The sequence below is a fragment of the Triticum urartu genome, chromosome 7A (assembly GCF_056163025.1).
Source record: "Triticum urartu cultivar PI428250 chromosome 7A, HENAU_Tu73, whole genome shotgun sequence".
NCBI classification, from domain to species: domain Eukaryota; kingdom Viridiplantae; phylum Streptophyta; class Magnoliopsida; order Poales; family Poaceae; genus Triticum; species Triticum urartu.
Genome location: NC_141879.1, coordinates 665,705,525 through 665,777,613, shown reverse-complemented (window position 1 = coordinate 665,777,613; position 72,089 = coordinate 665,705,525). Strand labels below are relative to the sequence as shown.

The 72,089-nt window shown below is 46.3% G+C and overlaps 1 protein-coding gene and 1 pseudogene across 1 annotated transcript; both read left to right on the top strand.

The window, feature by feature from the left end:
- Positions 1 to 44,327: 44,327 nt before the first annotated feature.
- LOC125519287 (transcription initiation factor TFIID subunit 5-like) lies at positions 44,328 to 51,011 on the top strand. Its single transcript, XM_087533714.1, has 18 exons — positions 44,328 to 44,712; positions 45,107 to 45,188; positions 45,601 to 45,679; positions 45,766 to 45,769; positions 46,419 to 46,558; positions 46,655 to 46,764; positions 46,988 to 47,089; positions 47,341 to 47,495; positions 47,723 to 47,833; positions 47,910 to 47,979; positions 48,057 to 48,096; positions 48,441 to 48,605; positions 48,714 to 48,790; positions 49,492 to 49,608; positions 49,710 to 49,975; positions 50,592 to 50,687; positions 50,775 to 50,850; positions 50,958 to 51,011. Exons 1-18 carry the CDS (start codon positions 44,579 to 44,581, stop codon positions 51,009 to 51,011), a joined length of 1,878 nt encoding a protein of 625 aa, XP_087389840.1. The 5' UTR covers positions 44,328 to 44,578.
- A 1,082-nt stretch (positions 51,012 to 52,093) lies between these two features.
- On the top strand, positions 52,094 to 53,869 carry LOC147961215 (uncharacterized; annotated as a pseudogene).
- Positions 53,870 to 72,089: the final 18,220 nt, after the last annotated feature.

Genomic DNA, 72,089 nt, shown 5'->3' with positions numbered 1-72,089 from the left:
ACACACTCTCGCACAAAACGACTGTGGCCACATCTCTAACATCCCGGCAGATCACGTCCGCTTGGCCAAAGAGGTGGATGCTTAGTGTAGATGCGGTGGCCGTCGCCGACAGCGAAAAACCACTGTCGGCACGTCCCGATCAGGGGTCCCCGCCGTTCTCTCTCACAAAGCCGGTGAGGTTGCCTTTGTCCCTTGCTCACTGCCGCGACGTGGGCAGTTGCCGCTTCCCACCGCCCTCCTCAAGGTTGAGCTATGTCCCTCAGGTACAACTCCCTTTACAGCCGGCTTGCACCACTGCTCCAGCTGCCCACATCACTCCCTGTGGATATTTCTCTACTTCTTTGCCTCGCACATACCTCTACTGGCTTCTACGTACTGTATTTATGATGAGTTTATGTCTCATCAACTAGTCCCAATAATCTTATTCTAATCACGCTTGTTCAATTTCTTTGCCACAGGGATGCTCATCTCGATTTTGGTGAAACTGCACAAACTGATCCGATGGTCAAAAGGTTGCAAACTTCATTTATTAGGAAGCTTGAACGTTGCCAGCAAATTGAAGCCTGGTCAGGGTTCACGGTTCAAGGGCTAGGGACTGCATGGATCATTTTTTCTTTAGCTTCCTCTGTTCCAAAACAAGTGTCAACTTTAGTAGTAGTACAACTTTGCACCAAAGTTTGCACAAAGTTGAGAAACTTATTTTGGAACGGAGGGAGTACATATTTGCTATGATCTGTCAATCATTGAGATGCAATAGCATGCATGTTAGTCTCCTTTGTATTTGATGAAATGTTGCAACGGGCAACCTTGGACGCAAGATACATGTAACAGAAGCTGGAAGCTTCATAGCATTGTACAAATTTATCTCGCTGATAAATTACAGTACGTACTATACTAGTACTTCCTCCATTCCTAAATATAAGTCTTTGTAGAGATTTCACCATGAACCACATGCGGATCACTGAGCCTGCGTGTTTTCACTGCTCTTGCACGCCTCCGCTGTAAGAATGGAGAAAATTGTAATCTAGTAGGTATACCTCCTTTCGCCGAAAGCGTGGGACATCCAGCAGTCCTACGACCTCAGTAATAAAGACCAATGAGCCGTCAAATCACATAGACCCAGCAGTAAGTTGGACGGACGAAGCAACCATCACTCTTGCGCCAGTGAGAGGTCACGTCCGCTCTGCCTGGGCATGAATGCGGCACCGATTCTTTGGAGCGGCGCTGACCGTTTCGGGCGGGAAGCGCGTGCGGGCGATGGAGGGGCTTTGGGTGGGCCAGGCTGGTCAGGAGCGGCCGTGGCAGCTGTCCGCATGTCCCTACCGGACATGCCCGGAAACGAGAGGATGCACCGACTCTCGCGGCTAAAATCGTACACTACACAACATCTCTCTGTAGGAGTAGGTTGATCTATCGCTCTCTCTAACACACACATGTTGTTAAACACACACACACACACACATGCACCTTGGTCCCGTTGCACCTTCTAACGTGACTTATTACACCTAGACAGAGGGAGTAGTAAGTATACGAGATACGGTGGCACACTGACTTAAGTCGAATACAAGTGCCCAAAATTTGTGTGCATGTTATGATAAGGATTCAGGAATGTATAAAAGGTTATTTCCCTCTCGTTGAACGTAACGGGAGGGTTGTGTAGCTGGTTAGCCTGTTCGCTCATCAAACTTGAGGTCTCGGGTTCGATAACTACACTTGAGCATAATTTGTGCCAGGAGGATTCTTTGACTGGTCAAAATGTTTTCTAGGGTTTGCACTCTTCACACTCTCTCTCCAATATATATATACACGCCGGAGCCTCAGCGCTTGTAGTTGCTCTCTTCACACTCTCTCGCCCTCTCCCGCTGGAGCCTCAGCGCTTGTAGTTGCTCTCTCCACACTCTCTCGCCCTCTCCAGATGTAAACAAGACTTCGTTGGCCTCTCTCTCCCCTCACTGCTGCTCAAAGAGCCGGCAGGATCTGTCCGCCGGGAAGGGAAGGAGGCTTAACGCTGTCGCCGTCGGCGAGGGACTACTGGCGCAGCTGTTCACTTTCCACCCAGCGGCGGCGCGGGAGGGCCTCCGACCCCTTCTTCTTCGCCGCCGTCTCGTCGCCTGCCGAACAACGCCCCAAGAACCTTAAGGTATAATTTACTTACTCCACATGCATTGCTCTAGCTGCATGTATAACATGAATCTAGGACGCGGTTCAAAGAGTAAAGGAGTGGGAAAAGTTGTATATAGCATGAATCTCGGACGTGGTTCAAAGAGGAAATGAAGGGGGAAAGTTGTATAGCATTAATCTAGGACGTGGTTCAAAGAGGAAAGGAATGGGGGAAAGTAGTGGGGAAAGTTGTATCGCATAAATCTAGGATGTGGTTCAAAAAGGAAAGGAAGGGGCGAAAGTACTAGTTCAAAAAGGAAAGGAAGAGACAAGGCTGTAGAGTTTGAGCAGGACTAGATTTGCTGCGCTCACATAGGGAAAGGCGTCTGATAACAAAACTGGGACCAACACGGACTGACACAGAGTTTTTTTAGTCCCTACACCAAAATGTCCCTGTAAACAAACACCCTCTAATAATGTCGCTGCAAAATTGATGCAATGCCACAGTTAAAAGCAAATTACATGTTTAACGAATTTTATTGTTAATATATTCTCTATGTTAATATTAATCAATGCCACCATTTGAGAAATTCTACTGTCTTGCTTTCTTTCCCATTTAGATAAGGTAGATGCTTCTTTTTGTTGGCTTCTGTGTCATCCACCGTTATTGACCACTAATTGTTTCCTTTGCACCTCTGTGTAAACAGGGTTATCTGCTTCACCTCGTTGCCATTGTGACCTTTTGTTGCACTGTACAAAACACTTTTGTTTTAAGAGTGTTTTGTGCAGTTCAACCAAAATGTCACACCGACAACGTTGCTTGATTGCTTGATCTTAGTGGAACTGCACAAGAGGAGATCTTACTTCCTATCCGTTAAGGCGAATTTGGTTCAGATCTTCTTCTTGTGAGTTGTTTGAATTCCGCATCATGAGAGGTCAGTACTAGCCTTCTTTCACATGATTCTGCAGTGTGCATTCATATGTTGTGCAACTTGTACAATAATGTTGCTTGATTTTAGTGAACTGCACAAATGGAGACAAGACTTCCAATCTGTATGTGCACTGTAATATCCCATTGAGGTAAGATATGGATATTTCACAACTGTTGGCCTGTATTTTGCCACTTTCATTAGAAAATTAAGTTTAGTACTATACTTGTGCTCCCTAATTGACATGCCAAATCTTACATTGAAGGCGATGCTTGTTTGTTATTGAGCCAAGTGATGAAGGGGAAGAACAAGGGGAAGAAAAACAAAAATCAACTCCCGGTGCTGTAATGAAGCACTGGAACTGTGATGGCACAAGTAATGATATAGTTTTGCATCTTAATTTATTGCTATGGCTGGAACGAGCAATTGTTTTGCCACTAATTTGATGCCACTCTTAATGTAATATGTAATTATCTCTACTTGTGCAAACAGGGATCTTCTTTGAAGATACCATATATTTTAGTGGAACTGCACAAGAAGATGTTGGGAACATTAAACTAATCGAGGAGTATATAGTAAGCTTGGCCACCATCGTAGATAGCAACAGATGGTTCCGGAGAAATGCTTCATTTGTATGCTCTACACAATAAGCCTCCTGACAAAGGTTGGTACTCGCCCACTGATTTCATCCATATTATTGAGCTTTGTCATCTCTATTGGTGTTGTGCTACCATTAGATACTGTCATGAAAAAGTGGTATTGTCCTTGAGAAGTGCTTCATCTGTGCTGTTTTAAATATTTCTTTTCCTTTTTTCGAGCAAACTGTGATGCTAGCATTTAGTAGTCCTCTTGTCGTTGCACAACAGGATCATCTTCCTCTGAAGAAGAATATGGAGTACGTGAAGTGACTAGTTCCAATTATGCCAGGATGAAGAAGCCCTGTCTATCTTATCATCAGAAGGAGCAGTTGAAGGATGGTTACATTACTCCCCACAAGACCAAACTAACTTCAGCTCAGAAGGACTGACAAAATCTCCATTTTTTGCTGTTGTTCTAGGATTCTTTCTGGTGAGTTCCATTTTTCTAAAAGTGTGCTCTACATGGACCATGTATGTGCCTGTTGAAACTGTCAATTCATAGTACAGTTTGCTCTATACTAATCACTTTTTTGTATTTGTGCAAACAGGGGTGCTCAGCTTGATTTCAATGGGAACTGCACAAAATGTTCATGAATACATCGAATCATTCATTTCCACCACAAGAAAGGAGGTGCCGATAAGTTCAAGGCGTTGCAACATATAAGGGCGAAATCATACAAGCTACGCGCGAATTTGGTTGATTTTGGTGGAACTGCACAAAAAGAACAGCTGGTTTATTTAGCACGAGGTGCCATGTCAATGTCCGAACTGATGGCAAACCCTGCCCATTCCACAATCGCAGGCATTTGATATTTTGGAATGGGACAACCTCATCAAATTTTGCTCATTGATTTTAGCAAGACGTTCGTTTGATATTTTCGAATGGGACGCCCTTTGCTGTCAGCAGCGTCGATCAATTTTTTCTTTATTCTTTAGTTGTGAAGTAAATATTGCCTCTGACATGTGAGTCGCTGAGATGCATAATCATCGATTGTTTTGAATGTTCTCTATGGATTGCCAGGCCTGTGTGTTTGATTGCAATGTACAGAATCGCTAAAAAGCTGCTCAAACTCTTTGTACTCCTTCTGTTCCTTTTTACTTTGCACATTGTGTAAGTGCATACTTTTTTGTATAAGATTGGTCAAAGTAGAGATACTTTGACTACAGACAAAACTTGTATGCAGACTAGAAAGGACTGGAGGGAGTACATGTGAAACTGCTGAAAACGAGGTGATCACCCTGGGAATAATGCTAGTACGTATTGTTTTGCATGTTCATCCAATGCCAGTGATACAGGAATTCGAACTAATCGAAATAAATTCATTCATACATGGTCGGATTTCATATAAACATGCCGGATTTCATTACATTTCAACTATAAAGGGGTGCGCTGCATGTATAATTAATTAACCGGCCTAGCTTGTCATAGCGATTAGGGCAACTAGGAGCCCAATGATCAGCAGCGTCATTCTCCAGCACAACTCCCCGACTCCACGTCACCGCCGCCAAGAAACTAACCGGCCGTCAATGGTCAACCCGCCTAGCTTGGCTTCAATAGGAGGGTAGCAGCGGTGGCCTTACTTGGACCCGAGCGGCGGCGACCTACCATGTTCTATTCTTCCTCGTTTTCTGTGTGGCGCGGCCTTGTTGGCAGCGGGGCGGGGCCTCGGCGGAGCCGGCGATGTCCTCTGTCTCGTTGCCGGCGGGCGGCACCTCAACGGAGCGGTGGAAATCCTCCCCCGCGTTGCCGGCAGGGTGGGGCCTCGGCTGAGCCAGCGATGTCCTCTACCTCATTGTTGGCGGGGCGGGGCCTCGACCGAGCTGGTGGTGTCCTCTGCCTCGTTGTTGGCGCCGCGGGGCCTCGGCGGAGCAGGGCCTCGTCGATGCCAGTGGAGTGGGGACTCGTCGGAGCCGGCATTGTCCTCTGCCTCGTCCTCGGTCTCGCCCAACAGCGCCTCGCCCGCTTCATCACCCTCATTGCTAGCCTCTTTGTAGGCGGCCGCAGCCTCTGCCACCCGCATGCGGTACCGCCAGCGCTCGAGGCGGCCCTTGTGGACGGAGCGGTATGATTCGAGCAGCGCCTCCTGCTCTGCCCGCTCCGCGGCGATCTGCTCCTCCGCCTGCAGGTGCTCCTGGAGGAGATGGTGGTTGTAGGCGGCGTCGGCCTGCGCCTCCCGGAACTGCTCCTGACGCATCTGCCTCACACTGTCCATATATTGGGCACGGGCCTCACCGATGGTCATGGTGCAATGCACCGGCGAGGATGGCGCGGAGGAGGGGGTTGGCGCCGGATCGTCGACTACCATGTTCTCCATTGGGACGTCGTCGTCCTCCGGCTGCCTGTCGGCCAGCCGGTCGGCAGCAATGGCTGCCATCTCCTTGTGGTCCGTCGTCCGCCCGTCCCGAAGAGCGCTGGAGCGCGAGGAAGCCATGGTGGGCAGTAGTGGTGTGGACAGGAGAAAGGGAACGGATGCGGATGACTGCGGCTATGGCCGGCGCAGCAGTTTATATAGCAATGGTGGGCGGGCGGAGGGACGAACGTGTGGCACCGGAGTAGCCGCCTCGGCAACCGCGTATCATTAATGTGGGCGGCAGATGGACGGACGGACGACACTTGTGTCGTTTGAAGGCGGAGCAATCGCCTGCACCGGGAAGCGGGGCGGGCGGCGCTGACTGTTTCGGGCTGAAAGCTCGCGCGGGCGAGGAGATGACTTTACTTCGAGAGGATGACAATGGGGACCCACCAGGTCCATAGCCTCACGTACGCAAGTGCCTCCTTATTATATATATATATATATATATATATATATGTGTGTGTATGTATAAAACTATACTCCCTCCGTCTAGGTGAATAAGTCGTATTAGAAGGTGCATCACAACCTAGGTGCAAGTAGATTGGTGGAAAAGAGGAATATTTCTCTCTTCTAAACACAACATTTAATCACAGCAGTTAAGAGGATGCCTTATTAGCTACCCATGCAGGCCATCGTAATTCATAGCATGCAAAACGCTTTTATTTCTTGCCTAATAACCGCATGGACGTGCTGTGTGCATTGGTCCTTGCCCGAGCAAAAAAAGGGAGGAAAGGGGTTTCCACGGGAGACAACGAGGCAGAGGTGGAAGCGCTCGCTGGAGTAATTTATTTTGCTTCCCCCTGGTTTCCTGACATCACGGTCCCACACCATTGTCAACCTATGTAGTAGTCAATAAACGAGAGGATTGCACAAGAAGCGGCCGACAGCTGGGACCAAGCAGCTCGAGCAGTATTTGTGTTTTTGAGGTGTGAGCACTGCAGAGTTTTTCGATGTTTAACCTAGATATTAATTTTTCTCGTCTGAACAACAACGAAAACACCGCTGCAGGTATTAACTGGGCGGGCTATGGCCCATCTTGCCCAGGCCAGATATCCAGCCCAGATATTAATTTTTTTCAAGTTGAAAATGGCTAGCCCAGCTATACTTTTTTTAGGAATACCCAGGCAAGGTCAAGTTGTTATTCTCCGCCCCGCTGGGCTGCAAATCTTTCCTAGGAGGGATGCATTAGGCTTAACAAGAAAATGGGCTTTAAGAAATAATAAATGGGATGTAATTATAAAAACTGGGCAGTAACTATAAAAAAATGCACCAAACACGTGATTACTTTATAAAATATTATTTTTGGATGTTGAAAATTTTAATTTCATTAATTGTTGCGAGCGCAATGTTTCGTTGGATTTTTACGTAATATAAATTTTAATCTGACTAGAAATTTCGGGCTAAAAATATTTTGGATCCCATCAAATGTGGGAAATTTTATTGAATTCTGTTTTGAACGGTTGGTTGAAATGGGCTGTACTTTTAACAAACTGTAAATGGGCTGTAGTAAATCCATTAGAATTCAAAAATGGTCTACACATTCTTACAAATCTCAAATGGGCTATAAGTTCTCTACCACACACTTCTGTCCTTACTAAGTTGATGCGTCCCCTAAAAAAACAGAGTTGACGCATATGCAAGGCTTTGTCAACTTATAGTCAACACACAGTTCTAGCAGCAGTGGCCGTTAGATGTTCATCCAATGGATGATGTGCTTCTTCTTCAATCTCGGATATTCTAGCTTCACCCGCCCAAAAAAATGATTCCTCCCCCTGACATCTGGGGCGCACCGATTTGGAAGCTGACCTGTGGGCCTACTAAGTTGACGTACCAAGGGCTTTGTCAACTTAGTCAATATATAAACGATTCTAGCTGCAGTGACCGTACGATGTCCATCCAACGGCCGTAGTGCTTCTTCAACCTCTGGTCTTCTTGCTCCAGCCGCCCAAAGCAGCGCCGGTCGTGCCGCCTGCTCCTGCCTCCCGTGGCCGGCTGTGCTGCCGCGGAGGCCTCACCGCCCCCTACTATTCCCACCGCTGGCCAGGCCCTGTGGCGACGGCAGCCTCACACCGCAGCCGAACGAGTGAACCCTCATACTCCTCTCCGCGTGGGCATCATCTGCCGCGTCTTCACTGGCTCCGCGCCGTTCCCTTCCTAGGCCTCGCCGTCGTCCACCGCCCTGGTGCTCTCGGCACGGCATGGTCAACGTGGTCAAGGAACGACTTCCATCGGACGTGGACTGTACGTGGAGAGGCTGACAGCTAGGTCAACGGCGGCAGCAAGGAAGTGGCTCCTTATTACGCGGAAAATAATGATTCCTCCACCTGACAGCAGGGACCCACCGGACGGGACACCGTATTTCGCAAAAAAACATTTCCCCCTTGACTGCTGGGACCCACCAGCTACACCTCGCACACAAGGAAGTGTGTCCGGGCAAAAAAAACGACTCGCCCCCCTGACTGCTGGGACCCACCAGCTACATCTTCGCACGCAAGGAAGTGCGTCCGGGCAAAAAAAAGAAAACCAAAACGATTCACCCCTCTGACTGCTGGGACCCACCGGCCCCCCGACTGCTGGGACCCACCAGCTACATCTTCGCACGCAAGGAAGTGCGTCCGGGCAAAAAAAATGATTCGCCCCCTGACTGCTGGGACCCACCAGCTACATCTTCGCAGGCAAGGAAGTGCCTGACAGTCGGGACCCACCTGGTCGAAGCGTACGTAGCGTTGTCATTCTGGTCGCAAACGTGTATGTACATATATACTGGTCGATGTAGAGGCGCGCACGTGTCCTAGTAGAGGCGCGCACGTAGCATGTACACGTACGTACAGCGGCCAGGGTGCAAGAAAGAAAATACGGCCACGTATGTGTACATACGGGCGGGGTCTCAAACGCCTACTCGCGCATACGTACGGCGAGGGCTTGTGTACATGGCTGGGTCGGAACGGAGAAACAACATCGTCGTCGTGTTCATGGGGAGGCAACGGAATGCGTCGTGTTCATGGGGAGGCAACGGAATGCGTTGTGTTCATCGGGAGGCAATGCGGCTGGGTCGGAATGGAATGCGTGGTCGTGTTCATCAGGAGGGCTTGGACGGAACATGCGATGGAAACGAGGCCTGGCGTACTGCACAACGGAGGAAACGGACCTCCTACGGTCGAAACAAGGGTCCTGTTGATCGGGAGGGGTGTGGCGTACTGCAAAACGGAGGAAACGGACTTGTGTTGGAGCGCTACGGTCGAAACGGGGGTCCTGTTCATCGGGAGGGGTGTGGCGTACCGCAAAACGGGACTCCACGGGATACTGTTCATCTCCACCGTCGACCCCCTCCAGCCTCCACGAGCTACTGTTCATCCACCGTCGTCCTCCTCCCACCCCTCCACCGTCTACTGTTCATCCAGCCCTCCACACCACGGGGTCCTGTTCAACCACCCCTCCACGGGCACCCCTCCACCGTCTACTGTTCATCCTGCCCTCCACACCACGGGGTCCTGTTCATCCACCCTTCCACGGGCACCCCTCCACTGTCTACTGTTCATCCAGCCCTCCACCAAACCACGGGGTCCTGTTCATCCAGAGGCAACACCACCGCTCACTGTTCATCCAACCCCCCCCCCCCCCCCCCCGCAACGCTCACTATTCATCCAGAGGCAGCATCGATCGGCTTCAGTTAGCAGTAGTAGCCAAGGAATCGCTCGATCGGGTTTAGTTAACAGCCATCGATCGATCGCTCGGGTTCAGTAACGCGTAGCCTGCAGTGCAATCGCTCGGGTTCAGTTAGAGCCCAATGCCTCGCTCGGGTTCGGTTAGAGCCAACGCCTCGCACACACGCGCGTACGTGTACGAGAGAAACACGCATCGCTCGGCCCCCGACCTCCCACCGTAACCAGGAACTCCCTGAAATTTTCCTCCCCTCGCTTCTACCATGGTTTTCCCGTCATGGATGGCCCAAAGAATGTCATGCAGCTGCGTCTCCAGCCCGCCCAGGACGAAAAGCCCATTTTCTGTCATGATTTTTTGTCATAGAATTAGGAGCCCACCACATCTATGATGATACCGGGTTTTGTCACAATTATCGTCATAGAAGTGTCATATGTATGACAGAAAAAAAAATTGTTCGGCCCAAAATGTCACGGATGTGTCTTTTTTGTAGCGTATGGTGTTGATGTAGAAGTCCTCCGTGATCGATTCCCCCTCCGGCGGAGCGCCAGAAAAGGCCCCAAGATGGGATCTCACGGGTACAGAAGGTTGCGGCGATGGAAATAGGGTTTCATGGTGCTCCTAGATGTTTTTGGGGTATATGGGTATATAGAGGAAGAAGAAGTAGGTCGGCGGAGCTGTGAGGGGCCCACGAGGGTGGGGACGCTCCCAGGGGGGCAGGCGCGCATCCCTGCCTCGTGGCCTCCTCGCTTATTTCTTGACATCCACTCCAAGTCCCCTGGATCATGTTTGTTACAAAAATAACTCTCCCGAAGGTTTCATTCCGTTTGGATTCCATTTGATATTCCTTTTCTGCGAAACACTAAAATAGGCAAAAAAACAACAATTTGCACTCGGCCTTCGGTTAGTAGGTTAGTCCCAAAAATAATATAAAGTACATAGTAAAGCCCATTAAACATCCAAAACAATAATATAATAGCATGGAACAATCAAAAATTATAGATACGTTGGAGACGTATCACCCACCAGGGGGCCAGGAGGCCTAGGCGCGCCTCGGTGGGTTGTGCCCACCTCGGGTGCCCCCAGACCGCCTCTTTGCTCTATAAATACCCCAATATTCCATAAACCCTAGGGGATTCGACAAAAATCAATTCCAGCCGCCGCAGAGTCCAGAACCACCAGATCCAATCTAGACACCATCACGTAGGGGTTCACCACTTCCATTGGTGCCTCTCCAATGATGCGTGGGTAGTTCTTTGTAGACCTTTGGTTCCGTTGTTACTAGCTAGATGGCTTCCTCTCTCTCATTTGATTCTGAATACAATGGTCTCTTGAGATCCATATGATGTAACTCTTTTTTGCGGTGTGTTTGTTGGGATTGGATGAACTTTGAGTTTATGATTAGATCTATCTTTTTATATCCATGAAAGTTATTTGCGTTTCTTTGATCTCCTATATGCATGATTGCTTATAGCCTCGTATTTCTACTCCGATATTTGGGTTTTGTTTGGCCAACATGATCTATTTTCTTGCAATGGGAAGAGGTGCTTTGTAGTGGGTTCGATCATACGATGCTTGATCCCTGTGACAAAAAGGGAACGGACGCATATGTATCCTTGCTACTAAGGATATAACGATGGGTCATAGATAGATCTTGTCTACATCATGTCATCATTCTTATTGCATTACTCCGTTTCTCCATGAACTTAATACACAAGATGCATGCTGGATAGCGGTCGATGTGTGGAGTAATAGTAGTAGATGCAAGCAGGAGTCGGTCTACTAATTTTCAACGTGATGCCTATATAATGATCATTGCGTGGATATTGTCATGATTATTTGAAGTTCTATCAATTGCCCAACAGTAATTTGTTTACCCACCGTTTGCTATTTTTCTCGAGAGAATCCACTAGTGAAATCTACGGCCCCCGGGTCTCTTTCTCATATTATTTGCCTTCACGGTCTATTTTATTTTCCTTTTATTTTCAAATTTATTAAACCAAAAATACAAAAATACCTTGCTGAAATTTATTTTATTTGGCATTTGATCTATCAATATTTACAACTCTCTCACGTCTGTTTGCCAATTTCTGGCGCTGCTGCCCGAAAGGGATTGACAACCCCTTTTACACGTCGGGTTGCAAGTAGTTGTTACTTGTATGCAGGTGCTATTTACGTTGTGTTGCTTGGTTCTCCTACTGGTTCAATAACCTTGGTTTCATATCTGAGGGAAATACCTACCGCCGATGTGCTGCATCATCCCTTCCTCTTTGGGGAAATACCGACGTAGCTTCAAGTGACATCATATGGTTCAGTGTCAAACACTGGCTCTTCCTGCTCACTCTCAATGATCATGTTGTGCAAGATGACACGACAAGTCATGATCTCCTACATTTGATCTTTCGACCAGGTCTGAGTAGGGTACCAGACAACAGCAAATCGAGATTGCAGCACACCAAATGCCCGCTCGACATCCTTCCTGCTAGCCTCCTGAACCTTCGCAAAGTGGGACTTCTTGCCTCCTGGCACAACGTTTGAGATAGTCTTCACAAATTTAGACCATCTCGGATACATGCCATCAGCTAGGTAGTACCCTTTGTTGTAGTGCCGCCCCTTAACCTCGAAGTTCACCGGAGGAGAATGACCTTCAACAAGCTTGGCAAAGACAGGGGAGCACTGTAGCACATTGATGTCATTGTGATTTCCTGGCATACCAAACAAGGAGTGCCAAATCCAGAGGTCCTGTGTGGCCGCCAACTCAAGTACCAGACTGCAACTGCCTTTGGCGCCTTTGTACATCCCCTGCCAAGCAAATGGGCAGTTCTTCCATTTCCAATGCATGCAGTCGATGCTTCCAAGCATCCCAGGAAATCCTCTTGCTGCATTAGGATCCGAGCAGTGTCTTCCGCATTGGGTGTTCGCAAGTATTGCGGTCCAAACACCGCCACCACTGCCCTGCAAAACTTGTAGAAAACACTCAATGGTCGTGGACTCGGCCATGCGCCCATAGTCGTCGAGTGAATCACTAGGAGCTCCGTATGCAAGCATCCTTATAGCTGTCGTGCACTTATGGATTGAGGTGAATCCAAGTTTGCCAGTGCAATCCTTCTTGCACTTGAAGCAGCTGTCGAACTCCCGGATGGAATTCACAATCCTGAGGAAAAGCTTTCGACTCATCCGATAACAGCGCCGAAATACATTGTCGCCGTGCAGTGGAGCATCGATGAAGTAGTCGGAGTAGAGCATGAAGTAGCCTTCCAGACGATGTCGGTTCTTTGCTTTCAGTCGCCCTGATACGTCTCCAACGTATCTATAATTTTTGATTGCTCCATGCTATGTTATCTACTGTTTTGGGCAATATCGGGCTTTACTATCCACTTTTATATTACTTTTGGGACTAACCTATTAAGCGGAGGCCTAGCCCAGATTTGCTGTTTTATGCCTATTTCAGTGTTTCGAAGAAAAGGAATATCAAACGGAGTCGAAACGGAACGAAATCAACTGGAGAAGTTATTTTTGGAAGGAAAGCCACCGGATAGACTTGGACTCTATGTCAGAAGATACGGGAGCTGGCCGCGAGGGTGGGGGCGTGCTCCCTGCCTCGTGGGGCCCCCGAAGCTCCACCGACGTACCCCTTGCACCCATATATACCTACGTATCGCAAAACTTCCGGGACGGAGATTAGATCGGGAGTTCCGCTGCCGCAAGCCTCTATAGCCACCAAAAACCAATCGGGACCCTGTTCCGGTACCCTGCCGGAGGGGGGAACCCTCACCGGTGGCCATCTTCATCATCCCGGCGCTCTCCATGACGAGGAGGGAGTAGTTCACCCTCGGGGCTGAGGGTATGTACCAGTAGCTATGCGTTTGATCTCTCTCTCTCTCTCTCTCTCGTGTTCTTGATTTGGCACGATCTTGATGTATCGCGAGCTTTGCTATTATAGTTGGATCGTATGTTTCTCCCCCCCTCTTCTCTCTTGTAATGGATTGAGTTTCCCCTTTGAAGTTATCTTATCGGATTGAGTCTTTAAAGATTTGAGAACACTTGATGTATGTCTTGCCGTGCGTATCTGTGGTGACAATGGGATATCACGTGATTTACTTGATGTATGTTTTGGTGATCAACTTGCGGGTTCCGCCCATGAACCTATGCATAGGGGTTGGCACACGTTTTCGTCGTGATTCTTTGGTAGAAACTTTGGGGCACTCTTTGAGGTTCTATGTGTTGGTTGAATAGATGAATTTCAGATTGTGTGATGCATATCATATAATCATACCCACGGATACTTGAGGTGACATTGGAGTATCTAGGTGACATTAGGGTTTTGGTTGATTTGTGTCTTAAGGTGTTATTCTAGTACTAACTCTAGGGTTGTTTGTGACACTTATAGGAATAGCCCAACGGATTGATTGGAAAGAATAACTTTGAGGTGATTTCGTACCCTACCATAATCTCTTCGTTTGTTCTCCGCTATTAGTGGCTTTGGAGTGGCTCTTTGTTGCATGTTGAGGGATAGTTATATGATCCAATTATGTTATTATTGTTGAGAGAACTTGCACTAGTGAAAGTATGAACCCTAGGCCTTGTTTCCTATCATTGCAATACCATTTACGCTCACTTTTATCGCTTGCTACCTTGCTGTTTTTATATTTTCAGTTTACAAAAACCTATATCTACCATCCATATTGCACTTGTATCAACATCTCTTCGCCGAACTAGTGCACCTATACAATTTACCACTGTATTGGGTGTGTTGGGACACAACAGACTCTTTGTTATTTGGTTGAGGGTTTCTTGAGAGAGACCATCTTCATCCTACGCCTCCCACGGATTGATAAACCTTAGGTCATCCACTTGAGGGAAATTTGCTACTGTCCTACAAACCTCTGCACTTGGAGGCCCAACAACGTCTACAAGAAGAAGGTTGCGTAGTAGACATCAAGCTCTTTTCTGGCGCCGTTGCCGGGGAGGCTAGGTAAGTGAAGGTATATCTTTAGATCTTGCAACCGAATCTTTTTGTTTCGTGTTTTAGCACTAGTTAGTCTATAAAAGAAAAATAAAAAAATGGAATTGAGTTTACCTCATACGCTTTATCTTTTAAATATCTTTCGTGAGTATGATGGGAAGGAAAATTGTGCTCAAGTACTAGAAGAAGAATTACATAGAATGCTTGGCATAAAATATGTGAATGAGCATGATTGCAATGTTATTAGTATGAATTCCTTGAATATCCATGATGCTAATGATATGCAAAGACACAAGCTTGGGGAAGCTATGTTTGATGAAGATGATATTTTTTGTCCCCCAAGCTTTGATGAGAAAATTTACTATGATGAAAGCATGCCTCCTATCTATGATGATTATTGTGATGACACGTATGCTTTAAAGAATAATGATAACCATGAAACTTGTCATCTTGATCTTAATTCTCAATCATATGATAGTTATTTTGTTGAGTTTGCTCCCACTACTATTCATGAGAAGAATTTTGCTTATGTGGAGAGTAATAAGATTTCTATGCTAGTAGATCATGAAAAGAATGCTTTAGGTGCTGGTTATGTTGTTGAATTCATTCATGAGGCTACTGAAAATTATTATGACGGAGGAATATATGCTTGTAGGAATTGCAATAATATCAAGTTTCCTCTCTATGTGCTTAAAGTTTTGAAGTTATGCTTGTTTTGCCTTCCTATGCTAGTTGATTATTGTTCCCATAAGTTGTTTGCTCACAAAATCCCTATGCATAGGAAGTGGGTTAGGCTTAAATGTGCTAGTCATATTCTTCATGATGCTCTCTTTATGTTTCAATTCTTATGTTTTATGTGAGCATCATTGAAATCATAATGCCTAGCTAAGGGCATTAAACGATAGCGCTTGTTGGGAGGCAACCCAATTTTATTTTAGTTTCTTGCTTTTTGCTTCTGTTTAGGAATAAATAATCCATCTAGATTCTGTTTAGATGTGGTTTTTTGTTTTAATTAGTGTTTGTGCCAAGTAGAACCTTTGGGAAGACTTGGGTGAAGTGTTTATGATCATGCTGTAAAAAACAGAAACTTTAGCGCTCACGAGATTAGCTTCAACTTTTTACTGGAGAGTGCTATTTAGTTGATTCTTTTTTCAGATGATTACTAGACAAATTACTCAGGTCCACCAATTTATTTTAGAATTTTTGGAGTTCCATAAGTTTGCATTAGTTACAGATTACTACAGACTATTCTGTTTTTGACAGATTCTGTTTTTCGTGTGTTATTTGCTTATTTTGATGACTCTATGGCTAGTAAAATAGTTTATAAACCATAGAGAAGTTGGAATACAGTAGGTTTAACACCAATATAAATAAATAATGAGTTCATTACAGTACCTTGAAGTGGTGTTTTGTTTTCTTTCGCTAACAGAGCTCACGAGTTTTCTGTTAAGTTTTGTGTTGTGAAGTTTTCAAGTTTTGGGTAAAGATTCGATGGACTATGGAATAAGAAGTGGCAAGAGCCTAAGATTGGGGATGCCCAAGGCACCCCAAGGTAATATTCAAGGACAACCAAGAGCCTAAGCTTGGGGATGCCCCGGAAGGCATCCCCTCTTTCGTCTTCGTTCATCGGTAACTTTACTTGGAGCTATATTTTTATTCACCACATCATATGTGTTTTGCTTGGAGCATCATTTTATTTTCTTTATCTTTGCTTTCTGTTTGAATAAAGTATGAAGATCTGAAGTTATTAAATGGGAAAGTCTTCACATAGTTGTATAATTATCCGACTACTCATTGTTCTTCACTTATATCTTTCGGAGTAGTTTGTCGTTTGCTCTAGTGCTTCACTTATATCTTTTAGAGCATGGTGGTAGTTTTATTTTGAAGAAATAGATGAACTCTCATGCTTCACTTATATTATTTTGAGATTCTTAAATAGCATGGTAATTTGCTTAAATAATCCTAATATGCTAAGCATAAAAGATTTGTAAGAACTCTTATGAGTGTGTTGAATACTATGGGAAGTTTGATCCTAGATGATTGTTTTGAGATATGGAGGTGATAATATTAAAGTCATGCTAGTTGAGTAGTTGTGAATTTGAGAAATGCTTGCGTTAAAGTTTGTGATTCCCGTAGCATGCACGTATGGTGAACCGTTACGTGATGAAGTCGGAGCATTATTTATTTATTGATTGTCTTACTTATGAGTGGCGGTCAGGGACGAGCGATGGTCTTTTCCTACAAATCTATCCCCCTAGGAGCATGCACGTAATACTTTGCTTCGATAACTTCTGGATTTTTGCAATAAGTATCTGAGTTCTTTATGACTAATGTTGAGTCCATGGATTATACGCACTTTTTCCCATCCTTCCACCATTGCTAGCCTCTCTAATACCGCGCACTTCTCGCCGGTATGATACACCAACCATATACCTTCCTCAAAACAGCCACCATACCTACCTATCATGGCATTTCCATAGCCATTCTGAGATATATTGCCATGCAACTTTCCACCGTTCCGTTTATTATGACACGCTCCATCATTGTCATATTGCTAGCATGATCATGTAGTTGACATCGTATTTGTGGCAAAGCCATTGTTCATAATTCTTTCATACATGTCAATCTTGAATCATTGCATATCCCGGTACACCGCCGGAGGCATTCGCATAGAGTCATATTTTGTTCTAAGTATCGAGTTGTAATTGTCGAGTTGTAAGAAAAATAAAAGTGTGATGATCATCATTATTAGAGCATTGTCCCAGTGAGGAAAGGATGATGGAGACTATGATTCCCCCACAAGTCGAGATGAGACTCCGGATGAAAAATAAAATAAAAATAAAAAAAGAGGCCATAAAAAAGGAAGAAAAAGGCCCAAATAAAAAATAATAAAAAATGAGAGAAAAAGAGAGAAGGGACAATGCTACTATCCTTTACCACACTTGTGCTTCAAAGTAGCACCATGATCTTCATGATAGAGAGTCTCTTATGTTGTCACTTCCATATACTAGTGGGAAATTTTCATTATAGAACTTGGCTTGTATATTCCAATGATGGGCTTCCTCAAAATGCCCTAGGTCTTCATGAGCAAGCGAGTTGGATGCACACCCACTTAGTTTCTTTTGTTGAGCTTTCATATACTTATAGCTCTAGTGCATCCGTTGCATGGCAATCCCTACTCACTCACATTGATATCTATTGATGGGCATCTCCATAGCCCGTTGATACGCCTAGTTGATGTGAGACTATCTTCCCCTCTTTTTGTCTTCTCCACAACCACCATTCTATTCCACATATAGTGCTATATACATGGCTCACGCTCATGTATTGCATGAAGATTGAAAAAGTTTTGAGAATGTCAAAAGTATGAAACAATTGCTTGGCTTGTCATCGGGGTTGTGCATGATTTAAATACTTTGTGTGGTGAAGATAGAGCATAGCTAGACTATATGATTTTGTAGGGATAACTTTCTTTGTCCATGTTATTTTGAGAAGACATGATTGCTTAGTTAGTATGCTTGAAGTATTATTATTTTTGTGTCAATATGAACGTTTGTCTTGAATCTTTCGGATCTGAATATTCATGCCACAATTAAGAAGAATTACAATGAAATTATGCCAACTAGCATTCCACATTAAAAATTAACTTTTTTATCATTTACCTATTCGAGGACGAGCAGGAATTAAGCTTGGGGATGCTTGATACATCTCCAACGTATCTATAATTTTTGATTGCTCCATGCTATGTTATCTCCTGTTTTGGGCAATATTGGGCTTTATCATCCACTTTTATATTACTTTTGGGACTAACCTATTAACCGGAGGCCCAGCCCAGATTTGCTGTTTTATGCCTATTTCAGTGTTTCGAAGAAAAGGAATATCAAACGGAGTCGAAACGGAACGAAATCAACTGGAGAAGTTATTTTTGGAAGGAAAGCCACCGAATAGACTTGGAATCTATGTCAGAAGATACAGGAGCTGGCCACGAGGGTGGGGGGCGCGCCCCCTGCCTTGTGGGGCCCCCGAAGCTCTACCGACATACCCCTTGCACCCATATATACCTACGTATCGTAAAACTTCCGGAACGGAGATTAGATCGGGAGTTCCGCCGCTGCAAGCCTCTGTAGCCACCAAAAACCAATCGGGACCCTATTTTGGCACCCTGCCGGAGGGGGGAACCCTCACCGGTGGCCATCTTCATCATCCCGGCGCTCTCCATGATGAGGAGGGAGTAGTTCACGCTCGGGGTTGAGGGTATGTACCAGTAGCTATGTGTTTGATCTCTCTCTCTCGTGTTCTTGATTTGGCACGATCTTGATGTATCGCGAGCTTTGCTATTATAGTTGGATCTTATGTTTCTCCTCCCCCTCTTCTCTCTTGTAATGGATTGAGTTTCCCCTTTGAAGTAATCTTATCGGATTGAGTCTTTAAAGATTTGAGAACACTTGATGTATGTCTTGCCGTGCGTATCTGTGGTGACAATGGGATATCACGTGATTTACTTGATGTATGTTTTGGTGATCAACTTGCGGGTTCTGCCCATAAACCTATGCATAGGGGTTGGCACACGTTTTCGTCATGATTCTTTGGTAGAAACTTTGGGGCACTCTTTGAGGTTCTATGTGTTGGTTGAATAGATGAATTTGAGATTGTGTGATGCATATCGTATAATCATACCCACGGATACTTGAGGTGACATTGGAGTATCTAGGTGACATTAGGGTTTTGGTTGATTTGTGTCTTAAGGTGTTATTCTAGTATGAACTCTAGGGCTGTTTGTGACACTTATAGGAATAGCCCAACGGATTGATTGGAAAGAATAACTTTGAGGTGGTTTTGTACCCTACCATAATCTCTTTGTTTGTTCTCCGCTATTAGTGGCTTTGGAGTGACTCTTTGTTGCATGTTGAGGGATAGTTATATGATCCAATTATGTTATTATTGTTGAGAGAACTTGCACTAGTGAAAGTATGAACCCTAGGCCTTGTTTCCTATCATTGCAATACCGTTTACGCTCACTTTTATCGCTTGCTACCTTGCTGTTTTTATATTTTCAGTTTACAAAAACCTATATCTACCATCCATATTGCACTAGTATCACCATCTCTTCGCCGAACTAGTGCACCTATACAATTTACCATTGTATTGGGTGTGTTGGGGACACAAGAGACTCTTTGTTATTTGGTTGTAGGGATGCTTGAGAGAGACCATCTTCATCCTACGCCTCCCGCGGATTGATAAACCTTAGGTCATCCACTTGAGGGAAATTTGCTACTGTCCTACAAACCTCTGCACTTGGAGGCCCAACAACGTCTACAAGAAGAAGGTTGCGTAGTAGACATCAAGCCCCCGGCCGAGCCACCTCGCCGCGGCTTTTCATTGCTCGTGAGCAGGCCGGCAAGGGCGGCGAGGACCATGAGATGTTCCTCTTCCTGGACGTCGGCATCAGCTTCCTCCTCCAGCAGCGTGACGAGCGCCTCCTCCTCGTCCGAGTCCATCGCCGGGCATACAAATCACCGAACACCTGGCGGACGTGGTTGGCGCACACCCACCGGTATACCGCCCTGCGCGGCCGGAGTGCTAGAAAATTCGCCTGGACGATGGCGGAGAGGCTGCCGCGGCGAAACCTTCTCTCTTTTCCGGCAGGGAATGGCCTATCTAGCGGTGCAGGGCGGTGGGCGGCGTCGGGATCTATAGGGTGGTGGCCGAGCGCGCGGGGGTGGGAGGTGAATCTGGACGATTGGCTTGACTTTTCACCTGACATTGTGGCCCAGGCGTGTTTTCCCCTTGCGTCGGAGCCCCCGAGCGCCCCCCTGTGCGCTGGGTTCGGCTTGCGATCACCAGGCCCAAAAACGGGCCAGGCCAGCAGATTTTCGGTGTCTTGAGGGTGCGAGTGGGGGGATTTTTCAGCATCGGCACGTAAAAATGCGCCTGGGGGGCTTGTTGGGGGCGCGGCTGGAGATACTCTTATCTCTTCCCCTCCACTCGTTTCTCGCTTTCCCTTTTCAATTCTCTTGTTCGGGAGATGCTGGATGAGAGGGTCCAGGAGGGAATTAGGAGGACCACCATCGTAGTTGAGTAATTGAGTGGAGGACCACCGCACGGCCGCTACCCCGATGTCCTACGCCTGTTGCTGCCCTCACAATTGAAATCCATGCGGAACGTCCGCCATTGTTGCAGCAGAGGAGAGCCGCACAATGCCATCCACCCTGCTGTCATGAGCTGCAGGGCCGCCACCGCTGCTGATAGGCTCGCTGTACCACCGTTCGAGGATGTGGCGTTGCTGCAAAAGGAGAGGTCGCATCACTTGTGAAGTTGCAAAGCGGTAGCAGTCTGGCGACTGCAACACAGCTCTCCCCGTGCTGTAATGGAGCGCTCGTCGGCGGCACGCAATGCTGGTCGGCGTTGCTGTAGTTGCAATACAGCAGTCACAATGCTGCAATGGAGCACTCGCCGACAGTTGTCGGTGCTGCAACGCAGCGGTCGTTGGCACCGGCAGAGCTGCGATGCAACGGTTGCGATGCTATAGGGAGGAACTAGTGCTTTGATGTAGCTTTGCCGGTGGTTGCTGGTGCTGCGACGCAGCGCTGTCGGAGCTGCGATAGAGCACTCACGATGATGCATGGATGTTATTGGTGCTTCAGTGCAACGCTTGTCGGTGGTTGCCGTGCTGCAATGCGGTGCTCGTCAACGGCTGCTGTAAGGGAAGACAGGGGTGTGGCAGGTGAAGCTAGCGACGAACATGGGTGACGGGTACAACCCCTGCCTCAAAGCAGAGGCTGCGAGGCAAGCGACGACACAGAGGAGAAATAAGTAGGGCATGTGGAAGCGATAGGAGAAGCATGACGCAGCTTTGCGTGGACCGATCCAGTAGCCACGCGGGACAGATCCAACGGCTTCAGACCCGATTGATTTCCTCTGAAAATCAGTTGGATGACGCCTAGAAGTGGCCTTAAAATAGGGCAACTATTGGAGATAGATAATTCCATAGAAATGCAGTGGTGTCCTATTTTATGACACTTGTTGGAGACATCACTTTTTCGTGCCCAAAAAATATGTTTTTTCATGCCCTAAGATTTCTTCCAGCTGCTTTTTCTTGCCTTAAAACAGGGCAACTATTGGAGAGTGATAATTCATAGAAACTATGCTGAGTACTGCTAAGGTTTTACACCTATGCTGCAAAACGCAGGCATTCCTTTTTTTGTGAGAAAATTTCTGATCTATTTATCTTCAATCATGGTAGTACAACGAATACCAGAAATAATAGAAATTACATCCAGATCCGTAGACCACCTAGCAACGACTACCAGCACTGAAGCGAGCCGAAGGCGCGCCGCCGTCATCGCCCCTTGCTACCTCTTGAGCACTGCATTGCTTTTCCCTTGAAGAGGAAAGGGTGATGCAGCAAAGTAGCGTAAGTATTTCCCTCATATTTTGATAACCAAGGTATCAATCCAGTAGAGGCCACGCACGAGTCCCTCGCACCTACAAAAATAAATAAGATCCTCACAACCAACACAATAAACGGGTTGTCAATCCCTTCACGGTCACTTACGAAAGTGAGATCTGATAGATATGATAAGATAATATTTTTGGTATTTTTATGATAAAGATGCAAAGTAAAATAAAGGCAATGAAAATAACTAAGTGTTGGAAGATTAATATGATGGAAAATAGACCCCGGGGCCATAGGTTTCACTAGTGGCTTCTCTCGAGAGCATAAGTATTACGGTGGGTGAACAAATTACTGTTGAGCAATTGATAGAATTGAGCATAGTTATGAGAATATCTAGGTATGATCATGTATATAGGCATCACGTCCGTGACAAGTAGACCGACTCCTGCCTGCATCTACTACTATTACTCCACACATTCACCGCTATCCAGCATGCATCTAGAGTATTAAGTTCATAAGAACAGAGTAACGCTTTAAGCAAGATGACATGATGTAGAGGGATAAACTCATGCAATATGATATAAACCCCATCTTGTTATCCTCGATGGCAACAATACAATACGTGCCTTGCTGCCCCCGTTGTCACTGGGAAAGGACACCGCAAGATTGAACCCAAAGCTAAGCACTTCTCCCATTGCAAGAAAGATCAATCTAGTAGGCCAAACCAAACTGATAATTCGAAGAGACTTGCAAAGATAACCAATCATACATAAAAACAATTCAGAGGAGATTCAAATATTGTTCATAGATAAACTTGATCATAAACCCACAATTCATCGGTCTCAACAAACACACTGCGAAAGAAGATTACATCGAATAGATCTCCACGAGAATCGTGGAGAACTTTGTATTGAGATCCAAAGAGAGAGAAGAAGCCATCTAGCTAATAACTATGGACCCGAAGGTCTGAGGTAAACTACTCACACATCATCGGAGTGCTATGGTGTTGATGTAGAAGCATTCCATGATCGATGCCCCCTCCGCGGAGCTCCGGAAAAGGCCCCAAGATGGGATCTCACGGGTACAGAAGGTTGCGGTGGTGGAATTAGGTTTTTGGCTCCGTATCTGGTAGTTTGGGGGTACTTAGGTATATATAGGAGGAAGAAGTACGTCGGTGGAGCAACGTGGGCCCCGCGAGGGTGGAGGGCGCGCCCAGGGGGGTAGGCGCGCCTCCCTACCTCGTGCCCTCCTGGTTGCTTTCTTGACGTAGGGTCCAATCCCTCTGGATCACGTTCGTTCCTAAAATCACGCTCCCGAAGGTTTCATTCCGTTTGGACTCCGTTTGATATTCTTTTTCTGCGAAACATTGAAATAGGCAAAAAAACAACAATTCTGGGCTGGGCCACCGGTTAATAGGTTAGTCCCAAAAATAATATATAAGTGTATAATAAAGCCCATTAACATCCAAAATAGAATATAATATAGCATGGAACAATAAAAAATTATAGATACGTTGGAGACGTATCAAGCATCCCCAAGCTTAATTCCTGCTCGTCCTTGAGTAGGTAAATGATAAAAACAGAATTTTTGATGTGGAATGCTACTTAGCATAATTCTCAATGTAATTCTCTTAATTGTGGTATGAATATTCAGATCCGAAAGATTCAAGACAAAAGTTTAATATTGACATAAAAATAATAATACTTCAAGCATACTAGCTAAGCAATTATGTCTTCTCAAAATAACATGGCCAAATAAAGTTATCCCTACAAAATCATATAGTATGGCTATGCTCTATCTTCACCACACAAAGTATTTAAATCATGCACAACCCCGATGACAAGCCAAGCAATTGTTTCATACTTTTGGTGTTCTCAAACTTTTTCAATCTTCACGCAATACATGAGCGTGAGCCATGGACATAGCACTATATGTGGAATAGAAGGGTGGTTGTGGAGAAGACAAAAAGGGAGAAGATAGTCTCACATCAACTAGGCGTATCAACGGGCTATGGAGATGCCCATCAATAGATATCAATGTGAGTGAGTAGGGATTGCCATGCAACGGATGCACTAGAGCTATAAGTATATGAAAGCTCAACAAAAGAAACTAAGTGGGTGTGCATCCAACTCGCTTGCTCACGAAGACCTAGGGCATTTGAGGAGGCCCATCATTGGAATATACAAGCCAAGTTGTATAATGAAAAATTCCCACTAGTATATGAAAGTGATATCATAGGAGACTCTCTATCATGAAGATCATGGTGCTACTTTGAAGCACAAGTGTGGTAAAAGGATAGTAACATTGTCCCTTCTCTCTTTTTCTCTCATTTTTTTGGGCCTTTTCTCTTTTTTTATGGCCTCTTTTTTTTGTTTTTTTTTCTTTTTCGTCCGGAGTCTCATCCTGACTTGTGGGGGAATCATAGTCTCCATCATCCTTTCCTCACTTGGGACAATGCTCTAATAATGATGATCGTGACACTTTTATTTACTTACAACTCAACAATTACAACTCAATGCTTAGAACAAAATATGACTCTATGTGAATGCCTCCGGCGGTGTACCAGGATATGCAATGAATCAAGAGTGACATGTATGAAAGAATTATGAATGGTGGCTTTGCCACAAATACAATGTCAACTACATGATCATGCAAAGCAATATGACAATAATGGAGCGTGTCATAATAAACGGAACGGTAAGGTGCATGGCAATATATCTCGGAATGGCTATGGAAATGCCATGATAGGTAGGTATGGTGGCTGTTTTGAGGAAGGTATATGGTGGGTGTATGATACCGGCGAAAAGTGCGCGGTATTAGAGAGGCTAGCAATGGTGGAAGGAAGAGAGTGCGTATAATCCATGGACTCAACATTAGTCATAAAGAACTCATATACTTATTGCAAAAATCTACAAGTTATCAAAGAAAAGTATTACACGCATGCTCCTAGGGGATAGATTGGTAGGAAAAGACCATTGCTTGTCCCTGACCACCACTCATAAGGAAGACAATCAATAAATAAATTATGCTCCGACTTCATCACATAACGGTTCACCATACGTGCATGCTACGGGAATCACAAACTTTAACACAAGTATCTCTCAAATTCACAACTACTCAACTAGCATGACTCTAATATCACCATCTTTATATCTCAAAACAGTTATCAAGCATCAAACTTCTCATAGTATTCAACACACTCATAAGAAAATTTTTACTAATCTTGGATGCCTATTACCTTAGGACAAATTTCTCAATTTAAGCAAATTACCATGCTGTTTTGTAGGACTCTCAAAATAATCTAAGTGAAGCATGAGAGAACAATAGTTTCTATAAAAAAATCCACCACCGTGCTCTAAAAGATATAAGTGAAGCACTAGAGGAAAAACTATATAGCTCAAAAGATATAAGTGAAGCACATAGAGTATTCTAATAAATTCCGAATCATGTGTGTCTCTCTCAAAAGGTGTGTACAGCAAGGATGATTGTGGCAAACTAACAAATAAAGACTCAAATAATACAAGACACTCCAAGCAAAACACATATCATGTGGTGAATAAAAATATAGCTCCAAGTAAAGTTACCGATGGAAGTAGACGAAAGAGGGAATGCCTTCCGGGGCTTCCCCAAGCTTTGGCTTTGATTATCTTGGGGTGCCATGGGCATAACCAAGCTTAGGCTCTTGCCACTCCTTGTTCCATAATCCATCAAATCTTTCACCCAAAACTTGAATACTTCACAACACAAAACTTAGCAGAAAATCTCGTGAGCTTCGATAGCAAAAGAAAACAAAACACCACTTCAAGTACTGTAATTAACTCATTATTTATTTATATTGGTCTTAAACCTACTGTATTACAACTTCTCTATGGTTTATAAACTATTTTACTAGCCATAGATTCATCAAAATAAGCAAACAACACACGAAAAATAGAATCTGTCAAAAACAGAATAGTCTGTAGTAATCTGTAACTAAAGCAAACTTCTGGAACTCTAAAAATTCAGCCAAAATAGGACGACCTAGGCAATTTGTTTATTGATCAGAAGCAATTGGAATCACTATTTTATCACGTTCTGGTGATTTTTAACAATTGTTTTCATGAACAAAAAGTTTCTGGAAATTACAGCAAGATCAAATAACTATCATCCAAGAAGATCCTATAGGTTAAACTTGGCACAAACACTAATTAAAACATAAAAACAAATCTAACCAGAGGCTAGATCAAATATTTATTCCTAAACAGAAGCAAAAAGCAAAAAGCAAAAAATAAAATTAGGTTGCCTGCCAACAAGCGCTATCAATCTAGGTATTGCCATCTTTGGTAGGCAATCCATAGGTGGCTCTCATAATAGATTCATATGGTAGTTTAATTTTCTTCCTAGGAAAGTGTTCCATACCTTTATTTAATGGAAATTGGAATCTAATATTTCCTTCCTTCATATCAATAATTGCACCAATCGTTCTAAGGAAAGGTCTACCAAGAATAATAGGACATGCAGGATTGCAATCTATGTCAAGAACAATAAAATCTATGGGCATATAATTCCTATTTGCAACAATAAGAACATCATTAATTCCCCCCATAGGTTTCTTAATAGTGGAATCCGCAAGGTGCAAGTTTAAGGAACAATCATCAAATTCACGGAATCCTAGCAAATCACACAAAGTCTTTGGAATCATGGAAACACTAGCACCCAAATCACACAAAGCATAGCATTCATGATCTTTAATTTTAATTTTAATAGTAGGTTCCCACTCATCATAAAGTTTTCTAGGGATAGAAACTTCCAACTCAAGTTTTTCTTCATAAGATTGCATCATAGCATCAACGATATGTTTGGTAAAGGCTTTATTTTGACTATAAGCATGTGGAGAATTTAGCATGGATTGCAACAAGGAAATACAATCTATCAAAGAGCACTTATCATAATTAAATTCCTTGAAATCCGCAATAGTGGGTTTATTGATATCTAAAGTTTTAACTTCTTCAATCTCACTTTTATCAATTTTAGCATCAAGATCTAAAAACTCTGAATTTTTGGAACGCCTTCTAGGTAAAGGTGGATCATATTTAGTCCCATCATTATCAAGATTCATATTCAAAAACAAACATTTAATAGGGGACACATCAATGACTTTTAGATCTTCCTCTTTATTTTCATAGAAACTAGAAGAACACGCTTTCACAAAGCAATCTTTCTTAGCACGCATCCTAGCGGTTCTTTCTTTGCACTCATCAATGGTCATTCTCATAGCTTTGAGAGACTCATTGATATCATTCTTAGGAGTAATAGATCTAAGTTTCAAAGAATCAACATCAAGAGAAATTCTATCGACGTTCCTAGCCAATTCATCAATCTTAGGCAACTTTTCTTCAAGCAAAGCATTAAAATTCTTTTGCGAATTCATAAATTCTTTAACACTAGTCTCAAATTCAGAGGGCATCTTATTAAAATTTCCATAAGAATTGTTGTAGGAATTACCATAATTATTAGAGGAATTACTAGGGTACGGCCTAGGATTAAAGTTTCCTTTATACGCGTTGTTACCAAAATTATTCCTACCAACAAAATTCACATCCATAGATTCATTATTATTCTCAATCAAAGTAGACAAAGGCATATCATTAGGATCAGAAGAAACACTTTTATTAGCAAATAGTTTCATAAGTTCATCCATCTTTCCACTCAAAACATTAATTTCTTCTATCGCATGCACTTTTTTATTAGTAGTTCTTTCGGTGTGCCATTGAGAATAATTAACCATAATATTATCTAAGAGTTTAGTAACTTCTCCTAAAGTGATTTCCATAAAAGTGCCTCCCGCGGCTGAGTCTAAAAGATTTCTAGAAGCAAAATTCAATCCGGCATGAATTTTTTGTATAATCATCCAAAGATTTAAACCATGTGTAGGGCAATTACCTATCATTAATTTCATCCTCTCCGAAGCTTGTGCAACATGTTCATGATCAAGTTGCTTAAAATTCATAATATCATTTCTAAGAGAGATGATCTTTGCGGGAGGAAAATACTTAGAGATAAAAGCATCTTTGCACTTATTCCATGAACCAATACTATTTTTAGGCAAAGACGAAAACCAAGCTTTAGCACGATCTCTAAGCGAAAAAAGAAATAGCTTCAATTTAACGATATCATTGTCCACATCTTTCTTCTTTTGCATATCACACAAATCAATGAAGCTATTTAGATGGGTAGCGGCATCTTCACTAGGAAGGCCGGTGAATTGATCTTTCATGACAAGATTCAATATAGCAGCATTAATTTCACAAGATTCAGTATCGGTAAGAGGAGCAATCGGAGTGCTAAGAAAATCATTATTGTTGGTATTGGTGAAGTCACACAATTTAGTATTATCCTGAGCCATCGTGACAAACAAGCAATCCAACACACGAGCACACAAGAAGCAAGCAAAAAAGAGGCGAACGGAAAGAGAGGGCTAATAAAACGGCAAGGGTAAAGTGGGGGAGAGGAAAACGAGAGGCAAATGGCAAATAATGTAATGCGGGAGATAATAGTTTGTGATGGGTACTTGGTATGTTGACTTTTGCGTAGACTCCCCGGCAACGGCGCCAGAAATCCTTCTTGCTACCTCTTGAGCACTGTGTTGATTTTCCCTTGAAGAGGAAAGGGTGATGCAGCAAAGTAGTGTAAGTATTTCCCTCAGTTTTTGAGAACCAAGGTATCAATCCAGTAGGAGGCCACGCACGAGTCCCTCGCACCTACACAAACAAATAAGATCGTCGCAACCAACGCAATAAAGGGGTTGTCAATCCCTTCACGGTCACTTACGAAAGTGAGATCTGATAGATATGATAAGATGATATTTTTGGTATTTTTATGATAAAGATGCAAAGTAAAATAAAAGGCAATGAAAATAACTAAGTGTTGGAAGAATAATATGATGGAAAATAGACCCGGGGGCCATAGGTTTCACTAGTGGCTTCTCTCGAGAGCATAAGTATTACGGTGGGTGAACAAATTACTGTTGAGCAATTGATAAAATTGAGCATAGTTATGAGAATATCTAGGTATGATCATGTATATAGGCATCACGTCCATGACAAGTAGACCGACTCCTTCCTGCATCTACTACTATTACTCCACACATCGACCGCTATCCAGCATGCATCTAGAGTATTAAGTTCATAAGAACAGAGTAACGCTTTAAGCAAGATGACATGATGTAGAGGGATAAACTCATGCAATATGATATAAACCCCATCTTGTTATCCTCGATGGCAACAATACAATACGTGCCTTGCTGCCCCCGCTGTCACTGGGAAAGGACACCGCAAGATTGAACCCAAAGCTAAGCACTGCTCCCATTGCAAGAAAGATGAATCTAGTAGGCCAAACCAAACTGATGAAGAGACTTGCAAAGATAACCAATCATACATAAAAGAATTCAGAGGAGATTCAAATATTGTTCATAGATAAACTTGATCATAAACCCACAATTCATCGATCTCAACAAACACACCGCAAAACAAGATTACATCGAATAGATCTCCACGAGAATCATGGAGAACTTTGTACTGAGATCCAAAGAGAGAGAAGAAGCCATCTAGCTAATAACTATGGACCCGAAGGTCTGAGGTAAACTACTCACACATCATCGGAGAGGCTATGGTGTTGATGTAGAAGCCATCCGTGATCGATGCCCCCTCCGACGGAGCTCCGGAAAAGGCCCCAACATGGGATCTCACGGGTACAGAATGTTGCGGCGGTGGAATTAGGTTTTTGGCTCCGTATTTGGTAGTTTGGGGGTACGTAGGTATATATAGGAGGAAGAAGTACGTCGGTGGAGCAACATGGGCCCCACGAGGGTGGAGGGCGCGCCTAGGGGGTAGGCGCGCCCCCCTACCTCGTGCCCTCCTGGTTGCTTTCTTGACATAGGGTCCAAGTCCTCTGGATCACGTTCATTCCAGAAATCACGTTCCCGAAGGTTTCATTCCATTTGGACTCCGTTTGATATTCTTTTTCTGCGAAACACTGAAATAGGCAAAAAACAACAATTCTGGGCTGGGCCTCCGGTTAATAGGTTAGTCCCAAAAATAATATAAAAGTCTATAATAAAGCCCGTTAACATCCAAAACAGAATATAATATAGCATGGAACAATAAAAAATTATAGATACGTTGGAGACGTATCACCCCTCCATCGCCGGAGTCGAGCACAACTTGTTGTAGTAGTAGACAGTCGGGAAGTCGTCGTGCTAAGGCCCCGTAGGACTAGCGCACCAGAACAGCAACCGCCATTCATGCCAAACATTTCCTCTAAACAGTAGAGAAGGAATCAGAATCCAGTAATAGACTCCATGTCATTATGCAAAAAAAAGCAAAGTATCAGAAGCATATTGCAAATGAATCCCCCCTGGTATCAGATGTGGTACCAAACCTCTAATCACACCTTCTTCCTTAGCTCTATCCAGAATTGCAGATAGTGCATCACCTACTAGGTGAAAAAGCAAAGGAGAAAGAGGATCTCCTTGCCTCAAACCTTTGAAAGTAGAGAAATATTCTCGCCAATCTCCATTCATATTCACACACACTTTGCCTCCTTCCACTGCTTGTCTAATCCAATCTATCCACCTGTCAGGGAAGTTTTTCCTATACATTACCTCTACCAAGAAAGGCCACTGAACTCTATCATAAGCTTTTTCAAAGTCCAACTGAAGCAAAATTCCTTTAGAGTGAGAGGTTTTCAACTCATGCAAAACTTCATGAAGAATTACACATCCATCCAAAATGTACCTCCGAGGAATAAATCCAGTCTGAAGAGAGCTGATTACTTGTCGAGCCATAGGAGTAAATCTAAGTGTCAGAGCTTTGGTAATAGCTTTAAACATAACATTTAGAACACATATGGGTCTATACTGTAGGAGACTATTAGCATCCTTAATCTTTGGCAGTAGAGAAATGACACCATAGTTTAGTCTGGACAAGTTCAACCCGCCATGATACAGCTCCTGAAGCATTTATATTAGTATATCTCTCAATTGGGGCCAAAAAGCTCTAAAAAGCTAACAGAGAAGCCATCTGGACCTGGAGCAGTATTTGGTTTCATGCTTTTCACCACCTTGTCTATCTCTTCACTCATGAAGTTAATACAAGTGAGGACTAATTTCTATCATTCATATAATTCAGAAGAGGAAGGCCAGTTGAGTGCTTTCCGCATAAGACTATTGAGTTTCCAGCTGATTGCCCATATTTTCCAGGATAGGATTTGTCCACTTGATTGAATTCATGTCATTGAAGCAATGAACTTGCTAGCCAGCGTGCCAAAAAGGTTGCTAACTTTGGGTACACAGAGTAGTGGCAAGAAAAGGGCTTGCGCCTCAGCCGTTTCGCTTGATTCGGACCTTGTGGTTGTAGTCACAGGGTACAAAGATAACCCCACAACCATTTGGTGTATTCTTTAAGTCAATCGCTCGTAGTATGTGCTAGAATGAGATGAGATCCAGCTCAAAGGTGAAGACCTCATTCTTTGAACCCTCCCGGGCAGTTCCTATTCTAGCTTCTCTATCTCTAGCAAGTGATACGAACAACACAACATCTTCTCCGGTCGTAGGTCGGTAGAGCTTGCCCTGGCTAAGAAATGGAATAAAAAAATCCTGGTTTCTTGACCGTTTCTGAGATTATTTACCTTTATTTACATGAAGATGCATGGTCTCTTACACTTTTCCTAGCTTAAGTTGGTGGATTGGTAAACAAATGGCTCTGCAGCTCCGTTCGCTTCGGCACCACTCCCTTGCTTCTTATCGAGGTCGGTGCCAACAAACAAGTCACATTCGAGCAATGGAATCTACATAAGAATGTAATCACTGTTAAGTATTCCACTCACTGATGCCCAGGAAAATGGGCCTCTAAATAAAGCAAAGACGTGGCCCAGACCAAAAAAGGAACTTGATCACCCGGAGAAGATTTCTTTTCTTTGTTGATTCCTCTCAATGAAATTTGCCATGTTGCACTAAGTTACTTACGGATGTATGCATGCAGTCCCGGAACACTTTGGGGTGAACACCCATCCGAACAAGTAGGGTCAATAGTTCAGCATTTAGGCCATAACATTTAGCAAAAAACGAATCTGAAACCCAACAAGTGCTCTCCGAACCAAGCTAGATAGTCTACTATCACTAGGCTCACCAACCAACCTGGACTTTGATTCTTTCTTATTATTCTAACCGGATATAAAAACCATAAGGATTGTTTCCAGCCGAGAGTTCCCATATGACATAAGCGCTCTTGGGTGGGGTGGCCCCTCATTCACTAGGTCTTTGAGTGCCCGTCGTACCACGTGGTTGGTACACTAGGCTGATAGATACTTTACTTTAAGGATCTGGCACCTTCGCTAGACGGAGAGTAAGCGAATGTTATGTTTAAAGCTATTACCAAAGCTCTGACACTTTGATTTACTCCTCTGGCTCGACAAGTAATCAGCTTTCTTCATACTGGATTTATTCCTGGGAGGTACATTTTGGATGGATATGTAATTCTTCATGAAGTTTTGCATGAGTTGAAAACCTCTCACTCTGAATGAATTTTGCTTTAGTTGGACTTTGAAAAAGCTTATGATAGAGTTCAATGGCCTTTCTTGGCAGAGGTAATGCATAGGAAAAACTTCCCTGACAGGTGGATAGATTGGATTAGACAAGCAGTGGAAGGAGGCAAAGTGTGTGTGAATATGAATGGAGATTGGCGAGAATATTTCTCTACTTTCAGAGGTTTGAGGCAAGGAGAGATCCTCTTTCTCCTTTGCTTTTTCACCTAGTAGGTGATGCACTATCTGCAATTCTGGATAGAGCTAAGGAAGCAGGTGTGATTAGAGGTTTGGTACCACATCTGATACCAGGGGGGTTAGTCATTTGCAATATGCTTCTGATACTTTGCTTTTTTTGCATAATGACATGGAGTCTATTACTGGATTCTAATTCCTTCTCTATTGTTTAGAGGAAATGTCATGCTAAGTCATTCCTTTGTTCCTCTTTTCTATAGTCTGGTGGTCTAGCATGCTACAACCACTCGCAGAGCTGTCCTGGGGGACACTAGTGTAGAATCTGCCCTTTGGGTGAGATTGCAGGATTAACCCTAAAAATTCATATCTAGACAATCCAAAAAATTCTAATTTTTTGACAACATACATGCCGGGTATGTTTACATCTAAAAAAACAGTTTTAAACTCGACCTACAATAAGAGATTCAAACAAAGACAAATTTGACTATGAATAGTGTCAGTTTTTGGTGAATAGTATTTGACACTATTGACATCTGATTTTGTCTTTTTGATTCTCTAAGTGTAGTTCGAATTCGAAGCTGAAACCTTTTGAGGTTGTACATCAAACAAGTATGTGTATCTACAAATATTCTCAGAATTTTTGAATATGTTTTGTGTCTTAAAAAGATTTATCTAATTGATCTCACCTAAGAGCAACTCTAGCAGATGCGCTATATTCCCCTCCCGCAAAATCGTTTTTACAGTTTTCCCTTAAACGATTTTGTGGGAAGTGATGCACCTCGGCCACTATTCAAGATATCTTCCGATATCCCGATAAATCGGCCGATTTATCGCTTACCAGTGTCTGACCAATAAGATAAATCGGCTGATATGCCAATATACTAGCCGATATACCCCTTATTATGGGTCGACCGATAAGTTCCCGATAAGCCATATCCTCAACATTGACCTAAGCACAACAGATCCCACAAAAACTTACTGCAAATTTAAAACCATATGTGAAACATACTTGCCGCTACAAAGTTCGTCACACAACACACCGAAGTTCATCATACATAGATAAAACATAGCTAAAAACATAGATAAAACGCAAATCTAGCTACTGGAGCGGTGGTGGCTCAGTGCTTGATGCCGAGGAAGACCTCCTCCACCGACTAGCAGCAGGCGTGGGTAAAGACGTGCTCCTCCTTCACCGCGGCGAGTCGCTCGATGCCCCCTTCTTCTCCGGCCTCAAAGGCGCGCTCCACTGCAAGGAGCTCTGCATCCGCCTTGCGGCAAGCCATGGTGTGCGGGGTAGAGCTCCTCGTGGAGGCAGTGGAGTGGGCCCAAGGTGACCGCCCGCCACTGCGCGAGAGGCGACCGCATTGTCGCGCTTTCTCCAACCGCCAAGCTTCAACGGTGGGGGAGGAGAGGGAGCTACTGGCCTCCGTGTCGTTGCACAAGATCTTGCAGGACGGTGACCCTCCGCCGCTTCACGGTCACTGCCTCCACGCTTGCGTGCAGATCCCATCACGCTCGCCAGAAAAAAGCTCTGTGCGGGTGGAATTGACCAAGGAGTTAGAAAGGGAGGTGGCGGAGGAAAAGAGAGACGATGGAGGAAATGAAGCACAAAAACCATAAATAGCGTGTTGTTCGATAGATGTAGCGGTCAGAGGTGGTTTTGCGGGCCGCTCGTGTGATTTTTGTGGCCCGGGCCAAATATGGTGAGCCTCCTCAGGCTGCAAAACACGCAAAAACACTATATCCGCTAGAATTATACGGTCCGGCGAGGTTATATTGCATCTGCTGGAGTGGCTCTAAGAGCATCTCTAGCAGACCTCGTATAATGTCGCGACCCACAAAATAACCGCCAAAATACGGGTCTGCGCGGAAAATTCTGCCCGACCAGACCCCGCAAACGCGTCTAACCCACAAATTTTTTGCGGGACGCGGCATAATTCCCATCCCAACTCGTGAAAACGCGGGTTCCCCCCTCACACCGTCGGCGCCCTGTATATAGCGGTAGCGGTTGGCGGCGGCGGCGAGGGGGGGGGCATTTCAGCCCGCGCTTTTCTCTACCCACCGTCGCCCCTCTCCCCCTCGCCCCGCGCTTTTCCCCGCCCCCGTCGTCGGGCCGCCGCCTACAATTCCGGCCAAACTAGCCGACGAGATCACGCTAGAGGGTCGCCACACGCCCGAGCTTGCCCTCCGCCACTTCCTCCTGCGTCGGCAGGACGGAAAGTCAGATTGGCGGCTGTTCGACGCGGTGGCCGGATTAGGCGTTTCCTGCCACCGGTGGTTGGGCCAAGCCATGGATTGGTCGGGGAGCACCCCGCGCAGCCCCGGCAAAGCCCCAACGCCGCATGCAGGTACTAGTTTGTCTTGTTGCTGCCGTCGTCGGTTTGCCGGCAAGGATTCGGCCGGCCGTTCGCCGGGCTCGGCGCTCGCGCAGCGGCTCGTCGATGCCGCTTATACAGTGCGACGACTGCACACGGACAGTGCTGCGGCTAACTTCTGGCACGCCGAAGCACCCCAGATGGGTATTCTTCAAATGCGAAAACGGTAGGGTATGTGTTGTTTCCATTCGGCTTTGTCACCCTATTCGGTTCAATTTCGATAGCTTATGGACATCGTCATGTGTGTAGGAAGATGGATGCTCATTTTGTTTTTGGGAAGGAGAATGCATTGATTTATTGATAGAAAGAAACTTAATAGATGTTCGTGCACTTCTTAGTAGAATTGAGGTTAATGATGCGACTGCATGTGCAATTAGAGAAGCAACTAGAGGGGAAGCAACGTCTAGTTCTTTAGAACCAAAAAAGAAGAATGAAGAATGCAAGATCAAGAATTCACACATAAAAAACGAATGCATGGAGAAGATATTGGTCCAACTAGTGGAAGCAGTTATGGAAGTTGGATATTTTCTAGAATGCACAATTGTGTTTCTTGTTTTCTTTGGTCTTGCTATTCTATCAAAGATTTGATGAATTACTATGTATCCAATGCCGTTGAAGAAAATAAAAAAGCAAATAAATGTGTTTTCCATGTCTAAAATGCGGGGTCTGACTCTACCGCTGTCCGGGCCGACCTGCAAAGCCGTTTTTCGCGAACTTTATATTTAGATACATTACAACTAAGCACTCTAAGAGCGCTCTTAGGCCATCAGCGTTTTTGACCGTCAGATCGCGTCCTAAGAATGTTTTTGGCCGTTAGATGAAGTTAACTTGCGCTAAACTGGACCAAATGTTTTATGGGCTGCTACTCCCGTGACAAAATCGCGCATATCTGGTTAATTGAGCCTTTTCTCATGGAAGAAGCCCATTTAGCCGCATTGCTCCAGCTTTTCCAAGCGGCGTCAGCCCACATCGCGTTGCGAGCCAGAGAATCGAACATTGGACCTCTTCGTTCTCAGCGCACTTAGCTAACCACTAGGGCCATCGCCAACTTATGCACTCCCTCCGTCCGAAAAAGATTGTCCTTTAATGGTTGTATCTAGCACCAAGTTAGTGTTTGATACATCCATTTGAAGCACAAGCTTGGGACAAGTTTTTTCAGACGGAGGGAGTATGAAACTGCTTCCGTCTTCTTTCTTCTCCGCTAGTTCGCATCTCTTTTGCTTTTTTTTTCTATTTTTCTGTCCTTCTTTCCTTTCCTTTCTTTTTCTGAAATGCGCAATTGTAAATCAATTAACTTTTTCTTCATAAGCAATGGACGTTTTTTCAAAAGTCCATGAACTTTTTTCAAAATTCGTGAACGTTTTTAACATTTGATGAACTTCGCTCAAAAATCCATGAACTTATTTTTCAAATTCGATGAACTTTTCTCACATTTAATTAAAATTGGAAATTCATTGAACTTTAATGAGAACCAATGAACTTTTTTTCAAGTTCGGTGATTTTTTTTCAAATTTGATGAACTTTTTTCCAAATCGATGAATTTTTTACAAATTTGATGAACTTTATCTTAAATTTGATTAAAAAAATTCAAAATCAATGAACTCTTTTCAAAATCAATGAACTCTTTTCAAATTCGATGAACTTTTTTCAATTTGGATGATTTTTGTTTCAAATTCAATGAACTCTTTCTCAAATTTGGTGAACTTTTTTAAAAGTTCATGAACTTTTTTCAAATTCATGAACTTTTTCCATTTTTGTGAAGTTGTCTTTTCAATTCATGGTTTATGTGAATGTTTTTTCATATTATTTTTTCTTTAGTCAAATAATTTATAGTGGGTATATAATACTAGTATATGTTTAATGTTTGTACTGGATGAAAGGTCAAAGTGCTCAGTTTTCCTTAGGTAATCAAGAAACTAAATACTGTCCAGTGGTTCACTCGTGTTGGCGTGTACTAGAGCGTCGGTAGTTCGAGTCCCACGTCTTCCAGAATTTAACGTCGCATTTTTCCTTCGCCTTTTCCTTTTATAGCACGTTACTGGACCAGCCCACTTCCCGTCCGTGCGAGCGCCAGCGGCGCGAAGGGCAGCATTGCATAATCATCTATACTATTATTAAAAGAGCAAACATGAATTACCCTAAACCCACCAAACTTAGTGTAAACAAATTAACCAGCACCCTTGGATCTAACCTGCTTAATTGTATCTAACAGTCTGTATTACTTCGGTGGTCTGCCATCAAAACAAATGGACGAGATTAAATGTTCTGCCGGTCTGCCACCAACGTACGGTCTTCACGCACGCCCACTAATCCGCTCACGACCACGTCTCAGTTACGAAGAAAAACATCACGTCTCCACCTCCAACAATAGCGCCCCCCTCTCCCCCCAGCCGCCAGAGAACTCCTCCCTGTTCCCATCACCGCCGCCGCCGCCGCCCGCCGCTCCTGTCCTCTGCTACCCCAGGCGCGAGGAAGCAACCTCTCGAAGCAACCGGAACGGCAAAGCGGCGGAGGAATGGAGAGATGGCGTTTGCGGCGGCGGGAAAGGAGATGGGGTGGGCGTCCTACATCCGGCTCAAGCACGGGGAGGAGCGGCGCGAGGCGTCCTGGAAGGCGCCCGAGGGCCGGATCTTCTCCGCCACCACGCGCACCGATGTTGCCGCGCGCCTTGGCGAGCTCCGCGACCAGATCCTCGCCGGTTGCGCCTCCTTCACCGACCTCGCCGCACAGCACTCCGGCTGCTCCTCCGCCCGCCGCGGCGGCGACCTAGGTACGCCTCCACTTGCCCCACTTACGCGCTTTGCAGGCTTTCATATAGGGTCTCTGATCATGGCAAACCGGAAGCACCAGCCCAGGAAGAGCTCGACAGCGTGGAGGTCCTCCCCAGCCAGGAGTACGTGACCAGCTCGAGATCCACCGCCGAGCCAAGCACTTCTCCATTCTTTTTCTTCTTCGGTTACCCAGCCAAAAAAAATTTGTCGAGAACAATCCTATCTGGTTAGGATCCACACAGGAATCTACAGCACAAATAATGGAGGAGCGACTAAAAAAGATGATGGACCTGTGGTTGCTTCCCAGCTCTTTTCTTCAAAACAATCTGAGAAATAGTACAAAGTAAATTGGAGCATATGGAAAATTGCTCAGGAATATCTCCATTTTATGCTTATTGCCTTGATGTACAGTGACTTATAAAAGGGTGAAAACAATCAGTGAGATACTTTTCTGGATGTAGAGCTCACTGACATACGCCTAAAAAATTAAAATTATATTTTTTTACATTATTATTCTCAATAGTATAGCCGAACATTCATTACCGTGTGGTTTGTACTTGGTCCCAGCCTCCCAAGCTTAAATCTGAAGTTGTTCTGTATAGGGGAGTGAATTGTATGAGAGTGTGTTTCCAGGCTTAAATCTGAAATGTTGTGTATACTATATGTGCATGCAGTGTGTATGGTAGAACCAATCGATATGCAGAATATGGCATGAACCGGATGGGTAATCGGTGCTGCCACCGGAAGGCTCCGCAGTGCTAATCGCCGGAACTACTTCAACAAGATGAAGGTGCTGGCGGACACGCTCACCTCTATTGGTCGTCCACTTAGCGATGACGAGTTCGCCGGCTTCGTCATCAAAGGCCTCGACGCAGACTACGACAATCTCGCCGAGGCCGTCCACAACGCCAAGCCAACGATGCCTCCTCACGAGCTCTACTCATGCCTCCTCTTCACCGAGCAACGCGTCGAGGCTCGTCGCTCCTCCGCCACCATCACCGCCCAGCCGGCGGCCTTCTGGGCCTCTCGTGGCCAGCGCCCACCTGCCCCGTCACCTGGCAAGACAGCCCCGCCCCCTACATCAACCCTGGGTGGGGGCCCTAACACTAGGGTGATGTGCCAGCTATGTGGTCGTGAACGCCATGTCGCCTCCAAGTGTCACCGCCGCTTTCAGAGGAGCTTCCTTGGCATCGGCATCGGCGACAAGGGCAACGAGCGCCAGTTTGCCATGGCAGAATTTGGTCCTCCCGCCGCCGTCCCGGCTGCCCACATTGCTGTCGCCCCGTCTGCCCACATCGCCGCCAAGGGCAAGGACCCGCGCGTCGAGCAGGGATACACACCATCCTCCCCTGTTGATCCAGCCTGGTATATGGACACCGGCGCTACGGATCACATGACGAACGAGCTCAACAAACTCTCCACCTACCAGCTACTACGGGCACAATCAGGTTCACACCGCCAATGGTGTAGGTATGCCCATCTCTCATATTGGCCAAGCATCTCTTTTAACTAGTCATCCCTCTAGGCAGCTCCATCTTCGTAATGTTTTACGGGTACCCTCGGTAACACGTAATCTTTTATCTGTCCCTAAGCTCACCCTTGATAATCATGTCCTATGTGAATTTCATCCTTTTAATCTTTTTGTTAAGGATCGAACAACCCGAGACGTTCTTCTTAGTGGCCGCTTGAGCCAAGGCTTGTACCTTTTGAAGGATCCATCCGCCCCGTGCCTCTTCAACGGTGTTCATGTGTCCCCTTCCCAGTGGCACTCTCGCTTTGGTCACCCCACCACACCCATCGTTCGCCACATTATCCACCGTCATGAGCTGCCATTAGTGTCTAGCAATAAAGAGATGTCCGTTTGTGATGTCTGTCAACAAGGCAAGAGTCATCAGCTACCTTTTGTTTCATCTACTAGAGAAGTAAAGAACCCTCTTGAAATTGTGTTTTCTGATGTGTGGGGTCCGGCACAAACATCTGTTAGTGGTCACAACTATTATGTCAGTTTTGTTGATGCCTATAGTCGCTTCACTTGGCTTTATCTTTTTAAGCAAATCTGATGTGTTTGATATATTCATACAGTTTCAATTGCATGTTGAACGTCTACTCAAGCATAAAATTATCCATGTTCAATCAGATTGGGGGGGGGGGGCGAATATCGCAACCTCAACACCTTCTTTAATAAGCTCGGGATCTCTCATCATTTATCATGCCCGCATACACATCAGCAGAATGGCGCTGTTGAGCGCAAACATCGCCATATAGTTGAAACCGGTCTCACGCTTCTTGCTCATGCTTATGTACCCTTTCGTTTTTGGAGTGATGCTTTTGCTAGCGCGTGTTTTCTCATTAACAGATTACCTACGCGTGTTCTTAATATGAAGACTCTGATTGAGCTTCTCTTAGGTGAAACTCCTGACTATACCTTTTTTAAGGTGTTCGGGTGTGCCTGCTGGCCTCATCTTCGTCCTTAAAATGATCGCAAACTTGAGTTTCGCTCCAAAAAGTGTGTGTTCTTAGGGTATAGTTCTCTCCATAAAGGCTACAAGTGTCTCCATGTCCCAACCAATCGAGTCTACATATCTCGGGATGTTGTTTTTTATGAGACCGTCTTCCCCTTTTCTGCCATGCCTCAGTCATCCACCACAGCACCATCTATGCATTCATCTCCTCTTATGCCTGGCCAATTTGAAGATGTTGCATATTTGCCTGTGTTGTTACCTAATCATGGTGCAGGAATTGGACGTGGAGCTCGCCTGGAACTCCTCCCTGACGGACCCGCTACGTCTCCTGTGGTGCACGTCGATCGGCCGGTGCATGCACCGCCTCCCGTCCTCGACCCCACACCGGGCACCCTGTCTCCAACCGCGCCTGGGCCAGAGCCCACGTTGGCTACTGCGACCGGGCCAGAGCCTGTGACGACCTCCTCTGAGCAGTCTCTGTCGCCACCTCCTCGCCCGGACTCCCCTCCATCGTCGCCCTCGCCATCCGTGCGGGCATCCTTGGTGCCTACTTCGCCCGGGTCTACAGCGGCTCACACGCCGCCGGGGCCTACGTCGCCTGGTCTGGTGTCGCCTGGTCCGCCGTCGCCCGGCCCGACGTCACCCGGTCCTTCTTCGCCGGAGTCCCCTGGACCGGCCTCACCTGCTCCGGACATCCCGTCGGCCACGGTGTTTGCTCCCCCGCGGCGTCCACACACTCGCAGCTGCAGTGGTATTGTTCGTCCCAAAGAGCGCACCGATGGCACGGTCACCTATCTTGCTGCTTGCCCGGCTCATGCTGTGGATGATCCAACCACCGAACCACGCAGTTATCAAGCCTCTATGAGTATTCCACACTGGAGGGCTACTATGGAACAACAATATCATGCTCTTATGAAGAATAAGACCTGCACAATTGTTCCCCCTCCGTCTCGCGTCAACATCATTGATTCGAAGTGGGTGTTCAAGGTGAAGAAACATGCAGATGGTTCCATTAAGCGCTACAAAGCGCGCCTCGTGGCTAAGGGCTTTAAACAGCGTCAGGGCCTGGACTATGAGGATACATTCAGCCCAGTTGTCAAGCCTACCACTATTCGACTTCTTCTGTCTCTAGCAGCTTCTCACGGATGGTCTCTCCGCCAACTTGATGTGCAGAACACTTTTCTTCATGGATTGCTTGAAGAAGAGGTTTACATGCGGCAGCCACCTGGATTTGTTGGTCACACTCAGCCTCATCATCTCTGTCATCTGACGAAGGCCATATATGGACTGAAGCAGGCTCCCCGTGCCTGGCATGCTCGCCTTGCTTCAGCTCTACGTACTCATGGGTTATTTCCTTCGATGGCTGATACTTCACTGTTCTTGTTTCAGCGACTGAGTGTGACCATGTACCTCCTTGTGTACGTGGATGATATTGTCCGGGTGAGCTCATCTCCGACGGCTGCTGATGCTCTTGTGACTGCACTTGGTCGTGATTTTGCAGTTAAGGATTTGGGACAGCTTCATTTCTTCCTGGCTATTGAGGTCGCTCATCAGTCTCGTGGCAGTTTGGCTCTCACCCAGAAGAAGTACTCTCTTGATCTCTTGCTCCGTGCTGGTATGCTCAAGTGCAAGCCATCGCCTACGCCCATGTCCTCCACTGACACCCTTTCAGCTGCTGATGGTGCTCTTCTCTCTCCTGAGGATGCTACTGAGTACAGGAGTATTGTTGGTGGCCTGCAGTATCTGACGATCACGCGTCCTGATCTCTCCTTTGCGGTTAACAGGGTGTGCCAGTATCTTCATGCTCCTACTGATGTACACTGGTCTGCTGTGAAGCCGCATACTGCGTTATGTGCGTCTCACTGTCTCCTTTGGTCTTCACCTGCGCCCCAGTTCCTCCGGAGTTCTTTCTGCATTCTCTGATGCTGATTGGGCTGAGTGTCCAGATGACAGGTGATCCACGGGGGGACATGCTGTGTTCTTGGGTCGTAATCTGATCACCTGGAGTGCACGCAAGCAAGCCACTATTTCCCGCAGCAGCACAAAAGCTGAGTACAAGTCGGTTGCCAATGCAATTGCTGGACTTATATGGATTGAGTACCTACTTCGAGAGCTAGGAGTTGCTCAGCCACATCCTTCGGTCCTTTGGTGTGACAACATCGGTGCTACGTTTCCGTCGTCAAACCCGGTGTTCCATGCACGGACTAAACACATTGAGATTGACTATCATTTTGTGAGGGAACATGTTGCACAGAAGCTACTACAAGTCAGGTTTATCTCTTCAAAAGATCAACTTGCGGACATCTTCACCAAGCCTCTACCTTCTCCCATGTTTGAGGTCTGTAGGCGCAATCTCAACCTCCTAGATACTTCAGGAGTGAGTTGAGATTGAGGGAGGGTGTTAGACTTTGTATTGTAGCCCAACTGTGTAAATCATACCTTATTGGTATTGGACTTGTATGTCATCATTATATATATGTGATAGGCCACCCCTTTGAGGGTTAAGCCAGTTCCCCCAAAACCTACGTTTTACATTATTCAGGTAAGATGCCTACTCATGTACAACTTTCTCAAGTACAACTTTCTCATCTTTTTCCACTGCCCATGGTAAATTCTAAGACACTTCGATTTCTTCAGCATTGAAATTTCGTTGCATTTAGTTGATATCTTTTGGATGTCGTAGGGCACCATATGTATCCTTGTAGTATTCCTAAGGCAAGATGGAGCATAAGGCCACAAAAAAGTCAGTGATAAATGGCGAGCCCATAGCTAGCATGATTTTTTAACCTTTTCTAATTTCGAGTGAGTTAGATGATCACTACCATACCTATATAAACCTGCTGACGGGACGATTTGAAACATTGGAAGACAGATTTAATAAAATATAAAAAATAATCAAGATCTGTTACCTCTAGTGGTAAATGAAAACTAAACATGCACCCTGTTATCAGCTAGACATTATGCTTTGTATGCGTCGATGGCAGTTTAGGAAGGCTATATTTTTTTGAAGCGCCAAAGTGTACCATACTTTTATAGAATGCAAGATCAAAATAAGAAGCACAAAAATCGTTGTGGATAGTTTGTATCTAGGAGGAGTAGAGTCGCTGAATAATCATGATTGGGCACCTGAGTTTACACTTTCCACTTTTAGTTGAATTGATATTTAAATTCTTCAAGATTTTATATTTTGTGTAAAAAATGGATGGATACCGCAAATCATGTATGTACCATGAATTGTCCTAATAATAATAAAACATATACACTGGAGGACCAAGTTCAAAGCAACTTTAAACGAATATAAGATCCAAGAACTAACCCAGTTCTTTTCTAAAATCACATTACGCCTATGCAAATTGATTAATAATAATATGCAATCATGACCATATATTACTTCATCCAAAATTAACTTCAATGCACGGTCATCATTAGAATTTTGTTGGACAACTGATTGGTGCGGCAACGTATGCCATCACGGTCATGGTTATTTGAGAAATAAGAGAAAACCACAAGCTACAAGAATGCACAATGCTTCAAACAAATGTATGTAAGTTTCTTATATTTCTAACAACTAAGAGTCAAAATAGACGGACGCAACAACGTGCGTCATCAACGATCTAGTATATTTTACGGGTCGGCATTACACGGGGTATGCTAGAGATGATCTAAAGCCCGATCCTAGTCTTCACCGAGCTCTCCTTCGGGCAAGATAGCCTCGTCCCTCCATTTCCTCTCGTGGGACTCGGGCTGTCTGTTAACTGAACCCGTAAGTGTCGCATCTTTTGGACAGTAGCTTCGTAGTGACTGACTGGCGGTGCTGACAGCCCCCGCCCCGTCCTGCCTCTCCACCGCCGCTCCCCCACGCCAGCCCTGCACCGCCACCCTACGCCGGCTGCTCGTGCTCTCGCTCCGGGCGGCGGGCGGCGAGGCTGTCGGCGCTGCCCCCCCTCCTCCCGGTGTCCTCGTCCTCCGTCTCCGTCTGCCTAGCGCCGGCGCCTCGTCTTCCTCTCCGGCAGGGCGGGCCTCCATAGCCGCCGAGCGACCGAGGCGAACGGAATCTGAGGATTTAGCGGGGCGGGGGCAGCACCGAACAGGCCCCAGTCTTCCCCTCCCACCCGCCCGCGGATCCGGCCCGCTCCTAAACCCCAGGGCGCCTCCTCCCCGGAGAGCCAGCGATGGAGGACGAGGAGATGGAGAGGAAGGTGCAGCAGTACCTGCACCGCAAGGGATTCCGCCTCGCCGAGCTTGCGCTGCAGGAGGAGCGCAACCGCCACTCCACAACCTCCCTCTCCGACGTCTCGCTCTCCAGGTACGCTCGCCCTCGCCCCCGCCGCGAATTCCCTCGTTTTCGTGCAGTTCGTTAGTACTAGAATGGTGCCGAATTAGTGGTTCCGTGGCCGAGCCGTGGCGGTCTGGCTCGTATACGGCCAGGATTGGCTCACCTGACTCGGGTTGAGCTGTTTCCACTAGGTTTAAGCTCTCCGAGTTCTGAATTAGCTTAGCTTGGTCGAGTCGAGTGTAAGAAATTGATACTTTCGCTTGAGGAATGGCAAACCTTCAACAAGATTTGAGAGGGGCCTTGAACACAGTTGAGGGGGGCTAATCTAGAGTATTATGTCAAACATGCACCAAATATGCTCTAAATCCATGTTAATTTAAAAATTTACCGTCATGTAACGTTGTATGTTCCTCTTTGTTGACAGGTCAGATAATGATCCAGCAAGATACCATGATGGCTATAATAAATTAAGAACATGGGCATACAGTTCTCTGGATCAATACAAGGTGTGTTTCATTAGCTGGGGATTGTGCTTCACGTTTACAGCTCTAGTACATTTGAATGCACTTCGCTTTGCAGCATTCACAGATATTTTGAGGCATGAAGCTACTATATCCACACTGTTCATTAATCTAGCATGCTGCTCATGAGTTATCTTCGTGTTTCTCTGGTTAAAAATGGTCTTTGTGTTTTATGACATGTGTTCACACTGCAGAGCTTCTTCAAGAAAGAAAAAGCCCATTCACACAAGCATAATCACGTACTTGTTACATTATTTTAATCGCTGGAAATGGTATATTTTCTTGTGGTGGATGGATTACTTGCTATAATTTGATGTACCTATTTCATGGAATGGCCTTTTTTATCCTTGTATTCAGCTATATATTTCGTGCCTCTGAGTTGTTTTTTCTATCGTAGCATGAATTACTCCGCATCCTTTATCCAGTGTTCATCCATTGCTTCATGGATCTAGTGTCAGAGGGACACACACTAGAAGGTAAAATTTTTGTGGGCAAAGAAGGCATTTGTAGTTTGTGTACATTATTGGATAAACTTTGTTTACACCACTGTTGAACCTGTCAGAAACGTGTTTAAAAGAGGCAAATCGGGCTCTTTTCAGACATGGTAGTTTTTAGTCAAGGATTAGTGAGAAAGTGGTAGTTTTTGGCACAAATTTGTAAAGTGGTAGTTTGTAGGCATGGTTCCACGAAATGTGGTAGTTTTTTGTTAAATACTCTCCATATTTGCATTCCATCTCTTTGTTGCAAGTTGCAGCTACGATGGTATGGTTAGGTCACCTTTTGTGAGTTAAATCTATGCACAGAGATAAAACGTTCCACTGAATGCATATCCGTTGCTGTGACAATAAATTTAGAAGTTGAGATGCTCTATTCTCGCATACCTCCTCCCCCCCCCCCCCCCCCCCCCCCACTTGTTTTGCAAGTGTCGTTAAGACCAAGGGAAACAAACACAATCTAGGTCTGTTCTTACTTTTTCCTCCTGAATCCTAATGGGCAACTCGTTGCAAATAAGAGTAGACAATACATCATCATGATATTATAATATGTACTGAATGCTAGTGCGAAATTTGGGACACAAACTACATATAGATCAATTCTTCACATATGTTGCTGGCGAAGCACATTCCAAGTGGTGATTCTTAGTTCAATTGGCAACTCGTTGCATGATACATCATGATCCACCTTCTTTCTTTGCTGTGATGTTGTTTTTCCTAGAAAATTAAGTCAACCGCTCTGTTTAAAATTTCTACCTCGTGTCCCATTGCAGTATTCATATGAATTACTCCTCCAGTATCTCCAGAAAACACAAGCTCTTGTGATGCTTGGAATAATCAATGAAAGGATAATTTTTGAAGGTACAGTTCCCGGTCTGTTGACATTATATCACACATTTTACTTACCCTCACTTCCCAAATCTTTTCCATCAACTTTTCTCTATGCTATATTGGCAGTATCCGCTGGGCAACCTTCATTGATCTCTGATGATGCGGATGCTGTTGCTCTTGTTGGAACTAGTAAGGACTTGGCAAAACAGATAAATCAGAAGGAAGTGCATTGGGGGGTATGTTACTTAGCACATCAGTGATCAATGTGTTTGTTTCCTATTATCTATTCTATCAAAACGGTTAGCAATGCCGATCAAACAGGGATAAACTGGCTCTAGCAGGACTGTTTTGCCACTTCCTAAACAAAGCTCTTCCATGAGAGCAATTTTTCAGTTTTCTATTTATTCTTCATTATTCTTAGGCATGTGTTATTCTTAAAATTAATTTTTTTGTATGCAGTTGCTTGAAGATTCAGTCGAGGAGCGTATGGAGAAAGCACTCTCAGATTCTGATAAAACTGAAGCAGACAGCAAGGATGCAGATGCAGAAGATAATAACAAGGCAAGAAACTCTCATAATATGGGACCCTTGTTATATTATGTTTCCTACGCTCTCTGCCATTGAAACATGGACATTCTTTTCCTTTTAGTGTGTCTTACTGCCAGCACTCAGTAGCATGTTTTTGTTCTCTCGTCTTCTGTTGTTATCTTGAGAACAGGAATGCTGCTGTTCATTGCTTGGTTCTGCTATCCATTTTCCCTTGTTTGTTACTCACGATCGGCGTTTCATTTTTCTTATTGTTTTTGCTACAGAAAAAATCCTCAGAAGGTGGAAAGCAGGGTGGGTCTCTTACTAAAAAGCTCAAAAAGGATAAGCTTGTAGGTGCAACAGGGAAAAATACCAAATCCGAAACAAGCATGATTTCTGCGGCACCTCGTGTGAAACCGGAGCTAACCCTTCCAGCGATGTAAAATTTTATCCTCTTTGTAAATTTCTCTATGAGAAGCTCAGTTTTATGTACAGTTCTAAAAAGTGTTCTAAATAATTTCTGAACTGTAGCCTTTGAAAATAAATACCATTCCTATAACTTAATGTGGGTCAATACTCCAGACATGTGAGTGTCATGTGCTTGGGCCTGTAACGGGGAGGTCTTCCTTGTGTCTATGATCCTGAAAAATTACTCGTTTGTTTCAGGCCTGTTGAAGTTGAACAATCAATGCTTGACGACCTAAGAAACCGTGTACAATTGAATAACTTGGCATTGCCATCTGTTAGCTTCTACACATTCCTTAATACACATAATGGGTAAGCTTAGTTTTAACTTAGTATCAACTGTTTCAGTGTGCATACTTTGGTTTGAACATTATCCTGCGGAATGCAGATTAAACTGCTCATCGATCTCAAACGATGGATCATTGGTTGTTGGTGGGTTCTCAGACTCATCAGTAAAGGTTAGTAGTCCCTTTAGGTGATAGTTTGTTTCTCATGTGATCACTACATTAACCGGTAAAGCTTCGTTGTTCACTAGGTTTGGGATATGGCAAAGATTGGTCAACCCGCCAAAACATGTTAGTCGTTCTACACTACATATTGCTGATATTTTTGTTCCACTTGTGTTACGGTGAAATGCTCCTGTAACTGCGCACCTGATTTGGCCATGGTAGCCTTTTGTTCTAAAGATTCTAGTTTATTTCATTCAGTTTAAGTTATGACCTAGAAGTTTAAGGTGGTGTTGCAGCATTGATGCATGTCTCAACATACAAAAAATGGCTTCTGGATCTACTTGCTGGACATGCTATATTATTTTAATGGCGTTGCAGTATTTGACTGGAACCTGTCTGGAACCTAAGCTAGTAGGGTCTTCATTTCTATCTTGATGGTATTTGCTGATTAGGCAAATTTGGATTCTCAGCTACTTCACAAGGAGAGAATGGATCTTCGCAGGGTGAACACTTGTCATCAACATCTGAGGGGAAACGACCTTATACATTATTCCAAGGTCATTCTGGACCAGTTTATTCCGCTGCCTTTAGTCCATTTGGAGATTTTCTCCTGTCATCATCTTCAGATTCAACAAGTAAAGCATCACTTACATTATGCTTATTTTGTACCATTCATTTCCTTGTTCATTTATTTAATTTAATCAAACTAACAGTTCGTCTGTTTTCTTTCATATTTGTTACAGTTTGGTTGTGGAGTACCAAGCTGAACGCCAATCTTGTTTGTTACAAAGGACACAATTACCCAGTTTGGGATGTCCAAGTATGTGAACAAATCCTTTCTCTGTGCCGTTGTCGTGGAAACAACATTTGAGTTCTTTCTTCATGGGGTGTCTTGACTGCCTAGTTCAGGCCAAAACATTTGATTATTTAGTTAATTTTTCAGTATTTCTTCATGGGGTGTTACAGTCAATGTCTATGCCTTACATCAGTAGTTTTTAATAAACTCTTCGGAAGTTCTAATAGTGTCTTCATTTCAGTAGTTTTTAATAAACTCTTTTGAAGTACTGGTCTCATTGTTACAAACAATGATCATGCACTACTATTATTTTAGTCTTGATCTTGGGTGTGAGGAGTGCAAAACTGCAAATACTTGTGATAAATATTCCTGGATCGTTCTTCATTTTGAACACTTCTGATGATGAGATTTGGAATAGGTCCATTGGGCTTGATGTTCTTTTCAACTGCTTATGATTGGTACAGACATTTGTGTCGCGTAGTTTTCTAATTATGTTCTATTGAACCTCATGACATCATTGTGCGTTGTACTCCCTCCGTTCCTAAATATAAGTCTTTGTAGAGATCTCACTATGGACCACATACGGATGTATATAAATGCATTTTAGAGTGTAGATTCACTTATTATGCTCCGTATGTAGTCCATAGTGGAATCTCTACAAAGACTTATATTTAGAAACGGAGGGAGTAGTATTTGTTGACATTTGTTTTATGCTTTTGTGGCAGTTTAGTCCAGTCGGACATTATTTTGCCAGCGCCTCACATGACAGGACTGCTCAAATCTGGTCAATGGATAAAATCCAACTTTTGCGGATAATGGCTGGGCATCTTGCTGATGTTGATGTAAGTGTGCTTCTAGCTCAGAACTTGTAGTGATTTGAGAATTGATAGGTAGCCTGCATGTTCTGACTGATGTTTTCTTCTGCAAACTACTTATCTGACAGTGTGTGCAATGGCATGTAAACTGTAACTACATTGCCACCAGTTCTAGTGACAAAACTGTAAGGTTATGGGATGTTCAAACTGGTGAATGTATATGGATGTTTATTGGTCATAGGAGTATGGTCTTGTCACTGGCAATGTCTCCTGATGGGCGATACATGGCCTCTGGAGATGAAGATGGGACCATCATGATGTGGGATCTCTCTACTGGTTGCTGTGTTTCACCACTAGCGGGACACAACTCTTGTGTGTGGTCGCTTGCTTTCAGGTAATCATCATCATTATACATTGTTTTGCTTGCTTAGTATCCCATGTGTCCTTGTTGCGATGGTAATCAAACAAGAGCTGATATACCAAATATGTGTAAAGAATATTAGTTTATGGTAGGGCTTGACAAACTGGCCTTTCCCGTCTGCTGCCTGTAATCAGTTTGCTGAGCAGCTGCTTCAGTTCATACTCGTGATCAACCATTTTGGCCATCCCTTTTTAGAGTATTTAACGGATGGTTGTGTAATTCTGTCTTCAAATTGCCACATCCACGGAACTTGAACGCGTGTATGTTTTTTTTTTGAATATACATTGACGATGGTTCAGGCTTATGCACTTGGCCGTAATGAAGTTGCTGGTTGATCACAGTAGATTTTCTTAGGATCTCTTGTTTAAAGAAATTCTGTAAAAAAAATGTCTTGGTTGTTTTGTCCACTGTTTTCAGTAGAATTATGTTGCAGCGGATTAGATTGAAAACCACTGATAGTTCTTCTGTTTTGAAAAGTAATATGGGTCGGAGGGAGTACAGTTTTTCACTTTCAGTGACAAGCCATGCTGTGCTGTTCTGTCTAGCTACATATGATTTTAGGTAAACAATTCTCCCTTTGTTTTTGTAGCTGCGAGGGAGCATTGCTTGCATCTGGATCGGCTGATTGCACCGTTAAACTCTGGGATGCTGCGTCCAGCACAAAGGCCCTGAAGATGGACGACACGTAAGTTGGTTGACTTGCTTGCAAAATGCCACTCTAGCTAGTTGCCTTACTCTAGCTGTAAAACATCTCTTACTTTTTGTGAAACAGCCAAGCTGGTTCTACAAACCGACTGAGGTTGCTGAAAGCTCTCCCTACAAAATCGACTCCTGTTTATAACTTGCGGGTGAGAAACCCGTTCCCCTTCCATCCATCATTTTCATCAGTTAACATATGGCAGTTGTTACTGTGTGCAGCGAAAACCAAGACCTAACTGTTTTCTCCTAACCGCAGTTTTCTCGGAGGAATCTCTTGTTTGCGACCGGCGCTCTCTCGTTAGGATCCTAAGCTTGCTGTATGCTCGCTAGAATACAATCCACATTCCTTCTGTTTTGACCTTGTTAAAACTAAAGTAGTGAAGTTGATGTTTACTCGGCTGACTCCTGTTGTAGAGCTTAATTACATTGTCCATTACTGATCTCAATGAACCCTATGACTAACTTGGGTTGTTCAACTGTAGCATGTGAGCATTGCGACTCGTTGAAACGTGTGCATTGCTGTTGTAACATCAGCTAATTTTGAATTATGTAATACGGAGTAGTTAGCAGTCATAAAGGAGCTTCTTGAGGGATCTTGGTGTAGTGTCTGATGGAGCTGTAATTTGATATATGTCGCGAGAGAAAAAGCATGACCTGTACGTCTTGAGTTGAGTGGTAAAGGCCCTATATTTTTTTATTTTTTTTTTGAACAAGAAAAGGCGCTCGAAGCGCCAAATTCATTTCAGCTCAGAAACAGTGTACAGCGTGAATTACAAACTCCTGAACCTGAAAATTTGAGAGAAGAGACACCACAGGACAGGAACTATGTCTATGAGCTGAAGCGAAGCAACAAACTTGAGGTTCAACCTTAGAATGAAGAACCTGATGAGCTACATTGTGTGCTATGCCATTAATTTCCCTAGAAATGTGAAACACTCGAGGTTGCAAGCTATTAGCATGCTTGAAGAAATCAGCCAAAGGCTTCCTGATGCTCCAAGGGGTGGTAGATTCCACAATCTTGCCGATAGCAGCCACCGAAGATAAAGAGAGGCAATCCATGAGAAAGGTTGGCTGAAGAATATTGAGCTTATTAGCCACTTGAGCTGCAAAAGAAAGAGCCAGAGCTTCTGCATGTAGAGGAGAAGTAGTGGGAGGAGCTGATGCTTGAATTTGCACATTGATTTCAAAACGATCTGGAGGCAAAACAAGATAGACCCCTATTCCAGTAGCAACTGCTCCCTGTAATAGACCAGGAACTTTTGAACTTCTGAAAGTAGCGTCAGAAAATATTTTGGTTCCCGTAATGAGCAAATCCGATTTAAGAGTTCGACCCTGCGTAGGAAGATGATCAGGAGGACAAAGAACTTTTGGCATCACCTGCATCTTAGAGAAATGAGGCAAGTCCTTATAAGAATCAGAGGACAAGGCCATAGTAGCAATGTGCACATGATGAGGTAGAGCGTTTTTCCTGTCAAAAAGAAAATCATTTCTAGCCTTCCAAAGACACCATAAGAAATTAAGAATGTTAGAGATAGAACCATTAGGATGTCCCATTTGAAGCAAGGCAATAAGGATAGAATGCATGGAAGTATGACCTTGGATTAAAACATCAGACCTAATAAACCAAGGATAGTCAAACCAAGCAGCACGAGCAAGGCCCTATATCTATCTACTCATGTCGTTGAACTGTGACTGGCCTCATTGGTCGAGATGCATCATATATATCTAGACCAAAGCGTTCCTATCAGAAGCAAATGTTGATTTGTTCAAGAGAGCTGCCAAACCCTAAACCACCACCGGAGGAAACCAAAGGAGAGAAGCTTGGCCTGCCGTTGGCTCCAGCAGAGGTTTGCTATCATCTTTCGTCCTGATTCCTTGTAGTTGTATCTCCAGTAATCATCTATTTTCGCTTGCCATCCTTGAAAAAAAAGGCAGGGTGCATCTATCCGTAAGTTGCCTGGAAAAGCTCTATGGAGCAGTTGATATATTTTCACGGTTTACTACTCATCTTCCTCCAACGCGTGGCTACTGTTCATCTTCTTCCCCTCCCAGTGGACCTGCTCTTTATGTGTCGTTTTGCTATTTTTTCTTCACATATTTTCAACACGTAGGGCTATTTTTTATTTGTATTGAACATTGCCGAGCAGACGTGATGTTGTATGCACTAATGTAGGTCTGTAATTTGATCAAGCTTCTTATGCTGAAAATGCATGTCTGGCCTTTTGCAGGGAACATAGACCTAATGGGTGATCGGTTATCCCTGCATCTCGACATGCTTGTGCTTCTAGTGCTCTTGGGGATGTTTTAGAGGGGCCATCACACCAGATCCGAGACGAGCCTTGCGCTCTTGAAGTGACAACACCCACTACTGTATGTGGTCTGGCATCAAGTGCAGCACACGGCAACATGAGCTTGACAGGCTAAATCACAACCTCTCTTGGAAACCTAACGTTCCCGAATAATTATCCGACAATCGCTTCTCTAGCCAAATTGCCTCCTCTCAATTGTCTTAGAAGATTGTGGATCCTTTTTCTAGAGGGCAACTTGTTGCAGGGGAACATTCCGAATGTGCTTACAAATTGTCCCGAACTCTTCGCGCTAGACCTCTCTGCTAACATGCTAGTGGATTCGATTCCCTGAAATATAGGTTCCCTCTCCAATCTGATAGGAATCGACCTTTCCAATAATAGCCTCACCGGAAACATCCCACCAACCTTCGGAAACATCATTTCCTTAGAAGAGACATTACTTGCACACAATCAACACTATGTAACCATTCTCGGAGAGCTCGGGAAATTGTTGTATTTGCAGGGGGTGTATCTCGGTTAGAATAGACTATAGGGTAGGGTTCCAACAACATTGTTTAATCTATCAAATCTTATGGTAACGAAGTTGAGTACAAATAAGCCGAGCAACGCATTGCCATCTGATATCGGTAATCTATCTCTTGCACTAAATCGGCTAAATTTGGGTGCAAACAACTTGTCCAGGACAACTCCATCGAGAGTTGTGGCCCTAAAGATATGGAAGCTTGATCTAGCTATCCAATAATCATTTTAGATCTTGGAGGAAACAACTTTGTTGGACCAACAACATACTCTATCGGCAGTTTGGCAAAGTTATGGAAGCTTGATCTTGCTATCCAATAATCATTTTGATTGTTGGTAGCGAAGCTACGCTGACGTGGCTGGCCCTACAAGTGCACTCGGCTTTGAGCGCTACAAGCAGAGCGGCCGATGAAATACTCTCGGCTTATCAAGAAACACAAGGAAAAAAAATGTTTTTTCTATAGTGCTTACTCGAGTGGAAGGTGACGCAACAGCAAGGTGCACATGGTGACTTTGCCAATCTTGAAGCTCCGCAACTCTGACCCGGTCTTCAGCAGGCGCTGTGTGAGCACGTGTTTTTGAGCATAAAATATTGTTTGTTTAGTTGCAAACTTAAAGCAGGTGCACAAGCTACTTAATTTTACTACACCAGCCACACATGCATGGTTCAGATCAACATAGCAGCAAACTAAACCAGTTAATTTTAGCTACAGCCACCTGGCTTGCGCCAAATAGTATGAACCAACCAGCACTGGCGGAGCTAGGAAGAAAGTCTAGGGGGGGCAAATGGTAAAACTGGCAGACCTGAGGGGGCCAAATACTAAATTTATACTCATCTAAACCCTCTAAAAAATTCCTTCACACTTTTTGCTTAGGTTGGGGGGGCCACAACACCCCCATGAGCACACATAGCTCCGCCACTGCCAACCAGACACCATTCAAGGCAGAGACTCGAGTTGGCTGGGTGCTTCACATCTACCATGATAAATTAATAGTTTTATTTTGTGGTTAAAATTATTTTTCAATAAATTCACCCTAAGATACTTAAATAGAATTCAACAAAGTGTGGGAATATAAGAAGGTCGCCGGTGCCACAGGCTGCCGCTGCTCACCGGCGTCGACGCGTCGGCACAGTGGTGCTGCCCGATGCACATAAGGTGCTTGTTGAAATGTCAAACAGAGAAGGAGGGGAGGAAGAACAAGGTTGATGATGACGTGTGGGTCCCATTTATCATAACGGTTAACTTCACGGTCAAAATAAATAGAGTTGACTTTGCTACCGGTCCCACATGTCATAAACAGGTTTAAAATCATAAAAACGGTCATCAACTCAACTTGGTAGTTTTTTGTCACAAAATTAGTATTAATCTGGAGTTTTCGGTCAGTTTTCAAAATATAGTAGTTCTGTGGGATGGATACGTGAAATGTGGTAGTTTTTTGTCAATTACTCTGCAAACACCATTTCCTTGGAAGAGACATTACTTGCACACAATCAACACCATGTAAACATTCTCGGAGAGCTCGGAAAATTGTCGTATTTATAGAGGGTATATCTCAGTTACAATAGGCTATAGGCTAGAGTTCCAGTAACATTGTTTAATCTATCAAATCTTATGGTAACGAACTTGAGTACAAATAAGCTGAGCCGCACATTGCCATCCGATATCAGTAATCTATCTGTCTTACTTCATTGGCTAAATTTGGATGCAAACAACTTGTCCGGGATAACTCCAACGAGATTTTAGATCTTGGAGGAAACACCTTTGTTGGACTAATACGGTACTCCATCGGTAATCTGTGAAAGTTATGGAAGCTTGATCTAGCTATCCAATAAATCATTTTGATTATTGGTAGCGCAGCTACGCTGACATGGCTGGCCAAGTCAAGGTTGCTGTTTGCTCTACAAGTGCACTCAGCTTAGAGCCCTAGAAGCAGAGTCTTGGCTTATCAAGAAACACAAGGCAACATATGTTTTTTCTGTAGTGCTTAGTCGAGTGGAAGGTGACGCGACAACAAGGTGCACATGGTGACTTTGCCAATCTTGAAGCTCGGCAACTCTGACCCGGTCTGTGTGCGTAGGTGTTTTTGAGCACATAATATTGTTTGTTTAGTTCCATCACATGCATGGTTGAGGTTAACATACCAGCAAACTTAAAGCAGTGTGCAAGCTACTTAATTTTACTACACCAGACACACATGCATGGTTCAGATCAACATAGCAGCAAACTTAAACCAGTTGCCAAGCTACTTAAATTCTAGCTACACCAGCCACCTGACTTGCACCAGACATTATCAACCAACACCAGACACCAACCATTCTAGGCCAGAGATTCGAGACTTCGAGTTGGCTGGGTGCTTCACATCTGGCCTCAGCATCAGTGGCTCTCCTCCTTGGCCAAGAGATCCCTGCAGAACTTTGCGTACTCTTCGTGTTGAATTCCGTCCGGATAGGCCTTAAACCTCCGGATCTCCTTATCTGTCCGGTCTGCTAAATAGTGTATTTCCTCTGGGCGGCGCGGGAGCTTGTCGACGGTGTCCTTGAACATCTGGAACCGCATGGCCTTCTCTTCCTCGTCCCAGTATCTCTTGTTGTACTTCTTCACCCAGTCCTCGAACATCTCCTTCATGTCCTCCTCTTCCTTGCCTTTCTTGTACTGATGAAAGGCCAAGGCTCCACCACCAGCCAACAACGCAGCCACGGCCGCGGCCACACCAGCAGCTCCACGACGGCCGTCAGCCAAGGGGAGATCCCTCAAGGAATGGATACATCATGCAGCAGGAGCCGTCGTTAGTGGCGGCGAGAACCTCATCTTCCGTGTGTGAAGGAAACCGACGGCCTGCCGGAGGGACATGATCAATCGCCTCTTCCTTTGCCTTCGATCTCCTCGATAGGTTTCCTTTTCGCTCGTCTCCACCGCCGCCTCTCGCCTAGATTCGATTCTAGGGTTTCCTGTGTGAGCACGTGTTTATTGGTGTGAGTCTGTGTATCATGTCCATGTTGTAATCGATGTTTCCGAAAAGAAAGAAGGGAAAATAGAGATTACAGAGGGAGATCGCGGAAGATATTCCTTGATCTACAAGAAGCCGGCCGATCTGTTACATTTTTTTTGAGCTGGCGCACGCTCGTACTACAACAGAATAAGTTGTTTTCTTCTCGTTCGTGGACAAATTACACAAACCCACGCACGGATGACATAGAGAAAGAGTCGGAACCGATTGAGCCCCAAAGGTTTTCTTCTCCTTCATGGACATGACAATCGACGCGTCAATCTCTACATCGACGAATGATTGCACGCGCACCATGCAATTAGCAACGCCCTCCGGCCAGTGGGCGGATCTCCCGGCCGATCTGCTCCGCGACATCTCCGGCGGTCTCCACACCGCGTCCGACGCCGTCTGCAGATCATGGTGCAACACTCCTGAAAATAAAAGGGGCCTCCTGACGTGGCTTGTCGCGCTGTCCGCCATCGACGACTCCGTCTCCCTGAAGGACAAACGGTGCCGCTGCGTCTTCTCCAAGGCGAGCTACAGCGCGCCCAGCGTCTCACTATCGGACTCGCGGTCTATGCCTACGGCCACGGGCCGTCGGCATAGATCTATGCCTACGGTTGCCGTCGGCATAGACCCGTCGGCGTAGATGTCGTCAGCGTAGTCTTGTCAGACCGTCGGCATAGGGGCCTATGCCGACGGCCTGGCGTCAGCCGTCGGCATAGTTTAGCTGTCGGCAGTGTTTTTCGTCTGACGGCAACGGACGGCGCCGTCAAAAGCACTGACGAATCATGCAATGCCACATGGCAGAGGTATGCCAACGGCTTTGCCGTCGGCATATCTCTGCCACGTGGCAACCCATGGTACTCCTGGTGGCAGGGCTATGCCTACGGCAAAGTCGTAGGCATAGATGAATCTATGCCGACGGCTTTGCCGTAGGCATAGCTCTGCCACGTGTCGTTTCCTGGTTCCTCCTGGCAGCAGGGCTATGCCTACGGCAAAGCCATCGGCATAGATTTCCATCTATGCCTACGGCAAAGCCGTCGACATAGATATGCCACGTGGCGAGCCCTGGTAACTCCTGGGCTTATATATGCCAACGGCTTTGCCGTAGGCATAGTTTTTTCCCCTGTTTTCTCTTTTCCAATTCATTTGACAGCATTTCAAAGCAGAACAATATGAAATTATGCAGAAATATGACAGTTCATCATCTAAACATACTCAAGTTCATCTAAACATACTCAAGTTCACCATCATCATCTAAACATACTCAAGTTCATCACATCATCTAAAGATCATCACCGACGGAAGTTCATGAACATAAAAGTAGTGCAAGACATGAAACATCATAAAAGTAGGAATATGAAAGGCATGGCACGACGGCCACATGCACGAAATCATCAAGCAAGACCACCTCCGCCAAAACCACCACCTCCGCCAAAACCACCACCACCTCCGCCAAAACCACCACCTCCGCCAAAACCACCACCACCTCCGCCAAAACCACCACCACCTCCGCCAAAACCGCCATCGCGACCACCACCACTCTGCCAGATCGGAGTGACTGGGGTCGGCGGAGCAGGAGTCGAGCCACCGGTCCCCTACATGTTTCAGAAAAGATTCTAACGGTAAATATGATATGATAGTGTTGAATGAACGAGAACTAGTTTGCCAGTAGTTAGGAAAATGTACTAACCGGACCATCACTGCCTAGTGCCACCCATTCATCGAACATGGGCACGTGTGGGGGTTCTCCCGCAGGTGGTGGTGGGGGTCCCATTTGTGGTGGATCCGTGCGGTTACTCCAAGACGCCAACATAGCCTGAATGTTAGTTAAACAAGCAAACTAGAAGATCAGAAGGAATGAAAGTGCAAAAATTTAGCTTGGTTTTAAGAGGGCAAAACTAACCGTCATCATCTGACGGTTGTAATCATCGTTTGCCTTCACTCGTTTCAAGTACTCCCGCACCTCGAGATTCCTATGCTCGACAAACTCCTTATATGCCTACATAATTTAGGTTGTTTCTAAGTGAGCAATGCTGAAAATAAACTGAGAATGCTAGATAGAAAAAGATAAAGAGGAAGTACTTACAGCATGCTGGCGGGCTAAGGGAGTCTGTGAACGCCCCGTACTCTCTAACTGGCTCAGGTTGGTAGCCCGAAGCTGTGTGTACAAGATCGAAGGAGTGAGCAAGCCGTCGAAACACGGATACCGGCCATTCTTCTTCCCCTGGATGGCCACCACCACCGTGTCGTCGATCTGAGACTGGGCGACCTCAGCAACAGGAACATCCGGATGCAACTCCTGATAGTGATGAATGTAAGACCCCAGGTGCTCCTCGGTCTTGTCGTAGTACTGGCTCTCGCCCTCCTTGCGATGACTCCACTCGCGGGCCAGCTTCCACGACTCCATGTCTGAGAGCGGCCTCTTCAACTTGTCCTCCTACAATGTCAAATAGAAGTTAGCCATACATAAGAACATGACGGTAAAGAAGAACAAAAATGCATCATGCACATAGATATACCTTCATGGCCTTGAAGCCCCAGTGGTTCCTGTTTCCTTGGCCGTGTGTCCCGTCGGCTCCACGGTTAGCCCGGGCCTTGATGCTCTTGGCAGCAAACTCTGCATCGGCGCCGAGCCACCTATCCACCAAACTCGCCCATCCGTCATGCCTTCCATAGCACCAACGAGGAACAACCTATGCAAATTTTGGAAGCATGACATGTGAGCACGAAACATATAGTTGACTGCTTGAAACAATGAAAAGTTAGTAATAGTTACCATCATGAACTGCTCCCTATTCAAGGTAAGTCGTAGCTTCTTCGCTTGAGTTTTGGTCATCTTTTGGTGCAGGTAGTAGTGGTAGTACTGCGAGACGGCAACCCAGCGCACCTCATAATGCAACTGATGAGCTTTATTGGAAGCCACACAACAAAATTAAGAATTCATTTAAATTACTCACATCAATATTTTATTTTTTACAAGGTTGACGAGAATCGACATTTAATCCACCTACATCTCTAATAGGTAAAGATGGGTCCTAATCCCACCCGAGAATGTGTAGATTGAGTACGTTGTCCATGCTCTACCCTATTTCGAGACAAAATTTCGGCAGCACCTCCCCGCTGTTCTCCAAATACACGTCTCGGCAAAATGCCGAGAGAATGTGCATCCGGAGAACAACAGGGAGGCGCCGCCGAAATCTTGTCTCGGAACGGGGTAGAGCATGAACAACGTACCCAATCTACACATCCTCGGGCTGTCCGTGGAAAGCGCTGGACAATCCGAAAGAGCTGCGGTGATAAATATGCAATTGAATGCATATTTATCGATGCAACCCTTTCAGACGGGAGACCTAGGTTACGCGACTTGATGTGAAAATTTAATCTAGTGACATGGAAAAAAAAGTGGACGAGGTCATGGAATTGCTGCTCACCCTCCGATGTAGTCGATCAAAGGAGAGGGACGATCGTGGACCAACACCTCCAACGTCGACGATCACTCCACGAAGATGGAACACCACAAATCCTGTTAATTACACCGAGTGAAAAAAAATTAGGTCATCACATATCACATAAAGCATTGACACTATATTATGAACCAACATGAAACAACATCTCAAATTGCAAAAAAAAAGCTTTATTTAAGTGTCCTATGGAACAACATGACCTAACACTAAACATGACAAATAACGTATCATATGAAACAACATGACCAAACACAAAACTTACAAATATTCATCAATCCATCCATCTAACAAAATTTCATCCATCCATCTATCACAAATCCATCTTACAAATTCATTAATCCATCCATCTATCACAAATTCATCTAACAAAACATAACAACATTCATCAATCCATCCATCTACCAATATTCATTAATTCATTTAACAACTAGTAACATAACAACTATCACAAATTTCATCCATGCATCCATGCACATAACAACTAGTAACATAATGCAAAAAAATTCATCCATGCATCCATCTCACCGCTGTAGGGGTCGCCGGGGCAGGGGCCGGGACGGGCGGCGGGGCCACCGCTGCAAGGGTCGCCGGAGGAGGGCTCCGAGCCCCGGCCGGCACGGCGAGGGCCGAGGCCCGAGCAGGAGGGAGGCGGACTCGGGGCGGCCTGGCTGGGGCGGCGCGGCGCGAGGAGGGTGCGGAGAGGGGCGCGGCGCGAGCAGGGGGCGGTGGGGTGAGGGGGCGGGCTGGAGGCGGAGGCGAAGCTGGGTCGGGGTGGCGGCGCGACGTGAGTAGGGAGGAGAGGGGCGCGGCACGAGGAGGGGCGGAGAGGGTCACGACGGCGACGCGGGTCCGGGTGGCGAGGCTGATGGCGGCGGCGCAAGGAGGTGGGCGGAGAGCGTGGCGGCGGCGGCGTGGGTCAGGGTGGAGCGGCGGCGCAGCGTGGCGGGTGGGGAGTCAGGGGCGCGATGGGGAATGGGTGGAGGGGGCGAGCCCGTGAGTGGATAAGGCGAAGTCCGTCGGCATAGCTGACGATGCCACGTGGCACCTATGCCAACGGCTTAGCCGTAGGCATATATATTTTTTAATATTTTCTTATAGTTATATTTTTCCTTTTGTATTTCATATAGGTTTTTTAATTTTTTTATAGTAATATTTTTCCATTTTATGTTTTTATGTATTATTATTTCATATAGATTTTTTAATTCTTTTAACCGCTCGGCCCTCTCCTCTCCTGGAACCACACAGAGGGGAGGGGAGGGGAGGCACCGAACTCGAGTATCTTCGTCCGCCGAGGCCGTGGCCTGGTCGCGGGTCCGGGAGCGCCATGGCCACCGCCTTGCGTGCTCGATTTGGAGCTTAGTTGGTCAGGTGAGTGAAGGGGGAGGGGGTCATCGACGGTGGGGGTGGGGGCGGCGGCGGATCCAAATCCGTCGGAGGGAGATGGTTGGCGCTCCCAGACACCTGGGAGCAACATCCCGGCCAAACCCACAGCTACATCCCCTCCATGTAGAGCGGACGCGTCCGTTTCCCCCCTCCGGATGCCAGCGGCGGCGCCGTTCGTGAGGGGGGCCACACCCGAAGACGCGTGCCGCCTCTTCGGACATGCCACCACACCACCCCGCATGTATGAGGGCCCGGTGCGACGCTCCGGTGGCATTGCTACCCCCCAGGGCCCAGTCCCGCCTAACCCTGTAGCGTTTGACCACGGGATCTAGCCCTTTGACTTTGCACGGACGGGCTTTGACCAGTGGACCTCTCCACCCGGTTTTGTTAGGTCAGCCCATAGAAACACTTTGGAGCAACAACCGGGCCAGACCCATAGCAAGATCCCCTCCGTGTAGACCTGACGCATCCGTTTCCCCCCTCCAGGTGCCGGTGGCGGCGCCGTCCGTGAGGGGGGGCACACCTCGGACACGCGTGTCGGGCGTTTGCAACCGCCACAACACTTCTAGACTGGTGAGAGGCCGCCTACGCAAGATTTGGCGGCATGCTAGCCCCCGGAGGCCGCCGGCCACACCCGTAGACGCGCGAAGGGCAATCCGTGTAGAGGGAATTTTTCGGATACTTCTCTATCACCAAAAATTATGAAAAAAATACCATCGTTCCTATAGCACATGTGCCCATGTCGTGCAAAAAAACTCATGATTTTATCGCGCTCCGAGTATTTAATAATATTCACGCCGCATCGTTACCGCAGAACGTCTACTACCGTGTCATCGCCGTCCGTGAGGGGGGGCATGCCCCGGAGACGCGTGCCGCCTCTTCGGACATGCCATCACACCACCCCGCATGTATGAGGGCCCGATGCGACGCTCCGGTGGCATTGCTACCCCCAGGGCCCCCGTCCCGCCTAACCCTGTAGCGTTTGACAAGGGATCTAGCCCTTTGACTCTGCACGGACGGGCTTTGACCAGCGGACCTCCCCACCCGGTTGTATTAGGTCAGCCCATAGGAACACTTTGGAGCAACATCTGGGCCAGACCCACAGCAAGATCCCCTCCGTGTAGACCCGACGCGTCCTTTTCCCCCTCCAGGTGCTGGCGGCGGCGCCGTCCGTGAGGGGGGGCACACCCCGGAGACGTGTGCGGCCTCTTCGGACATGCCACCACACCACCCCGCATGTATGAGGGCCCGGTGCGACGCTCCGGTGGCATTGCTACCCCCAGGGCCCCCGTCCCGCCTAACCCTGTAGTGTTTGACCACGGGATCTAGCCCTTTGACTTTGCATGGACGGGCTTTGACCAGTGGACCTCCCCACCCGGTTGTGTTAGGTCAGCCCATAGGAACACTTTGGAGCAACATCCGGGCCAGACCCACAACAGGATCCCCTCCGTGTAGACCCGACGCGTCCGTTTCCCTCCTCCAGGTGCCGGCGGCGGCGCCGTCCGTGAGAGGGGGGCACACCTCGGAGACGTGTGCCGCCTCTTCGGACATGCCACCACACCACCCCGCATGTATGAGGGGCCGGTGCGACGCTCCAGTGGCATTGCTACCCCCCCAGGGCCCCGTCCCGCCTAACCCTGGAGCGGTTGACCACGAGATCTAGCCCTTTGACTTCCCACGGACGGGCTTTGACCAATGGGCCTCTCCACCGGGTTGTGTCAGGTCAGCACAGAGGGACACCTGGGAGCAACATCCGGGCCAAACCGGCTACATCCCCTCCGTGTAGACCTGACGCGTCCGTTTCCCCCCTCCAGGTGCCGGCTGCGGCGCTGTCCGTGAGGGGGGCCACGTCCCGGAGAGGCATGCCGCCTCTTCGGACATGCCACAACACCACCCGGTTGTGGTAGGTCATCCGATATATATACACTTGGGAGCAAAGTCCCCTTCCTATAGACCCGATGCGACAGTTCCCCACTCCAGGTGCCGGCCGGCGGCGGTGCCGTCCGTGAGGGGGCTCACACCCCTCCGTATAAACCGAAAATAATGTATGTATGCTTATATTAACACATGCTATATGTAAGTTAGTCAGATAATAATATGTAAGAAAACATAAAATATAGCTATGAAAAAAAGGAAAAAATATATGTATGCGTCGGCATAGTTGTGGCCAGGTCAGATGGACGCCGCGGTGCGGATCGATGACGTGGCATCTATGCCGACGGCAGCCGTCGGCATAGGCCTTGGTCGGTGCGCCTTGGATCGATGACGTGGCGTTCATATCTATGCCGACGGCCACCCGTCCCAGCCGTCGGCATAGATCTGACGCCATTAGCCGCCTGTCAAGGGCATGGTCGCCGGGCCTGCAGCTATGCCGACAGCCGGTATATGCCGACGGCAGCTGTAGGCATAGATTCGTCTATGCCGACGGCCATTCTTTGCCGACGAGGGCCGTCTGCGTACACTGGGATAGCCCGACGGCTGTTGTACGCCGACGGCCTGGGGCCAGCTGTCGGCATAGTCTGGATTAGGCCGACGGTAGCCGTCAGCATACTTGCGGCCGTCGGCATCGAGCCCTGTTCTGGTAGTGTCTGCATCCGGGACACGAGGGTCGGCCGCGCCGACGGCACTGCAGCGTGGCTGCTCAGCGCCGACCTCTCCCTCGTCAACCCTCTGACTGCCCAATCCATGCCCTTCCCCCGCGAGCGTCTCGACTGCAAGTGGCTGGATCACAAGCATCGCGTCGTCTCCGATGACGGCGCCGTCCTTTTGTACGACTTCCGGCCAGAGCAAGGTAATAATCCACGTAGCAGATTCCGGGCGTCCTTCCTGCGCCCGGACCATGACGAATGGCTGCACGTGACGTCAAACCTCGGCACCAACCGCTGCTGCGCCGCTGTGTATTACTGTGGCTACATCGTGTGCGTGGGCTTGGCCAGCTGCCACGTCCTCTAGCCGCGCTGGATCAAATCTATCCCGGCCAGGGTTTTGGTTACCGCTCAAAATTTCAAGATTTACCATGATTACCGCGTATTTCCTTGCCCCTTGGTAAATATACATTTCGAGCAAAAAATCAATTTTTTTGAATATTTTGAAATTAAACTCTCAATGTACAGTAAAGTACGGCAGCATCTCAATTATTTCAACATAGTTAGTTCGGGCGTGGTGCTAACAGTCTATTTACATGTTCAAAAGATAGCTGGTTTGAGTTCTCCTTCTTGCACTTTTTTCTTGAACTAATATAAGTTTAGGTGCTATCTATATCTATTTTGAAAAAAATCATAATTGAATCATAAATTTCGTTTGAAATTTGCTTGAAATTTTGTCGTAACCGTCGTAACCATGTTTACCGCCCCCCGGGTAAAAATGCCACATTCAGTAACCAAAATAATGATCCCGGCCTCTACATCAATGTAATCACCAACAAAGTGCAAGCGGTGCTGCCGGATGAGCCCGGAAAGGTATGCCGGTGCAGCTACATCCTTGAATCTGGAGGCAACCTGCTCTTGGCCTGTGTTCTTCAAGAGGACAGCGGCACCGACTTGTCGGTGTCGCTGCACCAGCTGTGTCCGCGGAACGGCGGCGAGGGGGAGGAGGAGCGGGTGGTGGAGTGGGTGTGGGATGACGAATCAGACTTCCATGACGCTGTCCTCTTCTTGGGTTTCACGGGCAGCTTCCTTGTGGATGCCGTGTGCTTCGGCGGGGAGCTGAGCGGTGGCACCGCCTACTTTGTTGTTGACAACACGGCAGGCCACGCCAGATGTTCTTGTCTACCAGAGTCATGTAGCGTGGATAGGTATAGCTTCAAGGACGGCGCCGCCACGTTGATGGAGACACTGCCGACCGGATGGACCGACGCGAGGTGCATGTGGTTCCTACCCGATCCCCAGATACCTGTCTTTTGTGCGCCGCCGATGACTCGGGGCCGGTGAGGAACCCCAACGACCTGCAACGACGGCACCACTCAGTCACAACCGCAACAACTGACGATCTACGTTGGTGATTTGTCCCCGAAGGTGGATAGCTCCCGGCTGCGAGACATGTTCAGCAAGCACGGGAAGGTGGCCCATGCAAGAGTCGTGTACGACAAGCGTGGACGATCACGAGGGTTCGGGTTTGTGACAATGGTGACACAGAAGGGATTCAACAACGCCATGGCCGCTCGCAACGCCATGGAGTAGCCACACCGCAACAGCGTCATCAATCCAATAATATATTTTTGCATTATTTCATAGCTTCATGGGCTAATGCTACCAACAGCGACCGAGCTACCAAAAGTGGCAACGACGCCGGGAGGATAAAAGAGCTGGAAATGAGAACGAGAGCGTGCTAGGGGGCAGGGCCCCCTACTGGTCTCCCTGTCTCCGCAACTGCATCTCCCCTTGCCTCGGCTCACTCGCTGCTATCTCCCACCATGTAGCAACTCGTCATGCACGGGCAATCAAGAGCATCGCCGAGCATCGGACTTGTTACGGATAATATGCTGACTTACCCTACACACCCCCCCCCCCCCCCCCCCGCCCTCCTTTGCACACCGTTGTAAGATGGTTAAAAAATGTGCTGCGGTAGAGTCAAGCTTCCTTTTTGAACCACAGGAATCAAATTCTAAAGCTCACTCTTTAGTTAAAGCAGCGTCCACACTTGCTATCGGACGTTATTTGTGGCTAGGGTCGTTACCAGATATCATTTGTATCCCAAACTTGTTGAATGTTGAATAAAAAATAAAATACCCAAGTTTCACCTAAAAGAAAACGAAAACACTAACGCCCACACGTGTGGCAACATTGCAACTCGCCCACACGTCTGAATCATCGTCCAGTTAAGTTTGCACGAATCTTGACACACCGAGGCAGTTTTCACGTGGCACGTAGGACAAGGTCGGTGTGTGGGCATTGGAGAGGTTGCCCACACGCCAACAGCACGCGGTTGCCATCTGCGCTGTGTGAACGAACTAGTTTTTGTCCATATAGCCACCATCTAGTCCACGCGTGTGGGCGAACTGCTTTTCACCCACACGACAGTCATATGTTGTTGGATGGCAACTGCAGTCGTACATGGCAACTAGGTAAACACGCATGTCAACTATGATTCGTTTGCTAGACGGCAACTGCATTGTGCTTACATGTCAATTAGGTAAACATACATGGCAACTGTGATTAACCACACGTGGCAACTAGGTAAACACACATGACAACTATTGTTTGATTATACGTGGCAAGTAGTTAATTACACACGACAACTATGTTTACACGTGGCAGCTACACATAAATTAGACATGGCAACTATAGTTAACCAAAACAGAGAGAGTAGTTGACATGCTTCTACAACCATATTTGCCATCCCGGATAACTACATCTACCATTCCTGAATGGCAACTAAATCGTCATCCCGCGGTTATCTATTGTAGCTGCGCCAGGACGTGTGGGCATATTTGCTTCGTGCCACACGCGCGAGGTGGGGATGAGTAGTACTTGTTGGCCGTGTGGCACAAAGTAGCTGCACCCACACGTATGAGCAATTCTACTGTTCACCCATACACAATCCGCGTGGGCTGCCCCTGCTCATGCCACACACGGTGTGTGGGCGAATGGCTATTATGCCACACGTGTGGTGGATATCGGCGTCCAAAGAAAAATGATACAGAGGATGCACATCATCAGGAAGACATGTTACTAGAGTGAGATTTTTTTTTAAATTAAACCATGAACAACGATGGTTTTTCGCAAAAAAATAAAAGTGGCAACGACGCCAGGAGGATAAAAGAGCTGGAAATGAGAACGAGAGCGTGCTAGGGGGCAGGGCCCCCTACTGGTCTCCCTGTCTCCGCAACTGCATCTCCCCTTGCCTCGGCTCACTCGCTGCTATCTCCCACCATGTAGCAACTCGTCATGCACAGGCAATCAAGAGCATCGCCGAGCATCGGACTTGTTACGGATAATATGCAGACTTACCCTACACCCCCCCCCTCCCTTGCACACCGTTGTAAGATGGTTAAAAAATGTGCTGCGGTAGAGTCAAGCTTCCTTTTTGAACCACAGGAATCAAATTCTAAAGCTCACTCTTTAGTTAAAGCAGCGTCCACACTTGCTATCAGACGTTATTTGTGGCTAGGGTCGTTACCAGATATCATTTGTATCCCAAACTTGTTGAATGTTGAATAAAAAATAAAATACCCAAGTTTCTTCTAAAAGAAAACGAAAACACTAATGCCCACACGTGTGGTAACATTGCAACTCGCCCACACGTCTGAATCATCGTCCAGTTAAGTTTGCACGAATCTTGACACAGCGAGGCAGTTTTCACGTGGCACGTAGGACAAGGTCGGTGTGTGGGCATTAGAGAGGTTGCCCACACGCCAACAGCATGCGGTTGCCATCTGTGCTGTGTGAGCGAACTAGTTTTTGTCCATACAGCCACCATCTAGTCCACGCGTGTGGGCGAACTGCTTTTCACCCACACGACAGTCATATGTTGTTGGATGGCAACTGCAGTCGTACATGGCAACTAGGTAAACACGCATGTCCACTATGATTCGTTTGCTAGACGGCAACTGCAGTTGTGCTTACATGTCAATCAGGTAAACATACATGGCAACTGTGATTAACCACACGTGGCAACTAGGTAAACACACATGACAACTATTGTTTGATTATATGTGGCAAGTAGTTAATTACACACGACAACTATGTTTACATGCGGCAGCTACACATAAATTAGACACGGCAACTATAGTTAACCAAAACAGAGAGAGTAGTTGACATGCTTCTACAACCATATTTGCCATCCCGGATAACTACATCTACCATCCCCGAATGGCAACTAAATCGTCATCCCGCGATTATCTATTGTAGCTGCGCCAGGACGTGTGGGCATATTTGCTTCGTGCCACACGGCGAGGTGGGGATGAGTAGTACTTGTTAGGCGTGTGGCACAAAGTAGCTGCATCCACACGTATGAGCAATTCTACTGTTCACCCACACACAATCCGCGTGGGCTGCCCCTGTTCATGCCACACACGGTGTGTGGGCGAATGGCTATTATGCCACACGTGTGGTGGATATCGGCGTTCAAAGAAAAATGATACAGAGGATGCACATCATCGGGAAGACATGTTACTAGAGTGAGATTTTTTTTTAAATTAAACCATGAACAACGATGGTTTTTCGCAAAAAAATAAAAGTGGCAACGACGCCGGGAGGATAAAAAAGCTGGAAATGAGAACGAGAGCGTGCTGTATTGTCCAAGGGAACAATCACTCAAGGAGGCCAGCACGTGCACCGTTATTATTTTCTCCTGGGACGGACCAGGCTACCGGAGAGCAGGACCGATACAGCTAGGACGTACGCTGGCCGGCTTCAATTTCATTACACCGTGCGCCTGCCGGCGGCGGCGTAGGCGTCGTTGGCCCACTTGAGCACGAACCACATCACGTCGACGACCACGTCGCCGTATCCTCCGGTGCTGCCACGGCCTCTCAATTCTACGCCACCAGCGTACGGCGACGGGCCTCGGCTTGCGGCTGCAGATCCTTTATCCGCAATCTCTTCTCTAGCGAAATTGCCCCCTCTCAATTGTCTTAGAAGATTGTAGATCCTTTATCTAGAGGGCAACTTATTGTAGGTGAAAATTCCGAATGCACTTACAAATTGTCCCGAACTCTTGGCGGTAGACCTTTAGGCTATCATGCTTGTAGATTTGATTCCCCGAAATATAGGTTCCCTCTCCAATTTGATAAGAATCGACCTTTCCATTAATAGCCTCACCTGAGACATCCCACCAACATTCGGAAACATCATTTCTTTAGAAGAGACATTAATTACTTGCACACAATCAACACCATGTAAACATTCTCGGAGAGCTCAGAAATTGTCATATTTGCAGGGGGTATATCTCGGTTAGAATAGCCTACAGGGTAGAGTTCCAGCAACAGTGTTTAATCTATCAAATCTTATGGTACGAACTTGAGTACAAATAAGTTGAGCGGTACATTGCCATCTGATATCTGTAATCTATCTGTCGCACTTTATTGGCTAAATCTGGATGCAAACAACTGGCTCAGTTTAACATAGAAGCAAACTACTTAAACCAGTTGCCAAGCTACTTAATTCTAGGTACACCTGCAGCCACCTGACTTGCACCAGACATTATCAACCAACCTGCAGACACCATTCTAGGCAGAGACTCGAGTCGGCCGGGTGTTGCGCGCTGCTGCTTCACATCTGGCCTCAGCATCAGTGGCTCTCCTTGGCCAAGAAATTCCTGCAGAACTTTGCGTACTCTTCGTGTTGAATTCCGTCCGGATAGGCCTTAAACCTCCGGATCTCCTTATCTGTCCAGTCTGCTAAATAGTGTATTCCGTCTGGGCGGCGCGGGAGCTTGTCGACGGTGTCCTTGAACATCTGGAACCGCATAGCCTTCTCTTCCTCGTCCCGGTATCTCTTGTTGTACTTCTTCACCCAGTCCTCGAACATCTCCTTCATGTCCTGTCGTGGTTCTAACTCTGACAGTGATGTAGGGGGGTGAGTATGGAGAGGCTAGATCCTAGCTATTGGGAAGTTGTTACATGCGAGGTTTACGAGTTCATGCCCTTCTCGGAGGAAGTAATAGCCCTACGTCTCGGAGCCCGGAGGCGGTCGACTGGATTATGCGTGTATGGATTACAGGGGTGCGAACCCTTCCTACTGAGGAGGGGGGTGGCTTATATAGAGTTCGCCGACCCCCTCCCGCCCTCAGTAATGCAGAGTTTTAAAGTACATTTAAGATGGGGCGTTACTGGTAACGCCTCTAATAAAGTGTTGTAATGACCATGAAGACTACTTAACAGCTGACCGTTTGCCTACGGAGTGACTGTAGATCTCCTGGCAGTCGAGTGAATAGCTTCATGGTCGAGTGGTAGCTTCTTGGTCGAGTGTCTTGAACCTGTCGAGTGGGATGCCTTCAAGTCGATTGAAAGGTGATTTCTCCCAGGGGTGTCCTAGAGTAGGACCCTTCGGTCAGGTCCGTGTCCCTACCCTAGGTACATGTCTTCATCATTAGCCCCCGAATGGATCGAGGTTAGAGTGGGGAAAGAGTTGGAGATCTTTCTGACTGGTTCTTCGGGCTATGTGAGCGCCTCGTTTCGGGGCAATTGTCACGGATGACGTTGCCAACCTTTTTCAGTCGCCTTGATCCATTCCAGGCCTTCCGTCGAGTGAATTTCTTTGTTTGTGCCATACCGAGTGCCGGCGCGATCGGGGTCTTCTGTTTTTTAGCAAGCTGTTCTGCGGCCCGCGGATGTCGCGGGATTTGGATTTTGGGAAGCGCGCGGGACGGGAGCCGCCGCAGTAATCGGGAGCGATAAAGCGGAAGTTCCTCGATCTCCGTGTCGCCTTTTTCGCCACGTACTGCGCGCGCGTCTGTTGCGGGATTTGACTGGATGGCCTGGGCCTACCGGTCAGCCACTCGGGAGCGGCCCCTTATAAGTTGCCGGCTCGGGGTTTCCAAGCCGTGTGCTCTCTTCTCCTTCCTTCTTCCTCTCTCCCTTTGCCAGCCTCTCTGCTACCTCCGCTCTCACCCTAGCGCCGCGAGCCCGTGCGAGATCTCTCCGGCGACGATGGTGAAGGGCAAGACCACCGCTTTGGAGCGTGCGAAGAAGGCGGCGGTGGCGGGGAAAGGGAAGAGATCTGCTCGGGGCGGATCCTCCTCCAGGACCGCTCTGCCCAAAGGTTGGATCCAGGGCGACTGGATGCCCTCGGTGCTCCGGCAAGACGATCTTGACGACATGGTCGAAGGGGGAGCCATTCCCCACGAAGCTGCGCGTCTTCCGGAGGGAGAGATCGAACCTCAACCCCGTGACGGTGAGTGCGTGCTCCTAGCCACCCACATCGACCGAGGGTTTTCTCTGCCGCCCCATCCTTTCTTCCGGAGTTTCTTGAATTTCTTCGGAGCGCAGCTCCATCACTTTACCCCCAACTCCATAGTCTATCTTGCCGCGTTCATTTCCATGTGCGAGGCCTTCCTGGGTTGCCGTCCGCATTGGGGGCTTTTCAAGCATATTTTCACTTGCCGCTCTCAGTCGGTTAAAAAGGCCAAGTCGAGTGATGAAAAGACGCAAGTGATCCAGCTGTGCGGGGGCCTGGCGATCCAGACAAGGGGGGAGAGCTGTTTTCCCTCTATCACCTTCCCGGAGTCGGTCCGCGGCTGGCAGTCGACCTGGTTCTACTGCCAGGACTAGGCGACCCCCGGACAGTCGACTGGACTTCCTCCTTTTTCCCTCGACCGAGCCGAGAAGCCTGTCTCTCTGAAAGTCACGCCGGAGGAAAGGGCCCAGGTCAAGGTGTTGGCGGGTCGAGTGGTTGAGCTTGTCCGTGAGGGGGTGACCGGGATGGACCTGTTAGAGGTCTTTCTCCAGAGGCGCATCCAACCGCTCCAGGCGCGAGACCATCCGATGTGGCTGTATTCTGGCCTTGACGACACCACTCGGATCCACCCGGAGGAGGTCACCGATGAGATGCTGGCGGGGTGGCTGTCAAGTATCACGGGGAACAAAGACAACCCCCGAGGAGCCAGAAGAGTGATTCCACTCGACAACTCATATGAAGTGGATCAGGTATGTCTTTGTGTCGGATATCTGGCCTTCTGTATTAGTCTTCTTTGTATAAGTCGACTGACTTTCGTCCTGCCCGTTGTCCTCTAGGCTACCACTGAGATGTACTCGACGCCCAGCGGGGCACAAGGGCCGAC

Coding starts and splice junctions, on each gene's coding strand:
- LOC125519287 (XM_087533714.1), top strand. CDS start 44,579: ATGGAGGACGAGGAGATGGAGAGGAAGGTGCAGCAGTACCTGCACCGC. Junction 47,980..48,056: donor TCTCAGACTCATCAGTAAAG/GTTAGTAGTCCC, acceptor GTTGTTCACTAG/GTTTGGGATATGGCAAAGAT. Junction 50,688..50,774: donor GCCCTGAAGATGGACGACAC/GTAAGTTGGTTG, acceptor TTTGTGAAACAG/CCAAGCTGGTTCTACAAACC.